The sequence below is a fragment of the Odocoileus virginianus genome, unplaced genomic scaffold (assembly GCF_023699985.2).
Source record: "Odocoileus virginianus isolate 20LAN1187 ecotype Illinois unplaced genomic scaffold, Ovbor_1.2 Unplaced_Scaffold_4, whole genome shotgun sequence".
Lineage (NCBI taxonomy): Eukaryota > Metazoa > Chordata > Mammalia > Artiodactyla > Cervidae > Odocoileus > Odocoileus virginianus.
Genome location: NW_027224266.1, coordinates 928,144 through 1,000,232, shown reverse-complemented (window position 1 = coordinate 1,000,232; position 72,089 = coordinate 928,144).

Genomic DNA, 72,089 nt, shown 5'->3' with positions numbered 1-72,089 from the left:
TCCCCTCCCTCTTGAGCCTCCCTCCACCTGTCCCACCTAGAGGGTCATCGCAGAGCACTGAGTTGAGCTCCCTGTGCTATAGAGCAGCTTCCCACTAGCTATCTATTTTACACATGGCAGTGTAATATGTCAGTGACTGTTCTCTTATTACAGCTTAAAAATATTTATGTATGCCTGCCTTTCCTCCTTTCACCAAGTCTGTAAAGTAACAATATTACAAGTTTTGCAGACATTTAGATCTTGCTATAGGCCAAATACTGCCTGAATACAAATATTCACCCATGAAATTGACATTACAACCCTATTGTTGGTCCCATTTTGCAGATGGGGAAACCTGGGACACAGCGAGGTTAAATGAGTTGCTGAAGATCACACAGCTAGTGAGGGTTATAAACCCAGGAAGTCTGGCTGCAGAATCTGTGCTTTTAATCACTAAGCCTTGTTGTGCTAACATTTCCTAAGTACTTCCCGAGTGCTGGCCATCATACTAAGTGCTTTACACTTTTCACAGGAGAGGAAACTGAAGCTCAGGGAGCATTAAGTAACTTCCTGAAAACCACAGGGCTGAAACTGGCAAGTTGAGATTCAAATCCATGTTTCTTGGCTTTGAGGGCCAGCGTTTTCACTTCTTGTGGATTGATCCTTCTGTTCTGGACCTAGTTTGTCTTCAGGGATTCCCAGTGACTGCGTCATTGAACCCTGAAGCCCCCCAATGTTGGCTGTGCATACAGATCAGCTGGGAGGCTTGATAAATGCAGATTCTGACTCAGTTCTGTCCTGGGGCCCGAGAGTCTGTATTTCTCACAGGGGCCCTGATGACAGTGATGCTGCTGGTCTGGGAAACACACTTTGTGCAGTGAGGGTCCAGATGGCAGGAGATGGACTTTCTCCTTAGTGGGGCTTGACCCTAAGTGGCTGTGGCTACCTGTTTCCTTCTCTGCAAAACAAGAGGGAGCTAGAGTAGATAGATGTTCGATGAGGATCTTCCTTCTGGCTCTCAAAGTTCTTGATTCTGCACAGAATATAATTTTCTGCCACTCTCCACACCTTTGTATTTATCTGACAAAAGGATCATGCATCATTAAATGTATCTACTTTGATATCAGGGAGAAGATCAATTTGTTCAACCCCCTCACTTTACAAATGAGAAAAGAGAAGTGAAGTGACTTGCCCAGGTCACAGGGCTGGGGTGCAGGGGAACTTGTGACCCGCTTCTCAGACTTGCCTGTGCCTCCAGGGATCTGGGTACAAGGCAGAGTCCAGTTCCGGGGCTTGTGTTTTCTGACCCAGCTCTCAGGTGAGGCCAACAAGGGGCACAGACGTGCCTCTCACAGTACCGCTCTCCTCTCCAGCCACAGGACTCGGGGCCAAGACAGCTCAGCTGGGGCGGGAAATGGAGACCAGGCCTCCGAGCCCCCGCCGTCACAAGAGACAGGAAGTGCACGGTGAGACAGGAAGGAATGAGCCAAGTGACCCGAATTTAGGAGGACCACCGCCACAGGAGGGCTGAGGTTCGGGGAGGGTCTGAAGTTCAGGGGAAGTGGTTAGAGTCCCAGCGAGGGCTGAGAACACAGCAAGAGCAGAGCCACTTCCGGCTCTGCAGCACGGCTTTCCTGGCGTTTCTCTAACGCAGGGGCCAACCCCTTGGAGGTGGTCCAGGTTAGTGGTTGGGCACAGACCTGGGTGGTAGCACTGGGGCGGTGTGGTGTGTTCAGGGGTAGCCCCCAGGCAACAGCCTGACCTGAGGCCCTGGGATTCATTCCATGCCTCTATGACCACTGACCTCAATTAATTAGTCTTTAGTAAATGTCCCCTGTGTGCGTAGTGCTGTGCTAGGTGGTCTGGCAGAGAAAATAAAGTATATACAATGTGGTCTCCACCCTCAAGGGGTTTGTCATCTAACTGGGGGAACCATCAGGAAACAAGTCACGAATTCAAGAGTTTCAGAGAATCCTCAACTCTGCAGTGAGGACTGGATATGCAGTGGAGAATCTCAGAAGGAAAAAAAAAATGGGTGTGAGTCTGAGGGAATCAGAAAAGGCTTCTTGAAGAAGTGGTACCTAAGCTGGGGCCTTAGTGTAGGTGGTATTGGTAGTGTTCAGTCACTAAGTTGTGTCTGACTCTTTGCAACCCCATGGACTGCAGCACACCAGGCTTCCCTGTCCTTCACTATCTCCTGGAGTTTGCTCAAACTCATGTCCATTGAGTCAGTGATGCTATCCAGAGGTGTGGTCTATTACGAAAATGGCCCCAACTCTTCCCCTTCCCTGTATCCTCAGCTTTTGTTATGTAACTTTGTAGCTCTCCCCACTTCCCTGACCATTTGCAAGTCAGCCATGTGACTCGCATTGGACATGGGGGTGTTAGAAGACTCGACGGAACAGGGGTCTGGAAATTGGCTTTTGTAATTCTGCCTGCCTTTTACACCCTCAGGCACCACCAGGCAGATATGCCCAGGCTGGCCTGCTGGAGACTGAGAGACCAGCAGGGCAAAGCCATTTCACCCCAGTGGTCCCAGCCAAGAAGCAGGCAGACCCCAGTCTTAGGAGCCAGCTGAGTCAAGGTCAGCAGAGCCACCTAGTCAACCACCCCAGTTGTGCAAGCACTAAGAGCTTCCTGTTGCCTGACACTGAGGTTCTGTGACTGTTTTCATGCTGCATTATTATGAAAATGGGTAAGTGATGTAATAGGCAGAGGTTGGAAGAATGGAGTACTCAAGTGGCTCCTATGGGAACTGCTTTAGAAAACTAGCTTGGTGTGATGATAATCGTTACAACTTAGAACAAGGCTCCCTTGGTTAAACACATTTGGGAGATGCTGAGTAACCTAAGATAACAGGTTTCTTAATATAGGACTTCCTGGGACATTGACTATGAAATTGTACATTGTGAGTCTCCAGCAGCAACATTTTTTGAACATTATGTGAAATGCCTCATGGGACAAATGTGCCCCTGGACACATTTTTGGACATGCCGGTCTCAGCAAATTATGTGCCATACCATCACTAGCGGGGATAGCATCTTTCTGTTTCAGTGCTGTATCTCTGGGGACCAGAGCAGTGCTTGCCAGGTCGTGGGCACTCAGTAGATAAAGAGAGGGAGAGGAAGAGAGGGCGGGAAGATGCGGGGTTTCTTACCCCTGCTCTCCCTTTTGTGCTGTGTCTCTGCCAACAATGAATGCCTTGACTTTGTCTATCTGGCAAGCCCCAACTGTGCATCAAAGCTCAGGGTACAAGTCCTCGATTCCCTGAGGATTTGTCTGAGGTCCTCAAGTAAAGTTGGGTAATTCATTCACCATTATAAGCACTTAAGTATGGCTACCATGTCCCTCTCCCCTGTCCCCTGGATGGCTAACTTTATCCTGCCCCCTACACCGAACACAGAGTCCGTCACACTGTAGATGCCTAATGAGTAGGTGCTGGGAGGAAGCAAGGAGGAGAAGGAGGGAGGGAGAATGGAAAGAAGGATTGGACAACGGGAAAAAGAGAGGGAGGGAGTAAGAGAGAGAGGGAATAAGAGAGGGAGAGAAGGAGGTAGAAATTAATATCCCGGGGTAATTTTGTAACAGCAAATCGTTAGAGATGAGAAGATTGGAGAGATTTCCTGTGGGCAGGTGGTGGAGAGACATGAATATCAGTAAACGAGTTCAGTCTTTATCCTGTAAGTTGTGAGGCACCACTGATTAATATTTTAAGCAAGAAAGTAGCCTTAGATAAGCTTTCTCAGGAAATTGTTTTTTTTTTCCAAAAGGTGAAATACTATTAGACCATGTATTCCAAGGTAACCTGAATATGATTTAAGTCATTTGCTTAATAGAGAAAAGAATATAGCCAAAGAGAAAAGGAAATTGTACAAGTCCCTCAACCTCTGTAAACTAATACAGAGACCTCTATTGAATGGAGATGCTGCACTCAGCTGGGGTCTGGTGACCAGAAGTCATCACCCAAGAGGTTGAGCCATGTGTTTACACATTAAATATTGATTCAAATCTGCCCTGTGTTGATAAAGGAAGGCAGGAGTTCCAAGAAGAGTCATCTACAGAGTGGAATTAAATATTTTCCTCTTCTGAAAGCCAAGAACAGCACAAATAAGCATTTAATCAAGATTTGTTTATCATCAACCATCATACATGGAACATAAAGAGCTTGTCAAATTTATGGTCCATTTTCTACCCTTTAAATTCTCAAGCAGATTCTGGCAGTTTCCTCATGGCTATCATGCCTGCCAAAGTTGAAGGAATGCCTTGTATTTTTCTGAAAGCTATCCAGAATCATAGGTACCTTAAATGCTCTATACTAAGGAGGAGAAAATCAAAACATAACCACTTGCCTGCTTCGTACACTTGCAGTCCTTACTAATTCAAAGCTGGCTGAGATCATTAAACAAGCTAAATCTTATTTGTATTGACATTTAATAAGAGGTGAAAACTCAATTCTGCCCAAATCTAAACAAGCCAAAAGAATTACAGAAGTGGGAGAATTGTCCAGAAGTTTCAAAAAATTTAAGAAACAGTGTGTGTGTGTGTGTGTGTGTGTGTGTGTGTGTGTGTGCATGCATGCATGTACATGCACACACATATTAGAGTAGGGAGGCAGACAAGGAAAGGATAGATAGGAAGAATCTCTTTCGTAGTCAATATATGGAGGTGTGACATTTAGGCATATCCAGAAAAGGATGAGGTTAGGTAATGGATGTGATTAGCATCCACAAAAATAATCTATATAGACCCTATGAAATTGTGACTGAAAATATTTGAGGATACCCCCATCCCACCAAAAATATTTTGAGAAGGATCTCAAGGAAAATGACTAGAACTTTTAAAAGCTGACTGGATTAAATTCTGATTTTTTTTAAACAGATTTTAACAACCTCTCCCCGAAAAAAGGATGCTCCAATTAAAAGCTAGAAAACAAAGACTTGGAAAGCAAGAATTAGTCAGCATCTCTGCAGCCATACAAGAGTAAGGAACTCTGAACAGCCAAAATGGGCATCCACCCTACTCAACAAAGACATAACCTTTTTGGTCAGCTCAGCTGTTAGGCTTCCTATTGTGAATTTGCTTTACCTTTATGCATTAGTCTCTGTGAGAATGACTAGCAGAAGCCAATACCCCCCACTGCACCAAAGTTGGTTAGCTTCAGTCATTCTAACACAATCTATTTTCTGGACCTGCAATGTTGAGGTCTCAATGTATAGGTTCCTGAGGTTCTCGCCATCCTACTGAATCCCAGCCTGGGTGGCCAGCTATCTTTCCTTGATGACATCTCCATCTCCTCTGTCAAAATGTAGCAGTGGCCTGCATTGGGTGAACTCATTTCAGGTACCCGTGAGAAGGTGCAGCCTTTTTTCCAAAAGATACAAGAATATCGTGAAAATAGATGCTTGGTATACCTGTCAAGTCTCAGTCAGTTGCAAGTGAAGTAACCCCAAGTCAGATGAGCTTGGGTAACAAAGAGAAACTCAGAATGGCTTAAAAACTTAAATACAAGGTGTAATACCATAAAACTCCTAGAAGAAAACAGGCAAAACATTCTGACATAAATCATAACAGTATTTTCTTAAATTAGGCTCCCAAGGCAAAAGAAATAAAAAATAAACCAAATGGGACCTAATCAAATTTAGAAGCTTTTGCACAGCAAAGGAAATGATAAACCCAATGAAAAGACAACCTACAGAATGGGAGGAAATATTTGCAAACTATGAGACAGACAAGGGCTTAATAAACTAAATATACAAACAGCTCATACAGCTCAATACCAAAGGAAAAAAAAAAAAAAAAACAGCAACCCAATCAAAAAAGTGCAGAAGACCTAAATAGATGTTTCTCCAAAGAAGACAATCCAACTCCTGGGTGTATATCTGGAGAAAACCATGGTTGGAAAAGACATATGCACCCCAATATTCATAGCAGCACTATTTACAATAGCCAAGACATGAAAACAACCTAAATGTCCATCAACAGATGAATGAATAAAGATGTGGTACATATATACAATGGACTATTACTCAACCATAAAAAAGAATGAAATATGCCATTGCAGCAACATGGATAGACCTAGAGATGATCATACTAAGTGAAGTAAGTCAGAAAGAAAAAGACAAATACCATATGATATCACTTATATGTGGAATCTAAAAATAATACAAATGAATCTATATACAAAACAGAAACAGACTCACAGACATAGAAAATAAATTTATGGTTAGGGGAGGGAGGTTAGAGGGGAAAGGGAGGGATAAGGTAGGAGTTTGGGATTAACAGATATACACTACTATATATAAAATAGATAAACAACAAGGACCTACTATATAGCACAGGGAACTATATTCAATATCTTATAATAACCTATAATGGAAAAGAATCTGAAAAAGAATGTGTGTGTGTGTGTGTGTGTGTGTGTGTGTGTATCTGAATCACTTTGCTGTATACCTGAAATGAATGCAACATTGTAAATCAACTATACTTCAATTTAAAAATAGCTTAGACACACAAACCAAAAAATTATTTACTCTCATAACTGAGGTTCAGAAGGAAAGCTTCAGCTTCAGGCATACCTGGATCCAGGAATTCAGTAACATAACCAGAAGTTCATCCCTTTCTATCCATCTCTCATTTCTGTCTTCCTCTTGTTGACTTTCAGTCTCAAGTAAGCTTTTCTTGCTTGAACTTCCATTAGAAGTTCAAGACTTACCTACCCTTCTATCTAGCAATCACTGCAAAAAGCAGTTGCCTCTTTACAAGTTGTCTTAGCAAAATTCCTGGGGAAGCTCTAGTTGGTCCATTAAGAGTTACAGATCTTTTTTCTAACAGTCACTACTAGAAAGTTTTGTGATTAATTATCAGTGTGACAATTCTCAAAATGTTTCAGTATGAACAGTGTGAAATATGTGTTTAAAACAAGTTGAATCTCTACCCAAGGGGTGGTTAGTATTTGAAATCTTCTAATCAGGAATCAACACCCCAGGAGTGATTAGCTAGAAGTGCACTCTAATCAGTAATCAACACCTTTCTGAAGTTCCAATAGGAAAAAGATAGCCCACTCAAATTAAGATAATTCAAGCAGGGTTTAATAAGCATATGGTTTACAAAGGTATAGATAGGGTGTCAAGAAATCTCAAAGGATAGTACAGTACTTAGGAGCTAGTAACAGCGAGGCTATTACCACCCTAGGCCCAAAGGCATGAAAGGAAGGAGCAGTTTTGATATCCTAAAGGAGACAGTCATGTAAAGGTTGCCCCCTTGAAGGAATTGTGACCTTCAAGATGCATCACAGACAGCTTAAGGAGGCCCTGCAGAGATAGAGTTGGGGGAATTAATACAGTAACCACACTCTCTTCCCTCTCCCTAATCACCTGCTGGCCTCACCTTTGGCCAGACTCAGTTGGAAGCCAGAAAGTGTGTATGGGAGCCCATTGACACAGTTCATGCAGACCAGACAGCAGAGAGAGGAAGGGTGGAGAGTACGATTTGGACAGGCCAACAGAAAATATTCAGCAAAAGGTGTGATGATATAGCACTCAGAACCTAAACATGGGATGTTTCCTAATGAACATAAAGAATGTCAGAAAAATGTTATTGATGAAATGTATAATAATCAAAGTAGTACATGGTTAGAAAAGCTATAGCAGTTGTACCACCATTGCATGAGAATCTGGCAAGACCAGCAGCCTAATGCCATAGGCAACACTTGGGTGTAGAACCTCACCTCTCTGTGTTGCTCCCTTCAAGAAGAGCTCTGCCACGAGCCCACATACAGGGCTGACCTGTCCTACTGTCAGAGTACTGTGTCATCTACAAAGGGCTCTCAGGCAAGGTGCTGTTTTAAGTGTCTAGGAAAGAATGGAACTTCCCTGAACTACAGAGCAGACAATGGTATGTTTGGGGCTGCTAGCTAAAAAATGTACACTCTATAGTGCTTAGTCTAAGACTTGGTTCCATTGGATAGTTAGGTTAAGGAGGAAGGATACCAATCGCTTCCTTTCACCAATTGCTAACCACCACAGGCTCCCAAAACTTACCAAGGGAGTCCAGCATCTGCTAAACAGTAAGCCTGGATCACGTGCCCAAACCTTAGCAAGGAGGAGGGGTCATTTCCACCTGTCAACCACATCTCAGAGTGGTTTGTTCTCTCCTACATCTACACAGCTTTAATAAGCGGCAAACTTTGTTCCTTAGGAAAAGCATCCGTCGGGTGATGGCAACTATTGATGTTGGTGCTGAAGTGAAGAAGTGACTGAATCTTTTCTAAAAACTAGAACCACACTATATTCAAAAATCATCATAAGCCTGAAGGGACTACTCAGATATTTTCATCTTAGCTGATTGCATATTATGAGTTTAAGTGTCATAAAGTCTTCAAGAGGGCCTGAGACACACACTATATGATTAATGTGGATTTACTATACAAAAAAAGTCTGCATAACCCTTTCAGTTATCTATTCTTACATAACAAACTACCCCAAAACTCAGTGTCTCAAAGCAACACACACTTTATTTATTGACAGTTCCACAATCTGGGTTGGAGTCAGCTAGGCAGTTCTTCTGCTAGTCTTACCAGCAATCACTCATGTGCCTGGATTTACCTGGTGTGTTGGCCAAAAGCTAGGCTCAGCTAGGACACTAGGATGCTTGGATCTCCCTCTCTCCATAAAATTGTCAAGTCCTCTCTCTCGCCACGCATTCTCTTCAGCTCAGAGAACTTCCCATATGGCAGGCAGACTTCCTGTATGGCAGCTCAGAGCTCCCAAGAGTACAAATGCAGGAACTACCATGTCTTCCTATGGCTTAGGCACTGAACACGCTCTGTTAATTAAAGTGAGTCACAGTGCCAGCCCAGATTCAAGGGACAGGAACTACACAAGGGCAGGAATATAGGGAAACATGGTTCATGGGGGCTGTGGTTATAATAGACCACCAATGGCTCCCCTATACTCCAGTCGTAGGTGCTGTAATCTAGTCTTTCACTGAATAAATCCAGATGCATCCTCATTTTGTAGATAATGAAGTGAGGCTTATAGAGATTAAGAAACTACCCCAAAGTTGCCCCGTTAGATTTGAATCCAAAGACAGTACTCAATCCACTAACCATAGGATGTCATACTAGCTTTGGAACATACAATTAAGTTCAGTTCCTGGAAATGTATTCATTGGGTGTTTCCGTCGGGTGTTTCCTGGTAGATTTCAAAACAAAGACACCCTTTCATCTTCCATTCTCTCCTGTTTAACCTCAACCCCAATATTATCATCCCCTACTCCAGGACTTCCGACCACTCAGATTCCAGAGCTCATTTCTCTATCTGCTTTTCTCCAGACACAAAATTAATCACTCACTGCCACACACAAAACAGCACCCACTCAACAGCTAAGTGTGTGTGTTAGTCACTCAGTCGTGTCCGACTCTCTGTGACTCTAATAGTCTGCCAAGTTCCTCTGTCCATGGAACTTCCCAGGCAAGAATACTGGAGTGGGTTGCCATTCCCTTCTCCAGGGGATCTTCCCGACCCAGGGATCAAACCCGGGTCTCCTGCATTGCAGGCAGATTCTTTTCTGTCTGAGCCACTGGGAAGCCCAAGACTGAACTCAAATGCATGTATACCTAAGTTTCCCTTGTCCCTGATTCCCCACCCCTCCATCCTCCATAGCCCAAGGTAAAGGCTCTCCCTACTATTCAAAATTACCGTCATGCTGCCAACCCCTCCCCCATCATCAGATTTCTGCCAAGGTGGTGTCATCCAGGAGGTTTTGAGGCTGTGGACTCTGGGCCAATGAGCTGAGGTTGGTAAGCCTAGACTGGCAGTCTCAGAAGGAGGAGAGGGTATCTCAGGGTATAGTCAGGGACCCATGAAAAAAAGAGTCACCAGGGCAGGGCTACTTTATTATTATTATTATTATTATTATTATTATTATTATTAATTGATATTTTCAAAGATGCAGAGACAGTCTATTGATAAATAACTGTTAAAGCATATTGATGTGAAAATTTGGCTCTGACAGCTTTTCGTAACAGTCTGGTGCCAAGCAAGTGCACTGAATATCCAATTTCATGTTTTCCCCACAATGGTCTCCAAGGTGATTTGGAGAAGAGACTGAACCAAGAGTGAGAAGGAGAAGAGAAGGCCTGCATGAGTCACCCCTGAGCCCACTGTTCCCCAGATTTCAGGTTCTCCCCTCTTTTAGTAATCTCCCCTGTACCCCAGGAGTTTACTTTCCTCCTTATGACAATATCCTGGTGGCTCAGATAGTAAAGAATCCACCTGCAATGCAGAAGACCTGGGTTCTATCCCTGGGTTGGGAAGATCCCCTGGAGAAGGGAATGGCTACCCACTCCAGTATTCTTGCCCGGAAAATTTCACGGAGCCTGGTGGGCTACCATCCATAGGGTCACAGAGTCGGACACGACTGAGTGACTAACACTTTCACTATGACAGTACCACACTCCCTGGGTTTATGCTACAACTCAGGCTGGTACAGGGACCCAAGGTGGGAAGGGGCAACATAGAGGCCTTGCCCTTGCCTCTAGGGGGTTGATGAATGAGGGACAATGAAACCCCCTATCTTGATATGTCTGAGCCCAACCTCAGCTTTAAGTGGGTGCCATTTTGTGTGTACATGTGAAACAGTTTAAAGATGCGAGGAAATTGTCAGCCTGAATTTTCCAAGATGTATAATCTGCATCAGTATGAGAAGAGAAAAGCACAGAAATTGATTTAACTCTGTAAATATAATACTAATTATATCCTTTAAGTGATTTATTTACTGTTTAAGCTAAATCACCACTTGGCACAATAGCAATTATGGGCATATCATTAAAATGTGTCCTGTTGGTATGGTTTCAAGTTATATTTGATTCTGATAATGATCCATGAGACTTATTCTATGAGCAATATATGAAAATTAATCTTTTTACTTTATAATTATATCATGAATTTTCCATCTTTGTAATTTGCTGCTCAGAAAATGCGGTCATGGCTGAAACAATTGAAGAAAATGTTAACTGCTACTCAAATCACATATTGCTTTTTCTCCATTTAATTGTTTCTAAAAATTCTATGATTTTCCATTTAAAGAAGTCAATGATCCTTGGCTGTGGCACCATGAAATGTCTATTCCTTCTTTCAGACATTTAATATGCAGTGTTTCTCTTCTGTTATGCTTAGTACATCTAACATCTTGTATTTCCTAGACCAGGGCCATAAAAGGAAAATGTAGTAGGATATTCTACATTTACCTTTTATCTACATATGATTTTTTTTTCCACCAAGCCAAACAAAAGAGGAGGAGATAGGGAATCTACCTGAAAAAGAATTTAGAATAATGATAATAAAAATGATCCAAAATCTTGAAAACAAAATGGAGTTACAGATAAATAACCTGGAGACAAGGATTGAGAAGATGCAAGAAATGTTTAACAAGGACCTAGAAGAAATTAAAAAAAGAGTCAATTAAAAACAAATAATGCAATAAATAAGATAAAAAACACTCTGGAGGGAACCAACAGTAAAATAACGGAGGCAGAAGATAGGATAAGTGAGGTAGAAGATAAAATGGTGGAAATAAATGAAGCAGAGAGGAAAAAAGAAAAAAGAATTAAAAGAAATGAGGACAACCTCAGGGACCTTTGGGACAATGTGAAACACCCCAACATTCGAATCATAGGAGTCCCAGAAGAAGAAGACAAAAAGAAAGGCCATGAGAAGTTACTCGAGGAGATAATAGCTGAAAACTTCCCTAAAATGGGGAAGGAAATAGTCACACAGGTCCAAGAAACCCAGAGAGTCCCAAACAGGATAAACCCAAGGAGAAACACCCCAAGACACATATTAGTCAAATTAACAAAGATCAAACACAAAGAACAAATATTAAAAGCAGCAAGGGAGAAACAACAAATAACACACAAGGGGATTCCCATAAGGATAACAGCTGATCTTTCAATAGAAACTCTTCAGGCCAGAAGGGAATGGCAGGACATACTTAAAGTAATGAAAGAGAATAACCTACAACCCAGATTACTGTACCCAACAAGGATCTCATTCAGATATGAAGGAGAATTCAAAAGCTTTACAAGCAAAAGCTGAGGGAATTCAGCACCACCAAACCAGCTCTTCAACAAATGCTAAAGGATCTTCTCTAGACAGGAAACACAGAAAGGTTGTATGAACGTGAACCCAAAACAACAAAGCAAATGGCAACGGGACCATACCTATCAATAATTACCTTAAATGTAAATGGGTTGAATGCCCCAACCAAAAGACAAAGACTGGCTGAATGGATACAAAAGCAAGACCCCTATATATGCTGTCTACAAGAGACGCACCTCAAAGCAAGGGACAGATACAGATTGAAAGTGAAGGGCTGGAAAAAAATATTTCATGCAAACGGAGACCAAAAGAAAGCAGGAGTTGCAATACTTATATCAGATAAAATAGACTTCAAAATAAAGGCTGTGAAAAGAGACAAAGAAGGACACTACATAATGATCAAAGGATCAATCAAGAAGAAGATATAACAATTATAAATATACATGCACCCAACATAGGAGTACCGCAATATGTAAGGCAAATGCTAACAAGAATGAAGGGGGAAATTAACAATAACACAATAATAGTGGGAGACTTTAATACCCCACTCACACCTATGGACAGATCAACTAAACAGAAAATTAACAAGGAAACACAAACTTTAAATGACACAATGGTCCAGCTAGACCTAATTGATATCTATAGGACATTTCACCCCAAAACAATCAATTTCACCTTTTTCTCAAGTGCACACAGAACCTTCTCCAGAATAGATCACATCCTAGGCCATAAATCTAGCCTTGGTAAATTCAAAAAAATTGAAATCATTCCAGTCATCTTTTCTGACCACAATGCAGTAAGATTAGATGTCAATTACAGGAGAAAAACTATTAAAAATTCCAACATATGGAGGCTAAATAACAAGCTTCTGAATAACCAACAAATCATTGAAGAAATCAAAATATGCATAGAAATGAATGAAAATGAAAACACAGCAACCCAAAACCTATGGGACACTGTAAAAGCAGTGCTAAGGGAAAGGATCATAGCAATAAGGCTTACCTCAAGAAACAAGAAAAAAGTCAAATAAATAACCTAACTCTACACCTAAAGCAACTAGAGAAGGAAGAAATTAAGAACTCCAGGGTTAGTAGAAGGAAAGAAATCTAAAATTTAGGGCAGAAATAAATGCAAAAGAAACAAAAGAGACCATAGCAAAAATTAACAAAGTTATCTGTATATAATTTTTTAAATTTATCTGAGCTTTAGTGCTGAACATTGAGGAGGTAATATATGAGAACAAGTTACCAAAGTGTCAGAGTTCCAGCTCCAAAGTGATGATTTTTTTTTCTCAGCTCTGCTGGACAGGGGCTATATATTACAAGATGCTAAGGGCCATGAGATGATAGGGTGACTGGGCGAGATCTCCAGGACAAGCAGGGAAGCATACCCAAATTGGGACAAAGATTGAGTAGGTAGATTTACCCTCCCATTTGCTTCTGCTAAGGCACCTCCTGCAAATTGGTCTGAGAAAATTGTTGAGTCACAAGTTTTCAGGGTTTGGGGATCGATAGGAGTTAGAAGTAGGTGAGGGCAATAGTTCTCTCCAACAATCTCACTATCAGGTAGTGTGTTAGAGTTAAACCAAGTGTCGGCTCAAATTCTGACACTCATACAAGCATTCATAGCAAGGAGACAGCTTAACTGCCACTCAATCTGTCCTGAAAGTGCAATGATGTCCCATGCTGGTGACCCTTTGTCTGCTCCTACTGCACCTGGCATTGTAAGGTTCACATGAGATCTATGTGCAATACTGGGACTACTGAATTTACCAAAATCTCTAGCCAGAATCAGGTAACCAACCCCCCCCCCAAAATGGGGAAACAAGGGACCAGTCTAGAATCCTAATCCTCAAGTGCCATTCTAAAGGGGTGTGGGCTATTGGCATTGCCAGATTCTTATACTCCTATCATGCAAGACTAGGACTTTCTAAACAATATTTCTAGCTACTGCACACTGCTTAAATACCTTTTATTTCATCAATGAGAAATTATTTCTAACATCCCCATTAGGCTAATTAACAAAGCCTGTGATATTGATCTGAGCTAAAGATATTTGAGGGGCTTATAGCAAGCAGTTGCTTTGGGAATGTTGATTTCTGATTAGAATCTTTCAAGGGAGAATAATCCCTGGAATGAATATCTTCAATTAGAGGACTTCAAATGTTAACAACTGCCCCTAGGGTATAGATTAAAATTAAGAGGCATAAATATCTATCATACTGTCTTTTCTGACATTTAATAAAGTAAATTATACCATGCAACCATATATTATGAGATATGATGTTGCTATGGCAATGATTATAATAAAAGATGAATTTCAATATTTTGTTTGCTTTACATGTATAAGCTTTTGTCCAAATGAATGCCTCTGAGCTAGGCTTAAACATCACTTTTGCTAGAATTGCCATATGATCCAGCAGTTCACCTTCAAGGTATAAACTCAAAAGAACTGAAAGCGGAAAACAGAGTCTCAGAGATGTTTGTAGACCCATGTTCATAGCAGTATTATTTACAATAGCCAAAACGTGGAAGCAACCCAAGTGTCCATGGAGAGATGAATGGATAAAGAAAATATGGTATATAATACAACAAGCTATTATTCAGACTTTTTAAAAAGTGGAATTCTGACATGTGCTATAATGTACATAAACCTTAAGGAAATTACGCTAAGCAAAATAAGTCAGTCACAAAAAGACAAATACTGTATGGTTCCACTTATATGAGGTACCTGTGCTAAGTCACTTCAGTCATGTCCGACTCTTTGTGACCCCATGGACTGTAATCCACCAGGCTCCTCTCTCCATGGGATTCTCTAGGCAAGAATACTGGAATGGGTTGCCATTTTCTGCTCCAATATGAGGTACCTAGAGTAGTCAAAATCAGGAAGACAGAAAGTAGAATGGTGGTTGCCAGGGGTTAAGGGATTGGAAAAAGGGGTACTGTTGTTGTTGTTGTTGTTGTTGTTGTTTAATTGAAATGTAGCTGATTTACAGTGCTGTCTTAGTTTCAGGTGTACAGCAAAGTGATTGTTTTATATATATATATACACACACACACACACATGTGTGTGTATGTATATATTATATGTATGTGTGTATATATATATTATATGTATATATATATATATATAGGCTTCCCCAGTGGCTCAGTGGTAAAGAATCTGCCTGAAGTGCAGGAGCTGCAGGAGACATAGGTTCAATCCCTGGGTTGGGAAGATCCCCTTGAGGAGGACATGGCAACCCACCACAGTATTCTTGCCTGGAGAATCCCATGGACAGAGAGAGGAACCTGGTGGGCTACAGTCCATAGGATGGCAAAGAGTCAGACACGACTGAAGCAACTTAGCATGCATGCATATATATATGATATATACTGATATATATATATATGTATACACACACACACACACACACACACACACACACACATATATATATATGTCCTTTCTCAGGTTCTTTTCCCATATGGGTTTTTAAAAATATTGAGTATAGTTCCCTCTGCTATACAGTAGGTCCTTGTTGGTTATCTATTTTATATATAGTAGTGTATATGTATATGTGTTAATCCCAAACTCCCCACCCTTTCCCCTTTTGTAACCATAAGTTTGTTTTCTATGTCTGTGGGATCTATTTCTGTTTTGTATATAAGTTCATTTGTTTCCACTTTTTCTAGATTCCACATATAAGTGATGTCATAGGATATTTGTCTTTGACTGCTTCACTTGATATGACAATCCTTGGGCCCATCCATGTTTCTGCAGATGGCATTCTTGCTTTCTTTTTAATGGCTGAGTAACATTCCATTGTATATATGTACCACATCTTCTTTATCCATTCTTCTGTCAATGGACATTTAGGTTGTTTCCATGTCTTGGCTATTGTAAATAGTGCTACTAGGAATACTGGGGTGCATGTATCTTTTCGAATCATAGTATTCTCTGGATATATGCCCAAAAGTAGGATTGTAGGTGGCTTTATTTTTAGTTTTTTTTTTTTAAGGAACCTCCATACTATTCTCCATAGTGATTCTAACAATTTACATTCCCACTTACAGTGTAGGAGGGTTCCTTTTTCTCCACACCTCTCCAGCATTTACTATTTGTAGACTTTTTAATGATGGCTATTCTGACCTGGAGAAGGAAATGGCAACTCACTCCAGTATTCTTGCCTGGAGAATCCCACGGACAAAGGAGCCTGGTGGGCTACAGTCCACGGGGTCACAAGAGTTGGACATGACTGAGCACGACTAACACACAACACACATATTCTGACCACTGTGAGATGATACTTCATTGTGTTTTGCTTTGCATTTCTCTAATAATTAGTGACATTGAGCATCTTTTCATGTGCCTGTTGATTATCCTGTTTATCTTCTTTGGAGAAATGTCTATTGAGGTCTTCTGCCCATTTTTTAAAATTGTGTTGTTTGTTTCTTTGGTGTTGAGCTGTATGAGCTGTTTGTATATTTCGGAGATTAATAATCCCTTGTCAGTTACATCGTTTGCAAATATTTTCTCCCGTTCTCTAGTTTTGTCTCTTTGTTTTGTTTATGGTTGCCTTTGTTGTGTAAAAGCTTTTAGGCTTAATTATTTTCCATTTCTTTATTTTTCCTTTTATTTCATTTAATCTAGGAGATAAATCCAAAAAGATATTGCTGTGATTTATGTCAGAGAGTGTTCTGCCTATGTTTTCCTCTAGGAGTTTTATAGTATCCAGTCTTACATTTAGGTCTTTAATCCATTTTGAGCTTATTTTTGTGTATGGTGTTAGAGAATGTTCTAATTTCATTCTTTTACATGTAGCTGTCCAGTTTCCCAGCACTTAATGAATGTTTTTTCTCCACTGTATAATCTTAGCTCCTTGGTTGTAGATTAATTGACCACAGGTGCTTGAGTTTATTTCTGGGCTTTCTATTCTGTTGCATTGATCTATGTTTCTCCATTTTGTTTCTCAAGATTGCTTTGGCTCTTTGGGTTCTTTCATGTTTCCATACAAATTGTAAAGTTTTATTATTCTAATTCTGTGGAAAATGCCATTGGTAATTTGATAGGAATTGCATTGACTCTGTAGATTGCTTTGGGTAGTATAGTCATTTTTACAATATTGATTCCTCCAACTCAAGAACACTAAATATCTTTCTGTTTGTGTCATCTTCACTTTCTTTCTCATCAGCATCTTACAGATTTCAGAGTACAGGTATTTTGCCTCCTTAGGTAGGTTTATGGTCTTAGTTTTTCCAGACAAAGAGTTCTGGAGCTGGATAGTGGTGATGATTGCACAACAGTATGAAAGTGTTTAATGTCACTGAACTGTGTATTAATGGTAAATTTTATATTAGGTGTATTTTATCACTATAAATTTTTTAAAATCACATTTCCTGCTTTCTTGATATTTGGGTTCATCATGAGAAAAATATTTTCTGGGTTTCTGTCCTCTACCATTACCCTGAAGCCTCAGGAAGAACCCACTTCCTGCTACAACAGGTATTATTATAGCAACAGTAAGAGTAAGGTGAGTTCAGAGGTGTACAAGCAGCCCACTATGTTAAAAATGAGAACTTGAGTGGCAAGGACATGAGAGATGAGATTTGAGAGAGTAACAGGGGCCTACACAAAGGCAAAACTACACGGCTGGGGCAAGTAAGCTACCTAGGGAGTAAAATTTAAGGTGATATTCACACTCAAATGCTAACTCTACATTTCCACAATCCTTGAGAGTGAGTGCCTCCTTAAATTATTCACCCAGGTGTCTTTCTTGCCTCCTCCTACTTCCAGTGCTGTACCTTGGGCCTTGTTTGCAAAGTAAGAATCTTAGATTATGTCCTGATGGCTGGAGGGAAACTTTGTTTTTTGTGTTTTTTTTTTTATTAGAATTTATTTATTTATTTATTTATTTTAATTGGAGGCTAATTACTTTACAATATTGTGGTGGTTTTTGCCATACATTGACATGAATCAGCCATGGGTGTACATGTGTTCCCCATCCTGAGTCCCCCTCCCACTTCCCTCCCCATCTCCCCCCTCAGGGTCATCCCAGTGCACCAGCCCTGAGCACCCTGCCTCAAGCATCGAACCTGGACTGGCAATCTATTTCACATATGATAATATACACATTTCAATGCTGTTCTCTCAAATCATCCCACCCTCGCCTTCTCCCACAGAGTCCAACAGTCTGTTCTTTACATCTGTGCCTCTTTTGCTGTCTCGCATATAGGGTCATCGTTACCATCTTTCTAAATTCCATATATATGCGTTAATATACTGTATTGGTGTTTTTCTTTCTGACTTACTTTGCTCTGTATAATAGGCTCCAGTTTCATCCACCTCATTAGAACTGATTCAAATGCATTCTTTTTAATAGCTGAGTAATATTCCATTGTGTATATGTACCACAGCTTTCTTATCCATTCGTCTGCCAATGGACATCTAGGTTGCTTCCATGTCCTGGCTGTTGTAAACAGTGTTGCGATGAACATTGAGGTACACGTGTCTCTTTCAATTCTGGTTTCCTTGGTGTGTGTGCCCAGCAGTGGGATTGCTGGGTCATATGGCAGTTCTATTTCCAGTTTTTTAAGGAATCTCCACACTGTTCTCCATAGTGGCTGTACTAGTTTGCATTCCCACCAACAGTGTAAGAGGGTTCCTTTTTCTCTGCACCCTCTCCAGCATTTATTGTTTGTAGACTTTTTGATAGCAGCCATTCTGACCAGCATGAGATGGTACCTCATTGTGGTTTTGATTTGCATTTCTCTGATAATGAGTGATGTTGAGCATCTTTTCATGTGTTTGTTAGCCATCTGTATATCTTCTTTGGAGAAATGTCTGTTTAGTTCTTTGGCCCACTTTTTGATTGGGTCTTTATTTTTCTGGAATTGAGCTGCAGGAGTTGCTTGTATATTTTTGAGATTAATTCTTTGTCAGTTGCTTCATTTGTTATTATTTTCTCCCATTCTGAAGGCTGTCTTTTCACCTTGCTTATAGTTTCCTTCATTGTGCAAAAGCTTTCAAGTTTAATTAGGTCCCATTTGTTTATTTTTGCCTTCATTTCCATTACTCTGGGAGGTGTGTCATAGAGAATCCTGCTGTGATTTATGTCAGAGAGTGTTTTGTCTATGTTTTCCTCTAGTTTTATAATTTCTGGTCTTACATTTAGATCTTTAATCCATTTTGAGTTTATTTTTGTGTATGGTGTTAGAAAGTGTTCTAGTTTCATTCTTTTACAAGTGGTTGACCAGTTTTCCCAGCACCACTTGTTAAAGAGATTGTCTTTTCTCCATTGTATATTCTTGCCTCCTTTGTCAAAGATAAGGTGTCCATAGGTGCGTGGATTTATCTCCAGGCTTTCTATTTTGTTCCATTGATCTATGTTTCTGTCTTGTGCCAGTACCATACTGTCTTGATTACTGTTGCTTTGTAGTATAGTCTGAAGTCAGGCAGGTTGATTCCTCCAGTTCCATTCTTCTTTCTCAAGATAAACTTTGAAATATCCTAAATAAAGGGTTTAGGTTTTTGAAAGATAGTTCTTGCCATCATGTAGAGAATCGATTGGAAGAATGTAAGACCCCTGGAGGCAGGGAGATTAATCCAGAGCAAAAAATTATAAAGGCCTTATCTGGAGTCTTAGGGCTGGAGGACAATTGATGCTGAAAGAGCTATCTATTAAGGAAGCAGGATTGAAAGTGTGGTGACTAATTCAGTATGGTGGTGAAAAAAGAGAATGTTCAAAGATGACTTCTTTGCTCACTTGGACAACTTGATAACATGGTAATACCATGCACTGAAAAGAGATAAAGGAGGTGAATACATCATCGAGAGTGTACAGAGAGGGAAAATAGGATGCATGTGCCTGCATTCATGCTAAGTTGCTTTAGTCATGTCTGACTCTTCGCGACCTTTGGACTGTAGCCCTCTAGGCTCCTCTGTCCATGGGATTCTCCAGCAAGAATACTGGAGTGGGTTGCCATGCCCTCCTCCAGGGTATCTTCCTGACCCAGGGATCAAACCCACGTCTCTTATATCTCCTGCATTGGCAGGTGGGTTCTTTACCACTAGCACCACCTGAGAAGCCCTGGCTGAGAATCAGTGCTTTATATGTTAATGGAGAGGAGGGATGGAGTGGGAGTTCACCTGCTGTCTCACCCCTGTCTCCTTTGCCAGTAGATCAAAGTTCGATACCTGTTGCATTAACTCACCTGTTCTTCCCTGTTGCATTAACTGCCTGGGTAAACTAGACCCTACACCCATCGGTTGTATTTGAGTTAGGGAAGATTGAGAAAAGCCAGGGTCTAGGCCTCAGACTCCAGAAAGGGAACCACTTGGGCCCACACAAAGACTATTGCCATAACAACACACATAGCAGAGAGTCCAGGAGACAAGTGAGGTTGCGAAAGTCTGAAGAGGAGGTAGAGATGGGTCTGACGCACAATGAACTTAACTAAAAACCAGAGGGGAGTGGGGAGTGCATTCCCATCCTTAAGACCTTAGCATTTCCATCATGATTTCCTAGAAAACTCATGCTGGAAGGTATTCTAGCTATGCTAAAAGTAACACAACCTCTGGAGTGGGCACAATATATTAGTTGCCTACCCCAAATTCCTTCCACTGATAAGTGGTTTATATAATTAAGGAACAGGCCTCCTTACCTCCCCTCCTACACCCTCCCACCTCAGAATGGACATCTGAAACTGTCTCTGTGATGACTTTGGCTACAGCTGGAAAGACTCAGTAAATCTTTGCCATTCTATATAAACAGGAAGCCAGGAAGGGAGAGGAGCACTGTAGCAACTTCCATAGAGAATTATGTGAAACAGTCCTGCCAGAACAATACAGCTGGGCAACATCTTGCCTTTCTTTTTCTTATGGAAACTCTGTTCAAAGCACAGAAACACACACACACACACACAAATCACAACCACAAATGCAATAGTGCGTGCACACACACATACACACACATAACAAAATTTGCCAGTCTCGCTAGCAGGGGTAGTCCTGAAATATTTTTTTTAGTTTATTTATTTACTTTTGCTTCCCTGGTGGCTCAGCTGGTAAAGAATCCGCCTGCAATGTGGAAGACCTGGGTTTGATCCCTGGGTTGGGAAGATCCCCTGGAGAAAAGAAAGGCTACCCACTCCAGTATTCTGGTCTGGAGAATTCCATGGACTGTATAGTCCTTGGGGTCACAAAGAGTCAGACACAACTAAGTGACTTTCACTTCACTTCATTTACTTTTGATTACACTGGATTGTCATTGCTGCAAGCAGAATGTCTCTAGCAGTGGTGAGAGGGGTCTACTCTTCATTGCAGTGCTCAGGCTTCTCATTGTGGTGGCTTCTCTTGTTGCAGAGCACGGGCTCTAGGGCAGGCTTCAATAGTTGCAGCTCTGAGGTTCTAGAGCTCGGGCTCAGTAGTTATAACTCACAGGCTTAGTTGCTCCGTGGCTTGTAGAATCTTCCTGGACCAGGGATTGAACCCGTGTTTCCTGCATTGGCAGGCAGATTCTTATCCACCATACCACCAGGGAAGTCCTTGAAATCAAGTATAAACCCTAGCTGTACAAACATCTTCTGTGCCACACTGGAGGAGCTTGGGATAACTGAAAAAAAAAAAAAATGGCCAAAATATTCCTCAGAATGCAAACTAATGTTTCTCTTGCCCAGCTGAGAAGAACCCCCAGGAAGTGAGTTTGAGAAAGGGAAATTTGGGAGGTTATTTTTCAAGGGTGAAAACACAGTAGTTTCTCTCAAATATTTAACTGCAAATATTTCTTGAGATCCTTCTATAGTCGATAGTTCTGACAGACACTGGAAGACGGGTATCATGAATTGTAGAAGCCAGTCCTCACCTTCTGGGACAGAAAAAGCTCTTCTCTATTTCTCCTTGGCCCTTAAATATAAAGTTCTCTTTATAATTTTATGTCCTCAGGGACATGGTAGACAGGAGATTTCACCCTTCACTCCTTTCCTGGTGAGACATGAAGAGAGACAAAAATCTAACATCCGTTGATCTTCCATCAAGTAGTAGAAATGTCACTGACAGAAGTGTCACGTGACTTTCTGGAGCCATCCTACCCATGGGTGGGGGGTAGGTTTCCTAAGGCTTACTGTCTCTTCCCCGTTATAAGCACACTGGGGCGGTGTGGGGGAATCTGCCTTGCTCTGCTGGAGAATCCTGCAGTTTTCGCTTGCTCCCTCTTTGGGCAATTAAAGGTAGAAAGATTGATGTAGGCCTTAGTTCTAATGGGAGGACCCCTTTCTTGTTTCTGTTATCACCAAGTGAAAAACAGGCCATGACTAAGCCAATAATTCAAGGAGAGTGAGATTCATGTAGAACAGACATGACCTCAACCTACAGTTGGAGCTGCCCAGCTGAGCCCAGCTGATACTGGCAAACCCATGCCAGCCAACCTGCAGATATGTGGAACCTAAATGCTGATTATTATTTGCCACTAAGATTTTGTAGCTAATTGGTACAGAAACTGGTGGTTCTAAGTAATTAAACAACCAGAGCCTGGTTCTAATTGAGTAAATCCAAAAGCTGATAAAATTCAGACAAGTTATACTTCCCCTCTTTGTGTCTGTATATCCATCAAATGGGTATAACACTATTTCATGCCCCTTAGAAGGTTGCTGTGAAAATTCAATTTTTTAATGCATTCAGAGTTGTTGCTCAGTCACTCAGTCGTGTCCGTCTCTTTGTGACTCCAAGAACTGCAGCACACTAGGCTTCTCTGTCCTTTGACAACTCCTGGAGTTTGCTCAAACTCATGTCTGTTGAGTCAGTGATGCTGTCCAACCATCTCATCCTCTGTCATTCCCTTCTCTGCCTTCAATCTTTCCCAGCATCAGGGTCTTTTCCAATGAGTCAGTTCTTCACATCAGGTGGCCAAAGTATTGGAGCTTCAACTTTAGCATCAGTCCTTCCAATGAATGTTCAGGATTGATTTCCTTTAGGACTGATTTCATTCAGAGTGCATGAAGCAATACCTGGAACACAGTAAGCATTCAATAAATGTTTACCAGCATCATTTTATCTAGCAGTGAAGCTGGTGTTATATTTTTGCATGGGAATGCAAATGTTAGAGTCAACTTGCAAACTTCTATCAAAAACTCCTGCAGGGATTTTGATTAGTATTGCATTGAATCTATAGATCAAGTCAGAGAGAATTGCATTTTAGCTCTGAATTTTCCAGTCCATAAATATGACATATCTCTCCGTTTATTAGGTCTTTGAAAATTTCTTTCAGCAATGAAATCTTGTACATAGATTTATGCATGAGTATGTCCGATTTTTATATTTTAAATGGCATTTTTACTTCAATTTCCAGTTGTTGATAGCTAGTATATTGCATTGTATCTTGTAAACTTGCTAAACACACTTTTAGTTTTAGTAACTTTTTGATAGATTGTTTTGAATTTTCTATGAAGATGAACATTTCATCTGTTCATGAAGCAGTTTTATTTCTTCCTATTCAATCTTTATACCTTTTTTTCTTGCCCTCTTACACTAGCCAGGACCTCCAGTACAATGTGGAATAGAAATGATCAGAGAAAATATACTTGCATTATTCTTGTTCTGAGGAAGAGAGAGAACATTCAGTCTTTCATCATTAAGTTTAGCTACAGAGGGACTTCTCTTCCATTGCTAGTTTTCTGAAAGTTTTTATTAAAAATGAGTGCTGACTTTTATTTTTAAAAAAACACCTTTATATTATTGAAATGATAATATTCTTCTTTTTAGAATATGTTAATATGATAAATTACATTGATTGCATTGACAGATACAGCTTTGCATTCCTGGGGTAAACTCCATTTCTTCACTGTGTAATATCATTTTCATATGTTGTTGAATTAGGTGTGCTAATATCTTGTTAAAATTTTGCATCTATGTGAAGGACATTGGTCTGTAGCTTTCTTTTCTTATTATGTCTTTGTGTGGTTTTGGTATCAGGATAACACAAGCCTTGTAAAATTAGTTGAGAAGATTTTGCTGCTCTTCTGTTTGATTGAAGAGTTTGTATGGCAGTAGTAGTATTTTTTCCCTTGGTAGTGCTTGGTAGAATTCACCAGTAAAATTTTTTTTGGGGGGAAGACGTTTCACTATAATAGCTATAAAATTATCCTGAGTGTATCTTCTTGAATGAACTTTTGGTAATTTGTGCTTTTCAAAATTTTTTGATCTACTTTATCACATTTATTGGCATAAAGCTGTCCACAGTATTTCCTTGTTGTCTGTTTAATATCTATATGATTTTTAGTGATGTCTCCTCTTTCATTCCTGGTGTTGGTAATCTGTATCTTCTCTTTTTCCTGATCAGTCTGGGCAAAGGTTTAGAAATTTTACTGATCTTTTCATAGAATCTACCTGTAGTTTGATTTTTCTCTTTTTTTTCCTGTTTTCTGTTTTGTTGAGCTCTGCTCTTAATTTTGTTATTTCCTTCCTTCCACTTGGTTTGGATTTAATTTGCTCTTCTTTTACTAGATTCTTACAGTAGAAACATGGCTCATTGATTTGAAAATCTTTTGTATTTCCAACACAACCATTTAATGCTATAAACTTTTATCTAAGCACTGTGCTATCGACATTCCACAATTTTTGATATACTCAGTTCCAAGTATTTTCTAATTTCCTTTGTGCTCTCTTCTTTAACCAGTGATGTTGTTGTTGTTCAGTTGCTAAGTCGTGTCCAACTCTTTGCAACCCCATAGACTGCAGCATGCCAGACTTCCCTGTCCTTCACTATCTCCTGAAGTTTGCTCAAATTTATGTCCATTGAGTCGATGATGCCATCCAACCATCTCATCCTCTGTCACCCCTTCTCCTCCTGCCCTCAATCTTTCCCAGCATCAGGGTCTTTTCCAATGAGTCGGCTCTTCACATCAGGTGGCCAAAGTATTGGAGCTTCAGTTTCAGCATCAGTCCTTCCAGTGAATATTCAGGGTTGATTTCCTTTAGGATTAGCCAATGATGCTATTCTTTAATTCATACATGGATCCTGCATCTGTCTCTCAGTTGGTTCAGAATGCATATGACAAAGGGATGTGTTTTATTAATATCACCCACCGAGTTAACTACCAGGATCAAGCTGTGAGGTCAGACATAAAACAACAGCACCTAAGTGCTGAAGGCCAGTGTATCCTATAGACATCATACACGAGAATCACCGAAGTAGCTTCATTTTTGTTCCTCAGAGACCCTACTTCAGTATATTTGAACTGTAGATATAGAGATCTATGTTTTTAAATTTGCATTTAAAAAATAACACAAGACTAACTCTGTGTTAGTCTTCAGCTAGATTGGATAACTCGTGTTTGGATGTAGAGAGAAAGTGCTTTCTATAAAGCCTGGACTAGAGCCAAGGAAGAGAAGCACCTAGGGTACCACATTTAAGGAGGAACTCATTCTCGAGGTTTCAGGAGTGCTTGCACACATCTGTGAGTGAATGCCACCTTACATTTTGTGCACCTGATAGCTTTCTTGCCTGACCCTAGTCCTGGTTTTCAGCGTTCAGAAAAAAAACATGCAAGTAGGCAGGAGTCCCTGCTCTGCCTGACACCTTGTCTCCCCGCACTCCCAGGCTTCTCTCCAAACTACCCCAGTTTAATGCCAGGTCACTTGTTTGCCAACCAAGAAGCCACTCTGCTGTCAGCCCTGCACCCCTAGCCATTCCCAACAGCCACATTCCTATCTTAGGCCTCCTTGGTGACCATCTCTCACTCTTGCATCACCATCTCCTAAAAACTCAGCACATTCTGCCTTATTCCCAGCTCCTTTCCCTAACTTGAGAATGAGTTTCTTTCAACTCTAAGTCAGTTGTTTGTGGTTTGAAGGATTTCAGTTTAATTCTAAGGCTAACGGAAGGTCACTGGAAAATCATTGAAGAGTTTTCAGCAAGCATCTTAAATGCCACGTGTTTGTTTAGCTCCTCTCTTGTTTCGAAGAAATAGATCTCTATGTTTTTCTGTTTGCAAGCTTTGTTTGCAATGATTTTCTTTTTCTGACATCTTCAAATGTGAACATTCTTTGAATGCTTTGATTAAAGATTTCCAAATGGCTTTGAGAAAACAATGAAATAAAATTTAGAGGACTCACAACAGTGTTCAAAGCCAATGTAGAACACTTAGTTTGATTTACAAAGTAATTCTTCAAAGCCTTGGAGATTTTTAAAAACCACTTGATGATTGCCAGGAAAGAGAAAGCACATACTATCATGTCAAGTATTTTTAATTCAGCATCAGCTTTATCATAAAAATGTTGTATTTCAGTTACTCTAATGTCGTATAGATAGAAACATTTGTAAATTCTGAAAACTGCATCTTCTATTTTGATTGTTAGAATATTGCAGCTTGTTTGTATACAATTAATTGTAAATTATGTTTGCACCTTGACAAATTCCAAGTACACTTAAGATTTCTTAATTTTGGTAAGAACGTTGTTCTTGCCATCATGTTCTACTGCACCAATATTTGTATTTTAACCATTACCCTCAAAACAATTTTATCTTCAAATGTTAAACCTCTAAAATGAACTTACTATGAAATCACTAACAAATGATGGCAGATGTTTCACCTTTGATAAAACAAATCTCCAAAAGCTTTATTTGATTCCATGAATTGAATGAAAATATTAAATTAAAATTAGAATAAATTGATTTTTTATTCAAAACATCTGATGACACTAATATAAAATGTATCATATAACTCTTTGTGAACTTCATGATGACACTAATATAAAATGTATCATATAACTCTTCGTGAACTTCCTCTTCTGATGGAAACAACATGTTGACAAATCTTGTTTCACTTTTTTACATGCACGAGAAAACTTAGAATTCAGTCTAGCCATTTGTGAAGTTTCACAAAGTGATACGTAAATAACTCTCAGATGTAGACAGGAAGGACCCCTGCACTCGGACATGAACTTTAGGGGGCCTGACCCATCATAAACACACAAAAAGTAAGTATGTTAAAAAACTTGTGGACAGCCCTGTCACTCATGATCCAATCAGCACCAAAACCCTAAACATCCACACTCAAAACAAATACTTTCTGAAGCTCCAGGATCTCTCTTCCACAACTCATTCCTAGTGTTCTAGAAACAATAATCAACTGCATGCAAATACTGTTGCTGAAATCAAAGACAGAAACAGTTTTAGACTGCAAGGAGGAGGTAAGAAGTACAGGCACTTACATAAGAGAAAAAGCAAATTAATTAATTTTTCAAATGGTTCCCTGCAGATAGCAAGAATGCTGGAGATTTATGCACAATGTTATTTCCGATTAGTCCTGAGCATTCGTTGCCTTGCTTTTCTTTTTGCTCCCCTTCTTGTTTTCAAAGGTACTAATGATGTAGTATGTATTCGTAATGTTTTACAAGAGTAAACAATTCATAATATTCTTAAATGGGTGTGTGTACATATATCCATATGTATAAATATATTTAGTTCATTTTAAGTAATTATGTGTAAGAATATATAAATCTAGCAATAACATGGGTGAAGTGTGATGCAGATTCTTTTTTTTTTTTTTTTTTGACCACTCCACGATGTTTGCAGGATCTTAGGATCTTAGTTTCCTGACCAGGGGTTGCAGATTGTTTTAATTTGTGACTGGATAGGCAATGAACCCTAGAATTGTGAGTAGTTCTGTTTTATAAGATTCTTAAATACAGCTGGATTTTCCATTTCAAACTTAAATCAAAATGTCCACCTTTCTTAATTTTGATTGTGAAATTTGTTGATATACATGAATCATAACTTGTATTTCCCTTTTAACTGGTAATTGATCATTTAATTGATAATTTTGAATATTTTAGAAGAAAAACCCCATTTTTGAAAACCTGAAAAGTACTTATTTTTTTATATTTTTAAATTCACTGTACATATTTCACTGAACATGTGTTCAAGTGTTATACATTTAATATAATTACATTTTATTTTTTAATCCTTTAGATTTTAACTGTGAATAAACCAAATTATGTGATGATCTCAAACACAAATATGGAATTAGTGATTTTTCTGAAATGAAGGAATAAACAATTTCATAGAACAAATATATTTCCTGTATTACATATTACTTTACTTGTATTACTCATCTAAACTTTGACAGCCCATCAAGAGAAAAATTCAGACATGTTCAATATTTAAGTTCAATCATCTTTGAGTCTTTGCCAACTCCATATAAATACTGTAGCTTTACATATTTTGGAGGGGTCATAATGAAGGTATTTTGTCAAGGTATGAGCATAGAACATATTTTATTTAACAGTTTGCTAGCTTGATTTATCACTTGTAAATATTTAAACCTAATGGAATGTGGGCTTTCATTTGTCCTCTTGCCCGGAGCCCACAAATGTCAGGAACAACCAGAACACACGTCTGCAGCTGCATGTGGTAAATCACCATCTCCAGGCAGTCTCCCCACGGTGGTGATTACCTCTTGATGCAGATGATAATGCTTCTTCAGCAGCTTTGGCTTTTCTACTTCCCACGTGGTCAGTGACATCTCTATGGCCTCCGTGGCAGGTGATAAATGTGCACCAACACTTGGTGCAGGTCACAGACTCAACATCAACATACTTGAGAGGTGCAAATTCAGTACTTAATTTTTCATTTAACATTCCCTTAAGCTTGATGTCAAAAGGGTTTATCGCAAAAACAACAATAAAAAAACTAGCAAATAATACAATAAATGAGGAAATAGACCTAGGTTAGCACGATACAATAAACAACAAAACCCCTGTAGCAAAAGCATTGAGACTACTCTTTCCACACTCCACAGAAGCACAGATCAGCTTCTATTTCCTGCACATACTTCACATACGTCTAACCTATGATGTCCCCATTTCCCACTGACGCTGCCAAGAGGTGGCCTCTCAGTGTGAGCCACAGCAACTGGCTGGCACACGAAGAGGCTGGCAAGGACAGTAGTTTCAAATATCACCACCCAAGACTGGAAGGGCTTCAATTCCTGGGGCTGCAATAATATGAACCCACTTAGTTTTATCAGGGAGCAGCCTGCGTGTTCCTCTTCGTTGAAAGGCAGGTATTAGCTCCCTTGCATCTGAAAAGGGCCGGGTAAAGAGAGGCAGGCTATCACTGGTCTTGTTCCAGATTTAACCACATGATAAAGTGAGACCTCTGGTCAGCGAATATGCCTCTCACTACTAGACAGGACCGTGATAGAAGCTGGAAGCACACAATGGAAGTCTACCAAACTCACCTAGACTTAATTGAATGCTTTGTAATTATAATACTTAATTTAAAAATGAAACCAAGGACAAATGCTCTAAACTGGGCAGAATCCCAGGACAACAGGTGTAGATCGAAACTGCCTCAAGCCAACTGGCACTTACATCACTCAGAATATTCCCCCTGATTGATTCTCCAGAATGCGGCCCGAGTGGCCCTGCTAAAGCATAACCTTGGTCAGGTCAATCCTGCTTACAACTCTTCAATTGCTTTCCAGTACCCTAGGGTTAAAATGCAACCCCATGACGAAATAGACTATCTGGACTCTGCCCAGAGCAGCTTTGACCCCTTCCCTCTACATTCCTCTTCTGGGCCTGAACTGAGTCTCACCTGATCTTCCTTCTTCTAATGATATTCTTCCTCCCCTGTAACCTTTCTTTGGCTGACGACATGTATCCATCCATCAAAATAGTTCAGCCCTCCTCTTTTCTGGTAAGATTCCCTGGCTTCTCTCTTCCAGTCAGGCTGTCCACCCCCTCTTTCCCCATGGTGCACTTTGAATGTTTCCCACACGAGGTCTATACCACAAATTGCAATCTTCAATTTATCCTTTCTACCTCCTCTGTGAGCACCTTGAAGCCTCTATATCCTCAGCACTTAACTATTGCTCTAGTCTACATGGAGTTGGGTTGGATTGGATACAACATGAAAATAAATATTTAGAGCCAAAATATGGAGAAATGTTAAGGCCTGATTAATGAAATTATGCTTTGCTAAATGGCTAATAATAATAAATGGGGAGATTCTGAGCTGAAGAAGGCATGTTGACAGTATTATTTTAGGAGAGTCAGTCTGGAGGTGTACGGAAGCGAATTTCCGCTCACTCTCCCCACCAATAATGTTCCCAGTAAACACCCTCACATTCCCTCTCCACCCACTCCATCTGGGCCTATCAAAGTCACTAACACATGAGAATATGGAAGGCATTTCTAACTCAACATTTCTCATTTTTAGTGAGTAAATGTTAATATCTTTACTGTATAAAGCAGAAAGTTGTAAATAAACATGAAAAATACTAACATCAGCTGGACCAAAGAGAAAGGACATAAATAGGAATATCACAAAAGAAGAAGTTGGGCTAAGTAAGCAAAGAAACTGCGGACTAAATTAATAATGAGATGCCAATTTTGCCTATCAAATTGTCAGAAATTATAAAATGAATAATAGCATAGGCAAGTCTTTAGGAAAATGGCACTCTTATATGTTAGATGTAGGAGTGGAAATTAGGTTTCTGGAATGGAAAAAGAATTCAGAGATGAAGATAACAATATAGTGTACTAGACATTGAGAATATTTATATTCACTCAGAAATTTGCAAAGAATGGAATGGCCAACAATAAGGAAATAATTAAATTATGATAGTCTAATGACTATTTTATACAGTTATTCAAAACCTTAAAAGAATATTAGATACTTAGGGCATTTCATATTTATAATATAATGTTTAGTTTAGAAAACAGAATATGGACATCTATACACAGAGTAATATGAAATGCATGCTTTGGCAAAATATAATATGACTGAGTGTTAAAATTGATATGTGGCTGAAACCAAATCTCACCATCACAGAACAAACTTCTGAGATACAAGAGTAAATTAGAACTTTTATCCAAAATTTAATTCAGATTACAATTTCATTATAAAAATGTTAGTGGTTAAAAATGTAATGTTGCCATTATAGTGTTAGGACAATTTGAGGTATTCAATAAAAGTTCATTTTCACCTAAGGCTGGTGGAAGAACAAGATATTTTCATATAGTTCATTTTTAAACATAATCTTCTCTTATCTTCATGTTCTTTATATTCTTCACGATGGAGGAATTGAGGATGGTAATTCATGAATGCTGCTATGTGTGATTTTAAATTTCTTTTTCTATTTATTGTTACATTTTTATAAACATTTGTTGACTTGAAAAGGATGTAATGAAGTCCCTAAAATTACTAAGCTAACACACTCTCTTAATGTTCCTATTATCTGTGCATTTATTTATTTATCTGTTTTAGAATAATCATTTTCATACTTAAAATTAACAGATCTTACAGTCTTATAATAATAAACATACATCCAAACTTCACCTGATTAGCAAAATTTCAGTACACAGCACACTTAAGATACTCACTTCATTTATACCTAGTATTTTAACTACATTTGAAAGAAAATAACCAAGTAAATAATAAAAACTCATACTAATACAGCTAACTTGCCTTCTTCATGATATAGTTTGGCCTTGCTTTTTTATCTAATCTGATTATTTCTCTCTTTCAATTGGGGTATTTAGATCATTTACATTTAATCTTATTGTTGATACAGTTGGGTTTAAATCTCCCATCTTGCTATTTATTTTCTGTTTGTCCCATCTGTTCTTTGTTCCTTTGTTCCTCTTTTTCTGCCTCTTTTTGGATTGAGTTTTCTTATGATTCCATTCTCTTTTTTGTGTGCTCATTAGCTAAAACTCTTTGCTTTTCTATTTTAATGTTTGTTTTAGGATTTATAGTACATGTCTTTAACTTATGACAGTCCACCTTCAAGTAATATACTACTTCATGTTAGTATAAGAACCTTACAACAATGACTTCCACTTCCCCACTCCCATGCACCCAGAGAGAAGGCTTATAACTTTTCAATTCAAGAGTCCACTAGAGAGTGGCTCTCTGGATTCTTCTGTTTCAGATGATGACCTGATCACACCAGCCCAGCTTCTGATTGGTTGTCCCAAATCAGGTGTCCACTCCCAGCCTAATCAGCTGAGGTCAAAGGTGATACAATACAAACATGGCTGCCTAAGTCCTCCCCTTCCTCAAGGACAATTTCAAAGAGGGGTGAGTTCCACAGGCATCCTAAAATGGGCCTGACACATATGTGTTAATAAATACAGTATGAAAGGCCAAAACTGTGAGCCCTGTTTCTCTTTGGATAACTTTTCAACAGGTGACTAAGTCCCAGAGGCTTGGGAAAAGATTAACATTTGTACAGCATCTCTTAGAAGTCAAGGAAATTGGGGCAATAATGAGCAACTCTTACCATAATTGCTCATCTTAACTGACCTATAAAGCAGCTTGAAGGGAGAGTATTAAAGAGTGTGGGGCAAAAAGAGAAAGTGGAATATAAACAGAAAAGAATATAAAAGGGAAAGGAATGACTGTTTATTGAACACCTATTGTGTGCCATACAATGTGATGGGCACTTCCCACAAGCTTTCTGGTGTGTTTGTTTGACAAGGGGAAGAGAAGGAAGAACTTAGGAAAGAATTAAAAAGTTTGAAAATGTACTCTCTCCACCACTGGTAAATGCCACTGCCTGTTTTCCCACAGGTTGGATTTATTTTAAGAAAACTCTATTTTTATGTTATCTGTAGAGCAAATCTCAGTTATCAGAAAACTTTAGGTGATGGGCAAGTTCTTCTAGTTTTAGGTGTAAAATATTTTTTAAAATTTTAATCAGCTCATATAAGTGAATCTCAGGCATTATGCCAAGTGAAAGAAGCCAGATTTGAAGGGCTACATAGTGTAGTTACACAACTGTATACACTTCTGTGCACACATAGCACTATCCATACCTAAACAGGATGAATTTAATAGTATGTAGATTACACCTCAGTAAACTTGTCTAAATTTTTTCTTAAATTCAGACTGAAATATTTTGAAATCTTATTACCTACTGTCTTATGTTTTCCATCTCTAAACGCAAGCTGACCTTTCTTTATTGATTTATGATTTGAAAACAATAGGAAATTCTAATGAGGGTTCTCTTCTGTATAAGATTGATATCTTCAGAATCTATTTTATCCAAGACTGAATGGTCCCAGATTGCTGTGCCTTTTCAATCCTTATGACAGTTTTATAATCTTTCTTCGCCCAACCCTTGCTATAAGTTATCAGCAGCGACATACACCCACCCTCACTCTACTCCCACCACTACTCCGGGAGTATACTTTCCCAAAACAGCAATTCTAGAGTGCTGCTGCTAATCTGTTGTGAACTAAGAGGAGTAGGAGTGAGGGCAGATAATTGTGTGGATAAGAATTGTGTGCTCAGTACAAATAAATAAGTGCTGAATAAGGGTCTAGGAAGGTTTCCTACAATAAAATGCACCAGCTTGTGTGCACAGATTGAGTAATTAGTTTAGCCACTCAGAGGCCCATTTTACTTATTTATTAGTTCTTGCCCAAGTTCCTGAAAGGTCAGGTTGCTACATCCCTGCATTCATTTGAGGTGAGGTGTTATCACAGTGTTTTATTCGTACAAACACTCATACATACATATTTACACACAACAAACCACTTACTTAAATAGCAGGAGAGAGGAGGGAGCCAAAAAAAACATTCCATTCTGGATAATTCAGAACAGGTACAGCATAGAATAGAGTTAAGGGGGGGTGGGATTACACACACATACATACATATATATTATATATATATAGACACATGTTATATAAAAATTATATTTAATATATATTATGATATAATATACACATATATGGCTTCCCAGGTGGCTCAGTGGGTAAAGAGTCCACCTGCAATGCAGGAGATGTGGGTTCGATCCCTGGGTTGGGAAGATCCCCTGGAGGAGGGCATGGCAACCCACTCCAGTATTCTTGCCTGGAGAATCCCCATGGACAGAGGAGCCTGGCAGGCTACAGTCCATGGGTTGCAAAGAGTCAGACATGACTGAAGCTACTTAGCATGCACACACATGTACATATATACTACATACATATATGTGCATATATGCATGTTTCTTGAGTTAGACATAAAAGATTTTATTCACTGACCACAGGAGGATAAGGTCACATTTTGAGTCAACCAACTGATAACAGCAGGAAAGCATTTTAAAGAAGCACAAACATTAGTGGCTGTTTTCTCCTTCTCAGGCAGGGCATTTGATTAACCTTTTTGCAAGATAAGAGACTCTGACGTGCATAGCCTGTTGCATGTGTATCTATGCACGATGACACCATTTAAAATCTTTATAAAAATCAGGTGATTTCTACACTCACAGGTCTAGACAGAATTTTGTTAATTCATTCTCAGAGGACATAGTAATTAGTACAATATTTAAAACAACAGGAAATATTAATGAAGCTTTGGAGTTCTGCCGTGAAAAGGCATAATGACTAGAACATAGAAATTCAATTCTTGGCTTCTCTCCTCTGCGCTAAAATCTCAACAATTGAATTTGTAGGTGAATTTAGTCACTTTAATCAGACACCCTCGGTTTGCTTCCCTATCTGTTCTGTAATTGCTACCAACTTCAGAACAACTTTGTAAAAATTAAGACATTCATTTCAGATTTATCTTCTAATATTTTTATGCTTCTCTTTTGTTTCAGGCACTGTGCAGGTGCTTTTAATCCTCAAAGGATAGGTACTAATATTTTCTCTATTTTATAGCTAAACTAACTAATTCTCAAAGAAAGAGATTTCAATAGATTTCCCAGCGACACAAAGCTAGTAGTGGGGAGCTGGAGTCTGAGGCAAGTACTCAGTGCTAATGTCCTCGAAGTCATTGACGTCACTTTGACTCAATAAAAGGTAGAGGCCTTGTTTCCTTTTGTTGTTGCAGCAGAGAGTCTCCACTAAATCTTTATCTTTGTGTATTTTAAAAATTAATTCTACCTCCAGTGCCTGCACTCATGTGAATTATTATTCTTTCCTCATTTTGTTTGGGCCAACAGCACATTTTTCGTAAACATGAGCCACAGTTTGCTGTCTCCAGGAATTTTTCATTTTCTCTATTATTATGTACCAAGCTCTTCAGAATCCTCTTTTCATTGTGAAAATGTCCATTTTACCCTTTCCAAGTATAAAGATGGCCATCTCAAGGCTCAACTTTATAACCCTCCCCAGAAGAAAATGGACTGAATCCTCATTTTCCACAAGGTTGAGCAGTCCTCCCTTCCCACTTCAGTTCATATGATCATCAAATCTTAGTAAGAAAAGAACTGGACCATTTCAACACTTTCATAGGATTTTTTTAAAAAGGAATAGGAACATCTAATTCAATCCCTTTGCTTCATCTTTTATACTTTTACACAATTTATTTAAAAATGTATGTCTTCACCAATGCTATGCGTCTCTTTTCAAGGGACTCTCTAGAGAAATACAGAGGTTAGGAGAACCTTTATAGGGAAAAGGATGAGGCCCAAAGAGCCCAGAGAGATGTGAGTCCCTCCCTCCAACCCTCTCTCTCCTGCTCAGCCTGCGGTTTGCCTCCTTCCCACGGGTTTTCTCCTGATACCTCGCTCTCTTCAGTCTCCCTGTCAGTCTGCTCACAGAGAAGGCTATGTCTGTGCTTCTCTAGCAAAAACAGCTTCTGAATAGGTACCCATTTGCTTTCCTTGATGACTAAAGCACAACCCTGCTGGTGTTAACTTTCCAGATCATCAGATAACAAATTGAGTCACCTCTGTGTTCCAAGTGGCTAGGCCATCCTCTTATGTTGACTGATGAGAAATGCCATGAAGGGCAGGGAAGTGATTCTGGGGCAACAAGTCAGAGGAGCAGGGATCAATTCTTTGGTTCAACCGTACTTGTTAGGTCAAGACAACCCACCCCTTTGCAAAAACCTGAATGGGAAAAGAGAAATGAGAATTCCTTCTAGCTCTCACTAGTCTTGTTTTAATTTACACATATTGTAGAAATGAGAAACTGAAATGAAAGAGGGAATGAAAGCAAAGAGAGAGAACGATTACTCTAGGGTACAAGAGAAAGTTCAAAGCAGAAGAACAAGCCCAGATTTTTGTCCCTCTGCTCTAAAAGAGCTGGCCCTCTTCCTTTCTGGAAGCAAGCAGGCTGCTCCATGCAGTTGGCCACCTGTGAAATATTGCCCCATGCTGGGTTTTCATCAGGAAAAACAAACACCAGCCAAGTTTCCTCATGTGTAAAATGCAAAACATAACCTGTACCTCAGAGTGCTGTGAGAATGGTGTGATATAACTAATGTGAATGTGCCCCAGCACAGGCCTGACACAGAGAATGTGCTTCTCGAATGGTGGAGCACGTGGTAGACCCAGAGCCCCCTTCTGGGAAAGGCTGGTGGCCCCCCCTGCCAGAAGTGCTGTTGGTCTCTCCAGAGACCACCTCAGCTGGGGCGCCCCCTTGGAGGAGGCATACCCTGTCCGTGGTGGCCCACACCCTGGAAAGGCTGGAGTATAGAGGCCTAACCTTTTGGGTCCAACTTAGGACAACTTTGATGGGCCATTTAGTCAAACTGCTCCTTGTAGGGTTGACCTAAGGGGTCACAGCTTCTCCCTCTGTCCACTCTTGCTTCCTCCCCCTCTCCTCCACAGTTTTGACTCCCAGGGCACCATAATAAACATCCTGCCCACTCAACCCTGTCTCAGAGCCTGCTTCCCAGGCAGCCCCGCCTGCAATAGGAGAGTGTGGAATTCAGGGTTTAAAATGGTGTGTAGCTCTGGCTAGCACTAATACAGCTTGTCCAAACCTATTAGTATAAGATTTATAAAGCACCAGAAAAATACCCCCAAAATGCATAATGACTTTCAAAAACTAACTCAAGTTAATATTACTTGGCAAATGGGACTAGGAAATTAACCACTGGGAAAACTGACTCCTAGGTAAAGCATTTTCAGATATAGGCTTCACTTTCTATATCTACCAATTCATTTTCAGATATATTTCAGAGTTAAATGCATTTTTTTTAAAATATAGGAAAATGTAAGGGTGACTATTTAGCTGATTTCTGCCTTTTATGAATTTTTAAAGTAATTTACACATCATTGTTAAATTTTCATTTTTTCCTATTTTTGAGAAACTTAAAAGTTATAAAAATAGAAAGAAAAGTATAACAAACTCCTATAGCCCCATCACCCAAAATTGATAACTGTTGATATTTTCTAATGTTTGCTTCCAGTTATTTGTTTAAAATTCACATGCATGGTATTTTTATTTTTATTAGTTTGAGTATTTGAAATCAGGGGCTTCCCTGATGGCTCAGTTCAGTTCAGTTCAGTCACTCAGTTGTGTCCAACTCTTTGCGACCCCATGAACCACAGCACACCAGGCCTCCCTGTCCATCACCAACTCCCAGAGTCCACCCAAACCCATGTCCATCGAGTTGATGATGCCATCCAGCCATCTCATCCTCTGTCGTCCCCTTCTCCTCCTGCCCTCAATCTTTCCCAGCATCAGGGTCTTTTCCAATGAGTCAACTCTTCACATCAGGTGGCTATAGCACCGAGTCTTGCTTCCATCACCAGTCCCATTCACAACTGGGTGTTGTTTTTGCTTTGGCTCCATACCCTTCATTCTTTCTGGAGTTATTTCTCCACTGATCTCCAGTAGCATATTGGGCACCTACTGACCTGGGGAGTTCATCTTTCAGTGTCCTATCTTTTTGCCTTTTCATACTGTTCATGGGGTTCTCAAGGCAAGAATACTGAAGTGGTTTGCCATTCCCTTCTCCAGTGGACCACATTCTGTCAGACCTCTCCACCATGACCCGTCCATCTTGGGTGGCCCCACACGGCATGGCTTAGTTTCATTGAGTTAGACAAGGCTGTGGTCCATGTGATCAGATTGGCTAGTTGTCTGTGACTGTAGTTTCAGTCTGTCTGCCCCCTGATCCCCTCTCTCAGTGCCTACTGTCTTACCTGGGTTTCTCTTACCTTGGACGCGGGCGGTAAAGAACCCACCTGCACTGCAAGAGAGGCAGGTTTGATCCCTGGGTCGGGAAGATCCCCTGAAGGAGGAAATGGCAACCCACTCCAGTGTTCTTGCCTGGGAAATCTCATGGACAGAGGAGCCTGGCGAGCTACAGTCCACGGGGTCGCAAAGAGTCAGACATGACTTAGCAACAAAACAACAACAAGATTTTGAATTCAGGTAAGCAGAAGAAGGATACACTGGTTATTGGGTCATTAAAGTATAGAAACAAAGTCTGGAGATGGCCTCTTAAGACAGGCAAGTACAAGGGCTACTGGACGGTAGGTAGCACAACCAAGTTAGGGCAGAGCAATAGTCTAATTTGGAGCCATCGCTGATCCTACCACCACATATATTAGATACCTGAGTAATTCTTCAAATCTTCCTTAATCTTAGCATCACTCTCTCAAGATTCAAAGTACATTCAAATGCCCTGAGTCATGCTCTAGCTGTCGAGGTTGGGAAGAGGGTATATCTGACCCACTTGGCAGAGACAAGACTTCCTCTCGCTGACTCACAAAATTTGGAGTATCAGTTATTAAGCTACTTTTTTCTCAGCTTCAAACCCTATTTTCTGTATACCACTTTGTGATGCTGAGACTGATTTTCTGTAAACCACATTTCTCCTTTGCCAGCTGCTCCCTATATTGACTGCCAATGGAGGATTCTAGAAGAAAACTTGAAGTCTGGGGAAGAAAGAAAAGTTAATGCTCCTTCCTATTTACTTCCTGTGCCTGTCAGCATTAAGCCCGTAATGCTTCTTCACCCCAGCAGTGGTAGAAGATTCCAGACTGCAATTTTTCCAATGCTCCCAGAGTGAGGTCCTCATGCTCTCTTTGAGCTCAAGGACACCAGGGCCAGCTAGTCAGCTCCCACCTCCTCACAGGTCTAAGTCCAAGTCCCATGTGGCCCCTGATCTGTTTAAGCCTGTAAGGTTTAAGCATTCTAACCTTTTGCCTTTCCTCTTTCATTCCTGGGGGTGGTGGTACTTAATGTCTCCTCTTCGGTGAATTGCCTGGCCATATTTTGTATTCATTACTATAGTGTTATTTGTCCTTCACATATTGATTTAGAAGACTGCTTTGTATATTCCGGATACTCATCATTTTTGAGTGTCTTCTGTTGTTCATAATATGGCTTTTAACATTTTTGTGATATCATGTACCAAGCAGATATTTTATAGTTTGATACACAAACTTATTGATCTTTTCCTTTATGGTTTGTACTTTTTATATCTTGTTGAAAGAAAGGAAGATGAAGGGAGAGAGGGAAGATGGAGGGAGGAAGAGAAAGAAGAAAGGAATTGAGCAAGATCATCCAAGCCAAGATCGTCCACTCATTTATTTACTGAACAAATTTTTTTTTGAACAAATTTTTATTGAGTTTCCGCATGGTACTTTCTTCTGCTGTTACTTGTAGCAATAAATAAGAAGTAAGGCCTGTCCTTGTGCTGTGCTGTGCTTAGTCACTCAGTCATGTCTGATTCTTTGCGATCCCATGGACTGTAGCCTACCAGTCTCCTCTGTCCATGGGATTTTTCAGGCAGGAATACTGGAGTGGGTTGCCATTTCCTGGCAACCAATGGACAGAGGAGCCTGGGAGGCTATAGTCCATGGAGTCTCAAAGAGTCCGACAGAACTGAGCAACTAACATGCACTGCAGAATTGATGTAAATATAGAATGGACTGTGGAAAATGAAGGTACTGGGAAGGAAAGTGGGCATGGGTAAGTGGATAGAGAGGGAAAAGAGAGCTACTTCACCTAGGGTTGTCTGGGGATGCCAATCTGAACAGAGACCTGGATGGAGTCGGGGAGTACACAGTGCACGTATCAGGGACTGGAGCCTTCCAGACAGAGGGGAAAGCCACAGAAGTGGCCCTGAGATGGTGCAAATGTTGGAGGTGTTGCAGGAGCCATCAGCAAGGCGGCCAGTGGAGTTGGAATCCAGTGAGCAGGGGCAAGTGGTAAGATATAAAGAGAGAGAGGTCAGCAGGGCAGGGGCCACCTGGGGGTCACTGTGCAGAGCCAAGAAAGAGACCTTATCTTACAATTGCAAAGAGTCACTGTGTTCTCCCATGCCAAGAACAGGTGAGGGGAGGCATGCAAGAAACCAGAGACGCTAGTTGGAAAGGACCACAGTGTCCAGGCAAGAGATAATAACTGCATGAACTAGGTCATTAAGATCTTCTTACATTTCTTACATTTTCTTCTCTTTTAGAACATTGTTTTGTTGTTGTTGCTGCTGCTGCTGTTTTAACCTTTAGGACTTTAATGTAGCAGAATTTATTTGAGGACATGATGTAGGGATCTAATTTTAACTTTTTTCCATACGGAGAGCCAGTTGCCCCAACTCCGTTTATTGAATATAATCGATCTTTTCTCAATTGATTTGCGAAATGAGCCAATGGACGAGGTCTCTCTTTGGTTTCATGGATTAGTTTGTCTATTTCTACGCCAATACCATTCTATTCAAATTGTTAAAAATTTTTATTATGTCTTGATATCTCAATATCAATCAGATGACCATTATATCTACTACTGTGGGCAAGAATCCCTTAGAAGAAATGGAGTAGCCATCATAGTCAACAAAAGAGTCTGAAATGCAGTACTTGGATGCAATCTCAAAAACGACAGAATGATCTCTGTTCGTTTCCAAGGCAAACCATTCAATATCACAGTAATCCAAGTCTATGCCCCGACCAGTAATGCTGAAGAAGCTGAAATTGAATGGTTCTATGAAGACCTACAAGACCTTCTAGAACTAACACCCCAAAAAGATGTCCTTTTCATTGTAGAGAGCTGGAATGCAAAACTAGGGAGTCAATAAACACCTGGAGTAACAGGCAAATTTGGCCTTGGAGTACAGAATGAAGCAGGGCAAAGGCTAATAGAGTTTTGCCAAGAGAATGCACTGGTCATAGCAAACACCCTCTTCCAACAACACAAGAGAAGACTCTACACATGGACATCACCAGATGGTCAATACCAAAATCAGACTGATTGTATTTATTTGCAGCCAAAGATGGAGAAGCTCTATATAGTCAGAAAAAAAAAGACTGGGGGCTGACTGTGGCTCAGATCATGAACTCCTTATTGCCAAATTCAGAATTAAATTGAAGAAAGTAGGGAAAGCCACTAGAAACATTCAGGTATGACCTAAATCAAATCCCTTATGATTATACAGTGGAAGTGACAAATAGATTCAAGGGATTAGATCTGATAGACAGAGTGCCTGAAGAACTATGGACGGAGGTTCATGACATTGTACAGGAGGCAGGGATCAAGACCATCCCCAAGAAAAAGAAATGCAAAAAGGCAAAATGGTTGTCTGAGGAGGCCTTACAAATAGCTGTGAAAAGAAGAGAAGTGAAAGGCAAAGGAGAAAAGGAAAGATATACCCATCTGAATGCAGAGTTCCAAAGAATAGCAAGGAGAGATAAGAAAGCCTTCCTCAGCGATCAATGCAAAGAAATAAAGGAAAACAACAGAATGGGAAAGTCTAGAGATCTCTTCAAGAAAATTAGAGATACTAAAGGAACATTTCATGCAAAGATGGGCACAATAAAGGACAGAAATGGTATGGACCCTAACAGAAGCAAAAGATATTAAGAAGAAGTGGCAAGAATACACAGAAGAACTATACAAAAAAGATCTTAACTACTCAGATAATCACGATGTGATCATCAACCTAGAGCCAGACATTCTGGAATGTGAAGTCAAGCGGGCCTTAGGAAGCATCACTATGAACAAAGCTAGTGGAGGTGATGGAGTTCCAGTTGAGCTATTTCAAATTCTAAAAGATGATGCTGTGAAAGTGCTGCACTCAATATGCCAGAAAATTTGGAAAACTCATCAGTGGCCACAGGACTGGAAAAGGTCAGTTTTCATTCCAATCCCTAAGAAAGGCAATGCCAAAGAATGCCCAAAATACCTCACAATTCCGCTCATCTCGCATGCTAGTAAAGTAACGCTCAAAATCCTCCAAGTCAGACTTCAACAGTACGTGAACCATGAACTTCCAGAGTTTCAAGCTGGATTTAGAAAAGGCAGAGGAGCCAGAGATCAAATTGCCAACATCTGTTGGGTCATCAAAAAGCAAGAGAGTTCCAGAAAAATAACTCCTGCTTTATTGACTATGCCAAAGCCTATGATTGTGTGGAAATTCTGGAAAAGTCTTTAAAAGATGGGAATACCAGACCACCTGACCTGCCTCCTGAGAAATCTGTATGCAGGTCAGGAAGCAACAGTTAGAACTGGACATGGAAAAAAAAAAAAAGAACTGGACATGGAACAACAGACTGGTTCCAAATCGGAAAGGAGTACATCAAGGCTGTATATTGTCACCCTGCTTATTTAACTTCTATGCAGAGTACATCATGAGAAACACTGGGCTGGATGAAGCACAAGCTGGAATCAAGATTGCCAGGAGAAATATCAATAACCTCAGATATGCAGATGACACCACCCTTATGGCAGAAAGCGAAGAACTAAAGAGCCTCTTGATGAAAGTGAAAGAGGAGAGTGAAAAAGTTGGCTTAAAACTCAACATTCAGAAAACTAAGATCATGGCATCTGGTCCCATCACTTCATGGCAAATAGATGGGGAAACAGTGAGAGACTTTATTTTCTTGGGCTCCAAAATCACTGCAGATGGTGACTGCAGCCATGAAATTAAAAGATGCTTGCTCCTTGGAAGAAAAGTTATGACCAACCTAGACAGCATATTAAAAAGCAGAGACATTACTTTGCCAACAAAGGTCCATCTAGTCAAAGCTATGGTTTTTCCAGTAGTCATGTATGGATGTGAGAGTTGGACTATAAAGAAAGCTGAGCACCGAAGAATTGATGCTTTTGAACTATGGTGCTGGAGAAGACTCTTGAGAGTCCCTTGGACTGCAAGGAGATCCAACCAGTCCATCCTAAAGGAAATCAGTCCTGAATATTCATTGGAAGGACTGATGCTGAAGCTGAAACTCCAATACTTTGGCCACCTGATGTGAAGAACTGACATTTGAAAAGACCCTGATGCTGGGAAAAATTGAAGACAGGAGGAGAAGGGGACGACAGAAGATAAGATGGTTGGATGGCATCACTGACTCAATGGATATGAGTTTGAGCAAACTCTGGGAGTTGGTGATGGACAGGGAGGGCTGGCGTGCTGCAGTCCATGGGGTTGCAAGGAGTTGGATGTGACTGAGCAACTGAAGTGAACTGAACTGAACTGATATCTAAAAGGATGAGTTTCTCCCTTCTCCCCACTACTGTATTTTGTTCTTTTTCAAAAGTATTTCAGATTGTGGTATACTTTCATTGTTTCATGCTAAATTTAGAATCGGTTGTTGTTGGGTTCCACACCAACACCAGAAAAATACTCTAAATACACTAAATACATAGCTTAACCTAGGGAGAATTTACATCTATAAAGTCTTCCTAAGTATAAATGTAACAAGCTCGCTGGTGGCTCAGATGGTAAAGAATCTGCCTGCAATGTGGGAGACCTGGGTTCAATCCCTGGGTCAGGAAGATCCCCTGGAAAAGGGAATGGCAACCCACTCCAGTATTCTTGCCTGGAGAATTCCAATGGACAAAGGAACCTGGTGGGTTGCAGTCCATGGGGTCGCAAAGAGTCAGACACGACTGAGTGAATAACACTTTAACACTTTTTCCATATATTCAGATCCTTTGATAAAGTTTAAAATTTTTCTCCATAGAATCCTTCCAAGAACTTTAAAGTTTTTGCTGATATTATGAATCTCTGTTTTCCTGTTGAGTTTTCTGTTGGTTACTCCTGGTAATGAAGGACTCTACTCTTAGTGTCAATAAAAACTCTTATCAAATATTTTTTTAAAAAGGCAAATAAACAACTAAAAACAGTAGGCAAAGGACAATGAACAGACAGCATTTTCAGGAGAAAGACAAATAACCTATTAACATATTGAAGTTCTTCAGCCCACAGAGCAAAGAAATATAAATTCAAACAACCTTGAGATAATCATTTTACACCTGCCGAAGTGTAAAGGTTGATTTTCAAATTCCGGTGCTTACTCTATTTTGAGGATACTAACAGGCACTCGTATACTTTGCTAGTGAGAATGTATTTGAGAAAAAAGAATGTAGCACAAGGTTTCAAAAAATTTTTTAAGTGTATATTTGCAATCCTAGGGCTTCTAACCAGAAGGAAAATTCAAAGATTATTGGGGGAAAAATGCTCATCAAACAGCCATTTCTGATAACAAAAACTGAAAGAATCTAAATCTCTGATACCAGAGGGATAAATAAGTAAAGTATATTATGGCTACATGATAAAATGATGCATCTCATATCATAACCATGTTTGAAGAAATTTTAATGGCTGAGAAAAATACTCTTGATGAAATATTAAATGAAAAAGGAACATATAAAACTGTAATCTCTATTTCTTTTTGTATATATATATAGGCTTCCCAGGTGGTGCTAGTGATAAAGAACCCGCCTGCCAATGCAGGAGACATAAAGATGAGGGTTCGATCCCTGGGTCAGGAAGATCCTCTGGAGGAGGGCATGGCAACCCACTCCAGTATTCTTGCCTGGAGAATCCCACCGGACAGAGGAGCCTGGCAGGCTACAGTCCATAGGGTCGCAAAGAGTCAGACATGACTGAAGCGACTTAGTGTGTGTGTGTGTGTGTGTGTGTGTGTGTGTATGTGTGTATGTATATATATATATATATGCAGCAATGAGATCTGAGAGCTATATAGTGTCAGGAATAGGGACTTTGTCCATGTATCTTAAAATGCATAGGATTTCTTTATACTGGGAACTCATCATAGTTTTAAAGTATCTTTATTGCCCACCTATCCACTCGGTAAATATTTCCCTGCATATTTGGTTCTAGACTTTAGCATAATGCTGGCATTCTAAGAAAGATGAGTTTGTTGTGATTTTAGCAAAAACAAATGCATTTTTTCCTAAGGTTTATGTTGTGACTTGGTCTGGTGTCCAAGCCCAGCATATCCGCAAATATAATCCCACCCACAGTCTTTCTGGGGAATGTAATTCACTCCTCCTCGCCCTTGCAGCCAGGAAAGATTTCAGAGTATCCTTTTACACTTACGTGGAACTGCCTCCCAAGATATTTTTATCGTATCCTCAAAACCACTCATCTCTTTTTCATTTGCCTTTTATACTTACAATAACTTTGACTCTTTCCTCTTTCTGAAAACAAGGAAGTTCCCTTGATATTTGTGTATTTATTTTGCTAGGAAACAAATTGGAATTAAGCCCACATTTCTATTCAGTGTCAATAGAGCTCATAAAGAGACCAGTTTCCCCCTCAGTTTAGGCCTCTTGGTCAAATTTACTCAGCTTCCCAGTCGGCAGTCCATCCCACTCACAAATGCTGGGCACCTCCAGAGAATAAATAACCTAGGCCTGGAGCTCGGTGACTAATCGTGTTTGCCCAACCCTCACCAGTCCCTCATTAAACAGCTTTTAAAATTCAACTTCCTCTGTCTACCAGTGAGTAACCAAAATACAGGGACTCTCCATCGCAAGCTCCAGTCTAAAATGGCAGCTCCTCTTGGCTGGGTCCTAATGGGCGGGCGGGCACGTTTTCGATGTGCTGTGTGTCCTCGCTCAGCGTTTGCCCACCTGGACAGACGCCCTCCTGTCTATCCCCATCAGTAGTGTCTCCATTCAAATATGAGCCCTCGGCCAGCAAGTCCAGAGCCAAGGGAAGGATTTTTATGCTCCCCAAAATGATGAGGCCACTTAGCTGAGTCACCTGGAGCCAGAAAGGAGAATGGTGGCTGCCAGGGGCCAGAGGCAGGGGCAGTTGGGAGTTAGGGTTTAAGCGGGGGACATAGTTTAAGTTTGAGAAAATGAAAAAAGTTCCAGAGATGGATGGTGGTGATGATTGCTCAGTGGTATGGATGTACTTCATGCCACAGAGCTGGGCACTTAAAAAGAATTAGAATGGTCAATGTATGTGATGTGTATCTTATAATATTTTTTTGATAAACCAAGTTGATGGAAGGTAAAAAAGAAAAGATAGAAGGAGAAGAAAAAAGCCCCCTTGTTTCTCTCCTGTAATTCAAACCCTCTTATCTAGATGCTGCCTCTTAACATTCCAGATGGGTGAGCTCTTAGATTTTCAGAGTTCCACACCAGGTCAACTGGTGAAAGGGAGCTGTGAAGAAGGGGAGAGAAGGGAGAGTTAAGAGGCACGTGCCCACCCAGGAGAGCCTGCAAGGAAACTGCACAAAAAGTGCACTTGAGCTCCACAGCTCCTGCAGACTCCCTTTCCCGCCACTGGCTTCCTAAGTCCTTATTAGGCAGAGGGCCTTGTTTCTGTACTTGGTCTTTTTTGGAGGTGAATGCCTCCCTCACCAGCTCCAACGGAATTGATCCTATTTGCCCACCAGTTTTGCAGACTGCAGCCTTGGGCGAAGCCCTGAGTTTCTCCCTTCCCACCCCACCTAGCCCGTTAGGATCATACCCTAGCTGTGCCCTCCCCAAATAGCAGGGGAGATGGATGGGACAGGTAATTTGCGTGGGCATTTGACTCTGCATTTTTCTGAGCCTTTGCCCCAATTCCTAAGTAAAATTCCTAAAGTAAAAATGGAATTTTTGCTGGAAGAGTTTTTAAGTCAAGCAAATCTGCCACATTCCTTAAACGACAGCTGCGGTAAGTACAGCTACTGTGTTGTTATGCAACATTCAGCCAATATTGGCACAACCGAGCACATGGATAAAACATGAAATGCTTTCCCTGTTTTCCATGTTTTGCCACAAAATTCTGTTGAGAAAAGTCTGTGACTCTTCACTGTCTGTCATTTCTGTGGGCTCATCCGGAAATTTAAAAAGTGCCCTTTCAGTTAAAACTCCTCCCCAGTGTAATGAAAGTCTTTGTTCTCACCTTAGGTAACACATTCTTACCTGAACTCATGTTTACCTGTGTATGCTTAAGTGGCAATAGCTCCTGTTTTTATTTTGCACTTTCAAGGGTTAATATAGAGGATCCCACTTTCCCAGGTAACTGAGCTAGCAAAGACCCACTCATCTAGTAGAAAGCCGAAATTCCCCCATTCAGTTAACATTCTACAGCTTCCCTGCTCTGTGGAAACAGTATTGCTAACACTTCTCTGTATTTGCAATCTGTTTAGGTGTAACATTGTTGGAAATTAACTGTAAGGTGTTACTTTAAGCGAACTAAAACAACAAATTTTGAACCTGAAATTTTAATGTATGCCAGGTAAATCTAATATGTCCAAAAAGGGAGAAAATGCTCGGGAAACTACTTGGAATATCACAAGAGTGTTTAGTCACTCAGTCCTGTCTGACTTTTTGAGACCCCTATGGCCTGTAGCCTGCCAGGCTCCTCTGCCCATGAATAGTTCTAACTTAATTAGGCTTTCCTCACAGATAGGAAAAACACGTTTATTTGTTTCTAAGAAATTGATTTTTTAAAATATTTTGAATGCCTCTTTCCTTCTGGGAGAAAACTTTAATCATTCTTTTAGTTATAGGATTATAAACGTGAAAGAAAAAACTGGTAAGGAAAGTTGAAAAGATTTTTCAGATTAAAAACAAAATATCTACAATGCCAAGCCAAAATATTTTCCAAAGCCAGGTTCTAAAAAGTGAACTCCATCTTTCAGGATCCCCAAGGATCATTCCAGATTGAATTTCATAAAAATAAGTACCATTTTGGCAAAAAAATGTTTATTCAACAATAGGATTGCCAAACCCTAACCAGTACCCATTCACTATAACAAAATTTCAACACAGTAGTATTAATGTTTAAATGGTCCTTACAAATTCCAATGGAGTGTGTGATAAATACAAAACAATATAGGAGTAGCTTGCCTTATGTAATACACTAGATGTGTTCCTGCAATGATAACAGTAACTTAAGTTTTTGTTAGATTAACTCATATTTTTAAGACTTAACAATTCTCCATCAAAAGAACTCTGACAAAGCTCTTACTAAAAGAAAGCTTTTTCAAAGAAAATAATCACCTCTTAATTTATGTGCTTTTTTAACATGTCATTTCAGATATTCAGTTCAGTTCAATCGCTCAGTCATGTTCAACTCTTTGCGACCCCATGAATCGCAGCACACCAGGCCTCCCTGTCCATCACCAACTCCCGGAGTTTACTCAAACTCATGCCCATCAGATGTTAGGTTTTTGTAAAGGGAAGATTTCCCCACAATACAACCCTAAACTTTTAAGATTGACCCCTACCCCCAAGCAAAGAGTTACCATTCCTCTTGAACACCTGACTATTAAAAATGTAGGACAGCCATATCTTGGAGAATCATACTTACATAGGCAACTTTATGTGGTCCAGTAGTTTTCAAAGGTCGGACTGAAGCAAAAGATTGTAAAAAACCTAAATGGCTGTGAGTGGGGTGCCCTGATAGCTCAGCTGGTAAAGAATCCACCAGCAATGCAGGAGACCCTGGTTTGATTTCTGGGTCGCAAAGATCTACCAAAGAAGGGATAGGCTACCCACTCTAGTATTCTTGGGCTTCCCTGGTGGTTCAGCTGGTAAAGAATCCGCCTGCAATGCAGGAGACCTGGGTTCGATCCCTGGGTTGGGAAGATTCCCTGGAGAAGGGAAAGGCTGCCCACTCCAGTATTCTGGCCTGGAGAATTCCATGGACAGTCCATGGGGTCGCAAAGAGTCAGACACAACTGAGCCACTTTCATAGGGATGCTCTTTACAGAAGCCATGGTATGTCCCTACAGTAGAATCCTGTGCATCTATAAAAACCGAATAAAGAAGCTCTCTATGTACATGTATTGAAAGTCCTCCAAAATACAGTGTAAAGGGGAAAAAGCAAGATACAGACACTGGGTATAGAAGGTTATCCTTTGTGTAAAAGGGATGAGGAAGAAAATGGAAATCTGTATTTGCTTGTATATGTACTTTTTGAATCCGTGGAATAATTCAGAAGCAATTAGAAGCTGCAGTGACCTGTGAAAGGAGGTGAATGGGCAGACAGGGAACAGGTTATGAGAGAGAACTTTCACCACATATCATTTTATACATTTCAATTTTTGAAGCATGTAAAGGTATTACTCTTTGAAAAAAAATAATTTTTTAAACTCAAGGTCAGATTGAGTGATCCTAAGCCACATGCGTGCATGTTTGCTCAGTCCCTTCAGTCAAGTCCGTGTCTTTGCGACCTAGCCCACCAGGCTCCTCTGTCCGTGGGATTCTCCCAGGCAAGAATACAGGAGTGGGTTGCCATGCCCTTCTCCAGGGGATCTTTCTGACCCAGGGATCGAACCCACATCTCCTGCATCTCCTGCATTGCAGGCAGATTCTTCGCTGCTGAGCCACCAGGGGAGTCCCCTAAGCCGTCTGTTCTCTACATATTCATTCCCATCTTGGAAGCCTTCTTCCAGCCTCCCATCTGCTCTGCCTGCAAGCAGAGCCTGAGACAGGCATCCAGATGCTTGTGATGGAGTGGAGGACTGCTCTCTGAAAGCCTGTTAGGGAGGAGGGGAGGCACAGTAGGGTGAGGAGAGAGCCAGGCAACGATGTGGTCTCAGGCAAGATCCAGAGCATAAATTGCATCACTCATTGTCCCTACTAAAGAGCCTGCTTTTATACATTGATGTCAGACTCTGGGCCTTGGGAGCAGGGGCGGGGGACTGTAACGTCTCAGGCCATGTGGCTCCTGTTTGGCCAAAGGCAAGTCTCCAGAGATTGAGATGGGCCAGCTGGGAGCAGCCAGCAACCAATATTCCTGGCAGCTGGTGGGTGAAGGTGGGGCACCAGCCACCTCCCCTGCTCCAGGGATTCTCCACCTTCAATGCCCATCAGAGGCCCATGGAGGGCTTCTCAAAACAAATGACTGAACCCCAGCCCCAGAGTTTCTGATTCAGTAAGTGGGGGGGAATGGAGGGAGAAGAGAGAGCCTTGCTATTTCTAGGAAGTTCCCAGGTGATGCTTTGCTGCTGATCCAGAAACCACGTTTGGAGAACCACTGCCCTGCAGCATTGTTGCCTATCCTTTTCCTCCATAGCCAATCTCAGGACCCTCTTATCTCCCTTTGAATCTTCTGCAAAGTATTTCCTCTCCATTCTTACGGCTGATGTTCCAAGGCAGATCCTTATTTTATCAAGTCCTAGACCAAGGGTATTTATTACATAGACAAAAAAGGGTAGGGCCTATTGTGAATTGCCTTTACTGGCTACCCTGATTAAAACCACTGAGTAATTATCTTACTCTAATTGTCTGTTAAGTGCCACAGGAAGGGCTTGACATGGATTCAAACAGTGAAAGAACTACTGCAGTTCCTTACCAGTGATCCATGTGCTAACTGTTCTTTTCTAGGAAAACGTATACAGATCATCAAGTTCAATAGTTTTTGTGGGCTGTTGGCACTGTGATGCAAAGGAGCAGCTCTCAGAACTGGGGTTGGCAGGTAGGTCACTGATCTCCAAGCGTTGCATTTTAGAGATGAGGAACCCAAGGTCTTGCCCACAGTCACGTGCCTTTGAGTGGCACATAGCTCCTTGTCCTGGGAGGATCCCAGCTCTGGCATCTAAGATGAGGACCCCAAGTTTGGGCTGTTTACAGCCCAAGAACTTCATCAGCTGTCAGCTCACCAACTCCAGATCCACCTTCCTGCTTCCCAGGCACCTCATCCCTAAGAAACAATGTAACTAACACTTAGGGACCCTAATGTGTTTGAGACAATATACCAGAGTCATCATGTATACCACCTCTTTATCTCCCTTACACATCTCACCGAGACCAATGCCAGGACTAGCGTGAGGCAAGAGGAGTATGCAGTCCCAAGCCTGACCAGGACCACCACCTTCAGGGTGGGTACAGCCACCCTCTGGGGATGCCCTGCTCCTGGCATCCCTGACAGGGTCAAATCCTCTCAAGTGACATTGTGCATGTGATCATGGCAGAAGAGTGCTCCTTAAGAAGTGATGGTGTTGTGCAAAATACTGGTCAATGAGAAGTTACCCTTAGGTTCTCAGAATCATGAGCTCCTTTGTAAAAAGGGGAGTGGTGTCAGCCACCCAGAAAAGCCACCTGTAGCTTCATTTTTATGTCCTCAACTCTGTCCTTAAAGATCACTTGGGAATGGAGGCTTCTTTTGATATGAGATGTCTCTTTCAAAAGGTAATGGCATCTCTTTCCAATGGGAAGATTTCTTGTTCTTTTGATGGAGTGAATGGCTACCTCCAGGCAGTTCTTTTGTCTAGAACTGTGCCATCCAATCAGAGAAGGCAATGGCAGCCCACTCCAGTACTCTTGCCTGGAAAAATCCCATGACTGGAGGAGCCTGGTAGGTTGCAGTCCATGGGGTCGCGAAGAGTCGGACACGACTGAGTGACTTCACTTTCACTTCTCACTTTCATGCATTGGAGAAGAAAGTGGCAACCCACTCCAGTGTTCTTGCCTGGAGAATCCCAGGGACGGGGGAGCCTGGTGGGCTGCCGTTTATGGGGTCGCACAGAGTCAGACACGACTGAAGCGACTTAGCAGCAGCAGCAGCAGCACCATCCAATACGATAGCCATCAGCCTGCTCACACTAAATTTAAATCAATTAAACAATACAATTAACAATTCCATTTTCAGTCTCACTAGCCACAGTGCAAGTGCTCATTAGCCACTTGCGCCCAGTGGCTGCAACATTTGACAGCACAGATAGGAACATTTCCATCGTTGTTGAGAGTTCTGTTGGATAGTGCTGGCATAGTGGCTTTCCCTATCCTTGATTTTTTCAAAATCTTATTTCTCAGAGTCACCTAGAAAGAAAAAAAGTTTTTTCCTCCTTAATTATACAGAAAGTGTTTTTGCCTTTAGTGTCATCCTTTAGTTTCTCTATGACTTTTAACGGCCTTAATTCACTTTAAAAATAAGTTCATCTATGTCAGTCATTCTCAAAGTAGAGCCCAGAGATCCCTGAGGGCCTCCACAACCCTTTCAGGGGGTCTGCAAGATCAAGCTATTTTCATAGTAATAAAATAAGTAAGACATATCTTTGTCATTTTCATTCCTTCCAAATGTACAGTGGAGTTCTCCTGAAGCTACATGACTTGTGATATCACAGAAGCAGATAAAATAATCCATGAATCTTCTATTAAGCCAGGCAATAAAAGAGATTTGCTAAAAGGTAAAAGCAGCACTACTGGCAAGGATAATAAACTAGGAGTTTGGGATTAATAGATACGCACTACTATCTATAAAAATGATAAACAGCAAGGACCTACTATATAGCACAGGAAACTATACTCAATGTCTTGTAATAACCTATAATGGGAAAGAATCTGAAAAAGAATAGATATATATATATATTTGTGTATGTGACTGAATCACTTTGCTATACACTTGAAACTAACACAGCATTGTATATTAACTATATTTCAACATTAAAAAAGATTACATTATATCAGAATAAACAGTGCTACTTTCTCACTAAATTTTTTTTGTTTGGAAAAGAGTTATTTTTATTTATTTTAATGACGTGTTAACATGTAATGGCTTATTAACATTATCTTAAAGGAACTGATTGATCATTTTAAGTATGTTTTCATATCTTATCTGGTAAATATTGATAGTTATAGCCTATGTGAACAATAGCTCTTTGGGGGCCTCAATTATGTTTGAGAGTGTAAAACGGACTACATTTTTACACTGCCAAGCTATGTTATTGCATATTTTTGTTTTCATCCTGGTGTTTGACACATACCCATCACTAGATAAGACTGGTCCCATCCCAGATTCTCCCATTGTTCCCTGCTTGTTTGCTGCAACATTAAGGAAGCAATCATCTCAATTCCCTTGTAGAATGAAACTGATGTGAACAGGAGAACAGGGCTCTGTTGTCTCCCGCATAGATGAGCAAAATGAACATCTTCCCAGGAAGTGGAGCAGCAGGCAATGAGAATGTGCTACACAAATGTCTTTCCCACCCACTAGCCCTTTTCTCTCCCAACCCGTCCCTGCCCTCTTAACCTAAGAGAGTTGCTGGAGAAAAATCCAAAGCTTGAGGAAGAAAAAAAGTCAAACTCAAAGGTTGTGATGCCCAGGGAACACCGAGGTGAACAAGGTTGACATGCAAATCAGTGGCTGCTAATAAGATTGGTATTAAACTATTAAGAAATAAATTAAAGAGTAAGGAAATGTACACCTGTGTATTTTAGGAGTCAATGTTTTAAAAAAGAAATTCTAAAGATGCAGCAGTTTCACATTGTTTAAGGTTTGGGGATTTTTGTTTGTTTTGATAAAACGCTGGAATCATACAGGAGGAAGCCATGTGTAAACATATCTAAACCACTCCGTCCCTGTGAGTGAAGGGAGTCAGGAACAGAGGAGAGGTGAAGGCTTCTTAGAAAAAAATGACATCTAAGCAAATACTAAAACTGAAGAGCATAACAAAGTTATGAATCTTAATAACATAAAAAAGAGAAACCCAAAGCCTGGACCCTAGGATGCTGATCTGAGGGAAATTATCCAAAGATTCAGTAAAGTTATATTCTTTTTTTTTTCATTTATTTTTATTAGTTGGAGGCTAATTACTTTACAATTTTGTAGTGACTTTTGTCATACATTGACATGAATCAGCCATGGATTTACAAGTATTCCCCATCCCGATCCCCCCTCCCATCTCCCTCTCCACCCGATTCCTCTGGTTCTTCCCAGTGCACCAGGCCATATTCTTTTCTCCTTGTTTTTCTCTTTCGAGTGGGAGTAAGAAAAGGAATAAAGGAAGTTGGAAGGTGGGAGGGATATCGTCCCCAGTAAACCCTGCCATGCCTCTTCCTCCTCCTCCTTCCTCCCTTCACCCACTTTCACCACCCCAGATAATAACAACAGTAACAAAAGTAGCTCCCATGTATTGAGTCCTTGAATGTACCAGGTACTGTTCTAAACACTTTCCATGTGCAACTCACTTAGTCCCACAAGCCTACAAGGTGGGTACTCATGCTAACCCTTGCTTTATAGATGAGGAACCCAAGGCACACAGAGGTACAGTAATTGTCCAAGGACTTTGCACTTCTGAGTCAAGAATTCTAAGAGGAAAAATAAAAAGCATTAGTTTTGATTGAATGGATAATGCTTAAAGTTTACAATAAGAAAAATGTGCTGTTTGCACCTAAATGTTGTTCTTCTTTGAAGATTACTCTTTCAGTTCAGTCACTCAGTTGTGTCCGACTCTTTGCAACCCCATGAATTGCAGCACGCCAGGCCTGCCCTGTCCATCACCAACTCCCGGAGTTTACTCAAACTCACGTCCATCGAGTCGGTGATGCCATCCAGCCATCTCATCCTCTGTCATCCCCTTCTCCTCCCACCTTCAATCTTTCCCAGCATCAGGGTCTTTTCAAATGAGTCAGCTCTTCGCATCAGGTGGCCAAAGTATTGGAGCTTCAGCTTCAACATCAATCCTTCCAATGAACACCCAGGACTGATCTCCTTTAGGATGGACTGGTTGGATCTCCTTGCAGTCCAAGGGACTCTCAAGAGTCTTCTCCAACACCACAGTTCAAAAGCATCAATTTTTCGGTGCTCAGCTTTCTTCATAGTCCAACTCTTGCATCCGTACATGACCACTGGAAAAACCACAGCCTTGACTAAACAGACCTTTGTTGGCAAAGTAATGTCTCTGCTTTTTAATATGCTATCTAGGTTGAAGATTACTCTTTAGCATATTTCTAAAAATAATTATTGGAAAATCTTTTGCATGTTTATACCATTTAATGTTTTAATAGAAAAGACCTACATAAAAAGGAAAAAGAATGATATTTGTCTTTCTCTTTACTGTCCACATTTGAGAATCTAATTGCTGATACTCAGTTGCCTGTTCTGTTAAACGAGGATAACATACCAGCTTCTTAAAGTTGCTAGAAGGATTTGATGCCAAAAGTACAAACAGATTCTAATGCCTCCTAATATACAGTAGGCGATAGTGGCAACTGTAACAACGGTTCTGCCATCCTCTGCCCCAGTTTTTGTACTTTACTTTCTCCTCTGTGTTGATGTCATCCCAAGGCAGACAAGGTCACATCTTGTGGTGACAAGATGGCTGCCAGCAAGTTCTCCTCAGCAACTTCAGCAGGAAACAAGGATCGTGACCAGTGTCAAGATCTATGCAGGGTCTGAGATTTTACCCTCTTTGCAAGCTAACAACTTATCCTTCCACAGTTTCATGGATGCTGGGAGAAGACACAAGGCTCCTAGGTCAGAGATAAGGGAAAGTTTATTACTCACAGCCATAGTAATAGCTAGAGTACCAACAATTTTTGTGCTGGTTCCCCAGGCCCAGTTCTCACAGGGCAATACACATAAGGCCTGGTGACACCTGTACACAAGGGAATTGTGTTATGGGAGAGGAGCCTTGAGCTTGATGAACCTGAATCTTTTATAACTGTCTGGAGAGAACTATTATCTTTATTATGTGGGACTGTAAGCCTGCACGTCCTTGCTTTGGAGGGAGACAGTATCTCAATCTTCCAAGTAATGAGAATCACTGCTCACCCCATTACCAATGTCTATTTATTTAATACTCTCTTTGAATTTGCCAAGGTAACCATCAAGCAAAGCCTGGATGGCCATATGTCTGGCAAGGATGTTATGAACAGGGTAGGAGGCTATGATAGATGTGTTTCCCAAAGTATATGGAACCTTTGATTATCTCATTAGATAAACATGTTTTTGTAAAAAAATCAAACAAGAAAACAAATTCCATAACCAAATTTAAGAAGTATGCTACAAAGTTGAACAGGTTTATTTAATGCAGGGTTTTTTAGTGCCTTTAAAATAGTAACATGCACTATGAATCTCCACAAGAGAAATAGAGAACAGCAGAATCACCCAAACTTCTTTGACCTCAGAAGGAGCAATTTTTTCCCACAGAAAACCTAATCATAATTCAGTGAAGCACTGTGAAAGATGAACACTAACAATTCTTACCAAATCAGAGGTTTCATAACTGTTACTTTATCCTCCACTGAAGACCTAATAGAAATGTGACCAGTGATTTTTACATTTTTATATAATCGACAGTGTCTATAGGACTAAAATTTCCTCCATAGATTATGTAATTCCTCAACAAATTACGGAAATTTTAGCTCGGCTCCAAATTCTTTTACCATGACAGAGAGCTCAGGGTTTCAAGATATCTAACTAAATGTGTCAAAATTAAACATGATTATTACAGACCAAGAGAGACAAAATAAAGTCAAAACTCTCTAAACACTGGCATTTTCTTCAGGCTAAAATACACTTTGTACAGAGTGTGCAGCCATAAAACTAACATTTGTGTCAAGCTAGGATTAGTATTATCATATTGTAGATACACTGAGGTACTTTTAGCAATTTTGAAAGACAGTTTCATATTCCCAACTGTAATAGAGTGCCTGAGAAATCATACCCATCTTGCTAAAACTAGTGTAATTATGAGAGTGAAAACAACTAAATATCTTTGACACAGCCCTTTGGCTGTCTTGTAATACTGAGACATTAAGTTAATGCAGTCTGCCTCTCTGAAGCAATGTAGAATCTGCCCTTCCATTCTAGTTTGAAACAAAAATTGGTAGCATAAAATTGAGAAGTAAATGAACCAAGAAAGAAGTCCATATTTTTTGTGATAGCCTTGCCCTAGAGAATAAATCCCCCACTAAAGAAGTAGTTAGCGGTAGGAAATGAGCAGACCAGAGAGTCTCAGAGGCAAAAGGGACCTTAGACATCATCTGGTATTATGTAGACCAAGTTGTGCAATTTATTTCTTGGAAGTAATAAGTACGGTCATAGGAAAAAGATGCCTCAAGATGGATAATGTCTTATTCCACTTGCTATTTCATGTTATCTGCCCATATGAGACTGTGCCAACAATTGCACACACTCTTCCCAGACTTGCAGTTGGGAGCTAGCAAAACCAAGAAGCAGGGACAATGGAGAATCCATGTTGGTGGTGGTGGCAACAGCATTGGCCACGGTGGAAGGCATATCTGGATTCCAGGGGTGGCAGCATCCAGTGCCACTGGTGTAGCGACACAGCTATGCCATTTACAGGAAGAACGTCACATTGAGGTGTGACTTTTGGCAGTTTGGGGGGCATTACCCAATGTCTGAGCTAGGGTTCAGCTGTCCCAAAGATACTTTGTGAGCTACCCAAAATCTTTTCATTAAACCTTTTGCCATTGAAGTTATCCAGTGTTTGGTTTTTTCTTCCAGAGAAAGGGAGTCCGGGAGATAGCTTTTTAGGTGGCCTTATCAAGGTGGGCTAGCCTGAGGTATTTATCCATGGTAGGCATCCCATCTTGATACCAGTCTTCTGATCAGATCTCAGCACAGCCTTGTCTTTATAGCTTTACAAACATCACCCAATCCCAGGAGTGCCATGGTGCATCTTCATATACTGACTATAGGAGAGAAGCCTAGAAAGGTTTTTGAGACCAAGTCCCAAAAAGAAGGCTATGAATGTCAGGCATGGGTTTCAAAAGTCTCTGAGCAGAGGGCTAGTATTGGATTGGCCAAAAAGTTCTTCTGGGCTTCTCCATAAGATGTCCCACGCTATAGACAGACACTTTACCATCTGAGCCACCAGGGAAGCCCCATAAGATGTTACAGAAAAACTCAAATGAACTTTTTGGCCAACCCAATATGACTATAGCTGCACTTTTATTAGTTAGTGATGTATAGAATTGAGAGGAAGAATCCCAAATGTCAGCTGGGAGGCCATCTCAATACATGTGAAGTACTACCGCTGGAATATCCTTCCCACACTCGGCTGAATAACTAGACTTTATCCTCCAGTCTCAGCTCAGATGCCAAATCACCTAGTGAGCCATCTCTAAACACCCAGCCAGGCCAGGTACCTGTTCTCTCTGCTGTCAGACATTCAAGTGCATTCCTCTACAACAGTTCTTAACACATTATCTTGACAGTAGAAATTTACTTGATAGTCTCTTCCAAAACCCTTACTGTTTCTGTTTGCATTCTAAACACCTAGAAGCTCATGGCATGGCCAGCAAGGATACCCAAATCTTCTTTCCCAAATCTGCTCTAATTCCAAATATTTGCACTTTGGCAAATGACTCCTGGCTCAGGCAAAAAATAACCTGGGAATCACCCATGACTGATACCTCTGTCACCTTACCACCAACTGCCTCCAGTCCCCTTTCCAATCCACTTCATCACCAAGTCATACCTGGTCTACATTCAAGATGTACCTGGAAAGAATTCACAGTCCCTAGCAGGCAGAAATATTCAACCACCAAGAAGCCAAGAGAAGGTAGAGAACTTTTTATGCTCCTCACCATGGCCGTCCACCCGCCTCAGATTCCCACTTCAGCCATGTGGACAGTACCTCATGGACCTTCCACATCTCTATGCCTTTTTGCCTCAGGACTATTTCTAAAGCTTTTCTTAAGGCTGCTTCTTCCAGAGCAGTCCAGAAGCACAGTTCAAAAAGGAAGAGGCTGTTACTGTTCCAGAGAAAACCCTCAACCAGGAGGGAATGGGGGTGGATAAATACTCCAGCATTCGACACTGGGAAGACATTTCTGAGGTGTATTCTGCACAGTTCCTCAAAAGGTCCCCAAAGGTGATGAGCACAGTGGCTGACAGAGATAACCAGCTCAATAAGGCCCATGTCATTGGTTCTTGGTGCTTCCTGCAACTATCTCCCAAATAAGCTACCCGTACCCAAGGCTGTTTTCAGGGTCTGCTTTCAAGGGAACCCAAACTAAGACAGTAGTGGACAAATGTTCTTCCTGGCATCTTTTAAACAACTAAACATCACCCTAAAGATACAGATGGGTTCTATTGGTTGCAACAGAACTGAAACAGAGACTGGCAAATTCAGGACACTAAAGATGGTTCAGTAAGCTGGAGAAGACAGCCAGAAAAAAAATGTGTGGCAGTGGATCAGATTGGAGAGGAAGGCAGAGGTCAGGTCAAGTGACAAGACCTCATGGAGTTTGCTTTAGTAACTATAAACTCCACCAAGGTCAACCTCCAGAGAATTCAGCAGGACAGAACAGGACAGGCACGAAATATAGTCGTGTCCATGGCGATCATTTTCTCCCAAACTACTCGTTATACTTCTTAGCCAAATAGATTAATAAGAATATCTCAGAGCAGTTGATGTAACTTCGGAGAGAAGCCCCAGAAACAAACAATGAGTAAGGGATGAACACCTTTGGAGTAAAGATACATTATTTAATGTGACAAAAATGAAAACATGAAGGACTTGTCTGTGGTATTATGAGACAATGACTAAGCTAACAGATACAAAGGGATGTCATGGGTTCCTGCCACATATTCATGGAGGGGCCAGGAGGAGAGGCTTTAAGTGGGTCTGCTAAACCCAGATGCTCCTTTAGGCACCCAGCTGGGAGAGTAGAGGAGAGAAGGACTCAGAATAACCTAGAATTGGTGGATGGTAACTAAGGTGAGTGTGTTAGTCACTCAGTCATGTCTGACTCTTTGCAGCCCCATGGATTGTAGCCCACCAGATTCCTCTGTCCATGGGATTTCCCAGGCAAGAATACTGGAGTGGGTTGCCATTTCCCTTCTCCAGGGGATCTTCCTGACCCAGGGATTGAACCCAGGTCTCCCGCATTGCAGGCAGACTCTTTACCATCTGAGCCACCAGGGAAGACTGGGAACTAAGGAGATCAGTGTAAATCAACACAGATGATTTCTCTGTGCTCTGGTTGGGGGGGGTGGAGAGGCAGTGCTAAAGAGCTGAGCAGGCTGATATTCAGTGAAATAAAGGCGTGTTGTTTGGGTCCTCTTACCTCTTACAACCCAGCAATAGATGCCTGAACTTCTGACTTTTGATTGCAGTGAGTTGCAGTGCATCACCATTTGGCAAACTCCAGTACCTTCTTTTGCCTGTTTGAAAATAAGCCAAATGTCAACGGTAATTTACTGGTCAGAAATGAAATGGGGGAACTAGTAAATGATGGGAAAACAATGGGCAAATCGATAGTGAGGGATAAAAGTCTCTTCCATAAGATGGGAGAGGAATCTGAGAAAGTGGGGGAAATTCTATTTAAAGACATTATCGGTAAAATACTAGTTACATTCTTCCTATTCTCAGAATTAGGGGCTTCCCAGATAGACCCACAATGGTATTTTGATCTTACTTGACTCTAATCAAACTGTGGTCATGCCTCCTCTCTGTTACCACAGGCACCACTCTCCTTCCTTAGTTCATTCACTGCTTTTCTTTCTTTTTTTTTCCCATTTATTTTTATTAGTTGGAGGCTAATTACTTTACATCATTGCAGTGGTTTTTGTCATACATTGAAATGAATTAGCCATGGATTTACATGTTTTCTTTGCAGCACTATTGCGCCACACTTGGAAAATCCCAGTGTACCAGCTGCACCAGCAAGTCAAGCCTTTCTATTCTGTGAAACCTTCACAAAATGCTTTCTATTAAATAGTGTTCACTGGAAATAATACCATTATCACGATCTCTTGAGGAAAGAGACATTAGACATCCTGGTGAAAGTGGCAGTCATCCCCAAGATGCTGTGACAACCCTGTTATCTTCTCTTTGTGACACTTCACACTTGCACCAGGAACAGTTATTCTCAGCGAGAGCCAGTGCAAGAATTGCTTCAGCAGATCTGCATTTTATGTAGAGTTGTGACTGGTTAGTTCTATCCTCGTATCTCTTCTGACAATAAAAGTTTGACCTTTACTTCAGGAGAAAGTTCATATCTAGTTGATGCTTTGTTTAAGAAGTCTAATTAGGGTGATTGGTTTGAAGAGTTGAAGTGAAAAGTATGTATTTGAATTACATTCACTCCTTTTAAGGTTCAGGTCCTCACTTTAAAAAATCTGAAATCCTCATCTCCCACTTCAGCCGAACACCTTCCTCCAGGTGTCACGGGTCAGTGTCACATGCACTGGCCCTTCCTGGTCTGAGTGGCAGTACTTACGGTCAGTTCCTTGCTGCCAGAAGCAACTTCTACCTCCTGACCACATGCTCCCTACCCAAGCGAGACGTTTGTAACTCAGCGTTCAAGTTTGATTTGCCTTCAGAGAAGACCTCTTTGAAGCACCTTACTTGCAAGCAAAAAAAATCATTTTAGAATTAAACTTCTCCCTAATTTGTTTCTCACCCTCTCCTTCCTCTTGACAATTTTATGGTGCTGCACAGTTTTCTGAGAGGTTCCTATAAGTTATTTCACTTGTTCCTCACTATAGTCTGTAAGCGGGTATGGCAGATTTTACTTGTGAGGAAACAGAGATATTCAGGGGTCCAGTAACTTGGCCAAGGGCTCCCAGATGGCAGATGATAGAGAAAGGACTCCATGACAGAGTTCCTGTCGCCTAACCCAGGATTCTGACAGTTACCCCCTTCATTCCTTGGCTGTGATCTTCCACAAACAACCACCCTTGTGGCTCCTGATCATTTGCATGAACTTTCTTGGGACTGCTGTCATTGAGATTGATGTCCCCTTCTTTCCACATGTCTCATCTCTGACCACCCTTTACAAGTAGTGTGCAGCAGATGGAATCAGAGCCTTACCTCTGTGTAGGTGGCTAATGCCCTTCTCCCTGCCACACACTCAGAAACAGCCTTCCACCCATGGCTGATGGAAATGCGTACATAAATTCTCAGCAACTTTACCTCACTGGTAGAATAGGAAGCATATTCTATATTATGTTGCATTGTTTCTCGGGTGCTTTGATTAGTATGCTGCTCAGTAATACTCCTTCTACTGGCTTCATTTCCTTCACTGTCTCAGTTAGTACTTCCACACCAGTGTTTCCTGGGATCACCTACCACACAAACTAGTTGTACTCAAATTCTGTCTCAGAGTCTGCTTCTGAGAGAACCCAGACGAAGAAATGCATGCCCCCTCATCCCAGCCTGCCTTCCTGGCTGGGATCTCCAGCCATCGGTGTGAAGAAGGAGTCATGCTCAAAAAAAATTCCCTTGGCCTTAAGGAACTACTTCTGCTTTAACTGCCAACTTTCAGATTGGTCCTAAGGCTGACCATTCCCACACCTTCCTCATAGCTTGTGTATAGGTGTTCTAAACACATCCCCTGCACCTTCATACCTCTACCTCCAATACCATAGCCCCATCAATTCTTGGTGTTCAGCTGGATGGATGGATGGTATGGTGTGAATTGATGAGGGTATATTCTAGAGGGAACAGCAGGAACAGAAGACAGAATGCATGTGTGCATGTGGAACTACCAGGAGTTTCTATATGTCTGGAGAGTTCTGTATGTCTAAGGAGAAGAGAAAGCTGGTGACAACCACTGGGGGAGCAGAGATTATGTCCAGAAGAACTGAGCATGCTCTGCAAAGTTTACATTTTATTCTGAAGTCAGCCAGTCAGCTCTCAAAGATTTCAAGCAAGAGATTGCTAAGTTTAGATTCATATTAAGAAAAGTTATGGGGATTCCCCGGCGGTCCAGTGGTGGTCCAGTTTCACTGTCCAGACACAGGTCAAGGAACTAAGATCCCACAAGCCGAGAGGTGCAGCCAATAAAAAAAACAAACATTTAACCCAAAGGTTCTGTGGAAGGTAGATTGGAGTAAACCGTTATCTAAAATCAGATAATGGATGTGAAAGCACAATGTAAACTGGGAAGATGATTCCAGGTGCAATATTTGGAGTCCTGAGGTGAATTACCCTAGGAGTCCTCATTTACATGGCATAGTGCCTGGCTCTATTTGCTCCTCCAGCCCAAATCTGGGACTCCCAGTGACAGAAGGCAGCAGTGGAGGTATTCCATCAAGATTGATTCAGCATCTGCAGGAGCCTGGCTGGTGACAGCCAATGGGGTAGCAAACAGTCGGATATGACTGAGCACGCACAATCTTCCAGGCATTGGGATTGTGTTGGGGTCGCTTAATGCACGACCCCATCCTTAGTTGATTTCATGGTGAAACTTCCAGAACCGGCAGCCTCTGGACCCTCCCACATGTCCCTCCACAGGCCTAATTGCAGGATTCTGTAGTAGCTTCAAGTAGTAGTTTCAAGGCTTCAGTGTAGTTTCAAGGCTCTGATTACACTGCACCCAGTGATGGAAACAGATGGGAGACTAAGAGGGGGCAGAAGCTGAGGCCAGTACCGGGTGGGGGGAATATACATGTTTCCTAAAATTGTTGGAAAATGGACATATACAAATAATTTCGGCATGCTTTTACATTAACAACACTTGAGGATTTTGTGTTTAAAAATGAAATATTTTCTGTGCTTGTGAGTCTCCTTTTCTGCTAAAAGAAAACATAATGCAGCTGAACCTAAATGAGATATATTTAAAAATTCAGTGACATTTCAGCAACAGTGTGAATAAAAACTAAATGATGTTTTGCCTTGAATGAAACAAGAGCATTTGCTAACTTTGATAATATAAAAAAAACAAGTTATTTTTTCCTTGTATAATATTAATTCCCTAAATAAACACTATGGTTTTGCATTATAATGTTCTGCATAATAGCTACTTTATAGCTAATATTAATCCTCTAAATATGACAGCACACAATAGATTTGCGTTTCAATATTTTTGGTAATGGTTGGTTTATGTCAGAGGGAATAAAGGTTCTTATTTGATCTAATCTCTGCATTATCTTTTCACATACTATTTTTGATTAAATGTTCCCTTCCAATATCAGAACTGACCTTTTACAGAAATCTCTACACCAGAGCAGAAATTGATCTCATAAGGCAAAGGGATATTAAATAACAGAGCTTGGCAAGGATGTATAATATTATCATATCCTGGTCTAGCATTTTGCTGCTTGTGGATGCTGCTGCCTTCTTAAAGTTACAATTAACATTCATAAGTAAGCTCATTAAGGCCACTAAGAGGAAACACAAATCAGTGAGGGTGATGAAAACTGAGACATATATCAATAATCATCTTGGCACACTACTCAAAAATCATGTCCAAGAAAAAAAAGTTTAAAAATAAACAAGAGAGAGCTTCTTTTTAAAAAAATATTTTTATTTATTTATTTGGCTGCACCAGGTCTTAGCTGCAGCATGCAGCATGAACTCTTAGTTGCAGCATGTGGGATCTAGTTCCCTGACCAGGGATTGAACCCTGGCCCCCTGCACTGGGAGCATGGAATCTTAGCCACTGGACCACCAGGGAAGTCCCCAGAGAGCCTCTAACTTAATCTTTGCTTTTGCGTTCTAAATTCCCCCTCTGATTCTCTCCCAAAAAATGGGTTCGCTTTCAAAATAATGTAGAAATGGAGAATGGACTTGCACTGGGTGTGTCTGCATTTTTCTCCTCTGTCAATCTTCACAAGCCTTCATTTCCGGTGTGCTTCTCCAGGCTTTAGAATGTTTACATGGCCCATTCCATTTTTTTTGCTCTAGGGCAGTAGAAAGGGAGCATGGCTAATTTTAGAAGGAATAAGAAGACAGTTGTGCAAGATGTAGAAAATGAGAATATTTATAACTTTTCTGAAGAAAAAAAATCTGAAAAACCAAATTTAGATCTTGTAAAAATTTTTAGCTAAAAAGCCTTAATATTTTCCATAACCTCCAGCGCTACAAAGAGGAAAGGACTGCCTTGACAAAAAGTTCTCTCTTTTTAAAGATAGTAATGAGGGGAAAGGAGCTACAGATTGTATAACAAATATACAATTAACCTTTGAACAACAGGGGTTTATTCAGCACAAGCCCACTTATACATGAATTTTTAAAATAAATATACTAGATTGAGATGAGTTGATGATGTTGGCCAAGTTTTCCTCACTCATCACGTGAGCAGTGAATCTCTATCATACTTATCTTTCCATCTTGGTCATGGGAATTAAGCCTTGTGTTGGCCATCTATGTAACAGTGATGCTTGATTTTCCAAATGAGCCCAGTCATCTTTGAATCCGCCAACGACTGTAAGTCAGAAGGTCTGTCAAGTCTTACTCTGAATTCTTTTCCCACAAACCATCTTGTATTTTATAGTGCTTTCTATAACCTGGTAACTAACATTTAATGTTCTTAAATAAGAGACATTTCCAGGTCAATTTACAGGGTACTAAGCATTTTTGACCTATTGATAGACTCCAGGCTCTGAAGTGTAATGTGGAAACTCTCTCCTCCACCGACCAGAGGTACCAGCATCCTCTGGGAGGTCAGAAATGCAGAGTTTGGGGCCCTTCCTCAGACCTAATGAATCCAAACTTGCATTTTGACAAGATCCGCAGGAGGGTCTCATGCACACTACTGTCTGAGAAGCTCTGATATAAATGACTGAGGAAAACTAGTTTCCACACAGGCACCAATGTGATGGGACCTTTCTGGAGGAAATTCAGGGAGGAGGGGGATACTTAGAAAGAGGCCCCCAAATCTACCCATTTGCAGACACATATCTTAAATAGAAGTCATAGCATTTCATGCCACAATCAGAGATAAGCTTTAAGAAAGGATAGCTCCTGGGAGGATACTGACTACATCCTCATACATACCTGCTTGTCCTGACTCCACAGCTCTGGTTTTTCCCACCACCTTGGCATATCTGCCCAAGGAAAGTGACAAAGACCTGTGCTGGGCAGATAGGGACCAATTACAGTGCCTGAGCATTAGGCCCCAGGGGTTGGGCCTGAGGTGGCACTCACACCCCACTCATATCCCAATCTCTTTTAAGTCATATACCCCCAAACAGCAACCTAGTGCACAAAAAATAAAATACTACTTCCTGAAGCCAGAACTTTTATTCCTGAAATCTATCCTCCATCATCTACACACATTGTCAACAGGATGGAAGTTGCTTCCTGAGAGGCTGGCCTGCCCGTCACTTACTGTGTGGCCTTAGACAAATGATTTAATGGCTCTGAGCCTCACTTTCCGCATCTGTACACCCAGCCATAATAATAGCTCCCATCTCCCGGAGTAATTGTGAGGGCTCAATAGGTTAATACAAATAAAGCATTTTTAGCGCCGCCTAACACAAAGTAAAAACTCAGTAAGCAACAGCTCCTGTTACTATCATCATTATTATAATTGCTATTATTATTACTGTTATTACTAGAGATCCGCTTCTGACTAAACATGAATGAGCTCTCTCTGGGTAGAGTTGTTCAATCAGTTCCATAGGCACACCATCCCCAGCTGTTTTTCATCCAGTTCATAATTCTCCATCTTATCAGGAAATGAATTTTTGTAAATGACTGTGACAAACAGGACTAAAATCTGATCGTGGAGTCTCATCACTGGAACACAGCCCTAATCTGCCAGAGCACTCATGATCGGAGCTTGAGTTAGTGACTCAGGCTTGAGTTAGTGACTCAGGGTTGTTTGCTGGCCAACCCCTCTTCCCTGCCTAAGGACCCATAAGCCACTCAATTTAATCATTCATTCTAGAGTTCTGAGCAAACTCAGTTTCCAGTCTGAGGTGGGAACTCTGGAGAAATTCAGACATCGTCCCCTTTTCCAGTCTTTGAGCTCTCCTCTTGCCTACAATTCCTCAGAATGACCAGTCACAGCTCAGCAATTTCATCTGCATTTGTCTGATTTCTCTCAGACTGTCATTTTTCTGTGTCAGAAGACATCAATCCATTTATAGCAGCTTGTGGCTCTCTGCTGATCCTCTCACTTATCTCTGCCTTCAATTCCCCTTAACCAGACATGTTCTGACCTTTCTGAATTCTCTCTACTGCCCGCCGACACGACCCCATCAGACCCAAGCAGTCAAGCTAATCCCATTTTATTCTTTGTGAGCCAGGATAAATTGAAAAATCTACCCCCAAAAGAGTTAGCTTTGATTCATTTGGGGTTAAAATAGTCATGATAATAGTTTTACAGGCTTGTGTTTGTTCTTTTATAAATCAGGGAATGTCGAATGGGACTTTGAACCTAAAGTTGAGGACAGAGAACTAATAAGTAGCTCCACATTCTAAAGATGAGAGAATGTTGGGAGTTTGGAGATTTATGTGTGCATGGAAACTGGAGCCTGCTTCTAGCCTGGAGGTGTAGAACAGGTGGAGCAAGGTGGATGCTGGAACAGTCCACCCTAGAAGGCCGGTGAAGAAGGTTTGCAGTGGCTGTGCTTGCATGGTGTAGGCTGGCAAGACAAGAATGAGTACATTTCCTGCAGGCCAAGGAGACACTGAAGAAGAAGCTATCTGGACTTAAGCAATGGTACCTCATCCCACTCAAGAGGGCTGCCCACTAGACCAAGGGACCCTCAGTAGTGAAAGGCTTGGGGCAGGCACCCAATGATAGCAGCTGCTGGAGAGGGAGGAAAAAGAGGCTGAGACAGACCTCTACAGTCAGAGACCCATGTCTTAGGGAGGCCCTCCAGGGTCTTCTGAAAGGGTACATATACCCCCATGGATCATCTGGGCATGTTAAAATGCCAGTTCTCATGCAGTGAGTCTGGGATGGATCTCTGCATTTCCAACAAGATCCCAGGTGATCCAGATTCTGTTGTTCCATGAACTAACTTGGAATACCCAAGCCCTAAATCACCAGTTCTCAAACTCTGGTCTTGGGAATCCTTTTGCAACCTTAAAGATTATTGAAAAAAAAAAGATTATTGAGGTCCCAAGGAACTTTTATGTGCCTTATAATGATTGATATTGACTGAAGTCAAGCTTAAAACTGAGAAATTTTAATATTTATTGAACAATTCATTAAAAATACATTAAAACCCATTACAAGTTATCATAAAGAACCTATCTTTATGAAAAGATAACTATATTTTCCAAGGGAAAAGAAAATAGTGAGTGGCACTGCTTTACATTTTTGCAAATCTCTCTGACTTACAAGACAACTGGATTCTCACACATCTGCATCTGCATTCAGTCTGTTACCTCATGCAGATAGGTAGTTGGAAAAGAAAGGAATGTTTTAACGGCCTTTTCAGGTAATTATAAGTACTCTTTGATATCACACTAAAAGTCTATAAAATATTTTCTTAAAGATTAGTTAGAATGTGAAATCTGAAACCACAACAATGAACTTTTCATACTCTCTTTTATTAAAATCCATCTATGTAGCACTTTGAATGGACCCACACATGATTTTGTAACATCATGTATTGGTAATTTGAATATATTGGCTCACTGAACTATGTAGATGTTCCCAATGTTTACATATTTCACTATATAATTTCAAAAAGTCACATTTCTTAGTATTACCAGTGATCTCACCATCAGCTCACCAGAAATTTAAGAACTAGGAAGCTTTCATGCTCAAAATGGTGGATACAAGTTTCACAAAATTTTAATTTTTGCTTGAAACCTAAAATTTTATCATTGACAACAAACAGTATCTGTTGTTTTTCTTGAAGTGGCAGGTTTTCTTCAATTGTTTACAAGAAAATGACTGCCAAATACCTGAGTCTAACAACCAGAGCTTGTCTGTTAGGAGTTTTTCCCAGTCAAAATTATTTTCCAGGAATATAAATGGCTGGTTCAGTTCACAACTCAACCCACCATACAGATAATTTTTCTCAAGATAACCATCATGCCTCAGTATACAGCCAAAGTGCTTTCTGCACACTTCCCATTTTATCACACAGAGTATTAAGAAGACATATACTCAAAAGGTCAGTATTTAACATAATTAATAATTTTTACTGCTTTGTCAAGGACATTCTTAATTGAAATTGGATTCTGTTTTGTTTTGTTACCAAGAGCGACAGCAATGAAGAACACCATGACTACTAGTAGAGCTTAGTGTCACTGCTTTGATTTGGGTGAAGGGACAGTCAATCTTATCCCCAACTGCTTTTGCACTATCATTGCAAATGCCAACACAGTGAAAAAGACAAATAACATCTCAGTGTTAGTAAACAAATAGTTTAGATCTCGCATACCAAAGAAAGGGTCTCTGAGAACCACTACCCTAAGGAACTCACCATGTGCCCCCTAAGAAAGTCAGCATTTGGAAAGCTGCCAACAGAGGGTGCAGAGGCCTGGTGGTGTGCACCCCCAAAGCCACAACAATGGAGAGAGCAACAATAGCATCCCAATAAATAAAGAGATATTTTGCATTATGTGAAGGATATATTTTAGAACTAGATCAGACCATCTCAACACAGCTCAAACTTAGGCTTGGGCAAGGAGAGGAAATGAGAGATTGAGATCAAAGTTGAGATTGAAATTTTAAGCTGGACTGGACTTCTCATAATTAAAAGTGACCAGAAAGTTATGGAATCTGCCCAAGATGTTATTAAGAAAACGGGAAGGGTAATAAGACAGAGCACAGTGGGAAACAGAGATTAAAGCAAATAAAACACTTTCATGTCTCTATCCCCACTGAGTTGAAACTCTTCATTAGAAAGTTATGTCTAGTCCCCCTTCCATTTATAACACATACATATTTGAGCTAATTGAAAAGCTCCCTATGTGACATGCCATATTCCTTTTCTTCCTTGTTAACATCATATCATTCATCTATTCAACAAAACTCGACTGAATGCCTACTGTGTCAGGCACTGTTCAAAAGGCTTGGGAAACACCAATGAAAAAAACAGATGGATATTGTTGGTAGAGTTTACATTTGTAACTGTTACTTTTTAAAGCTTTTGTCCAGTTAGCCATGGAGGCTCAGTTGCAAAGCATGCTGGAATTTTGGAGCAACATAGCAGGGTTCAGTAGAGCTTGGCAAAACATTCTGAGTAGTCCATAAAGCCAGGCCCAAGGAACATGGTCAGTAATCTATATTGCAGTGTTCCAGGGCCTGCTGGCTCCAACAGTCAAGGTTATCTGATAATCTGGTGGGCAGATGCCCAAGAGCAAAAGGCTCTGGGCAAGATTCAGAAGAGTGGCAGCATCCTGATTTCAGTGGGATGGAAGAGGAACCTAATCCCAGCCAGTATCTGGAGGCACAAGGGACAGGGGCAACTCTTTTGAGGAGGGGGACCTGGCGAGGGGTTGGTCAGGGGAGGGTCTTTGTCACATGAACTGGTGTTCTTCTGGGAACTTGAGTAGTAGGAACAGAAACCAGCTTACAGGATGGAAAGGACACTCTGGACCAGATTCAGAATAAAGAGCAGTTCTGGGGGTATGTGGTTGCCTCCTGCTGAGTTCTTTAATGGGTGTGTTCCACATCCAGTGAAAGACCATTAAAGGTGCCACACTCTGAAAAGACATATAATATCAAACAAAAACAACTCTAAACCAGAAAATAAGTACAAGGAAGTCCAACAAAAGTTCTGCTTTTGCTCATGATGTCATCTTCAAAGTAGTCTCAGTATCCAATTCCTTCAAATGGGCATTTATGTGGGGAAGTGCGGGGTTCGTGCACTGTAGCATATGCGTGTGCCTTGCTGTCTCAGGGGTCATCTGTACTGCTCTGTCCCCAGCCCAACAGGGAATATAAGGGACATATGATAGGAAACTCCAGAGTGAACCACTAGCATTCATGTGATCAAGCCTGAGCAGGCCCCTCTTTTTAAACAATTTTATTGGCATAGAGATGATTTACAATGTTGTATTAGCCTCAGGTATATGGCAAAGTAAATCAATTATACACATACATGTATCTACCCTCTTAGAGTCTTTGCCCATATAGATCATTACAGAGTATTGAGTAGAGCTCCTTGTGCTATACAGTAGGTTTTTATTAGTTATCTATTTTATATATGGTACTGGGCACATGTCAATCTCAGTCTCCCAATTTATCTTCCCCCTGCAACTTATCCCCTGGTAGCCATAACCCTGTCTTCCATATCCATGACTCTACTTCTATTTTTTAGAGGACTCATGGTGTTTGAACACCAACTTCCCTCAGTCATTGATTGAAGCTGCATCTGGCTGGTATGAATCCCCTGATACTTCTGGCCTCCAAAATCATAGCCTTCTGGTAAAAAGATGAAGATGCTAGGAAATGGCAATTTGATTGAATGCTCTGAAATTGTAAGGGTTGAGGAAATATAGGCAGGGACCCATCGTCATTTGCAACACCAGCTAAATCAACCTGCCTGTGTGTGGGACTAGAATCTACATTTTGAAAAGTTCCTCAACTTATACAAGTAGTACAAATGAGATTGAATTTCTAATTTCCTAATGACTCCTGTAAAGAAAAAGACACTTCTACTCTATCATCCCTCCCCACTAGAAAAAAAAATCCAGCTTTAGTAAGCCCTCCTTTTCTTATAACAAAAGCATAGAACTTGAGTCTACCACTCACCATTATTATCCCTAGGCTGACTTTCCATTTTGTACCAGGGGAGCTATTTTAGACAAACCCTGTGAACTTAAATAGGGAAAGTGATTCATTGGCATGTAAGGTCCGTTTCATGTTGATGTCAGGATGGAGAAATCAGATGGTGCTAAATGTTCTCTCAGGTCAATATTTGATGACTTCATAGCTTTCACCAGCGTTTTTAATGGTTCAACATTTAGCACTCAAGTCTAGGAGCTTTTTGTCAGCTCTTTGTGTGGGGGGAGGTGGCGGGGGGAGATGCTATTGAAAGGTTTTTTCAAAAGGTTAGTTAATGCACTAGGGCATGGATTTCATTACATGATCACATAACACTGAGTGGCAGAACATATAGTGGGCAATCTAAAAATAATTACTGCTCAGATGTCGATTAACCAAGGGTTGGCCACGAGCCGGACTTCTGGAAATGTGAAGCTGGAGGCTGAAAGAGCAGATTCCTGGGACCCCCATGAGGCTACAGGTTGGGAGCAACTTAAATCAAATTCCTGCTATTGCAGGTCTCACTCACTTTCCATAATCATAAGCTAGTCCATGCCCACAGGAACTGCAAAGGGCTAATGCAGCAATATCATAGTTTTTCTTTGCTACAGTCAGGAGCCAGCTTATGAATATATATTAAGCATCAATCTAGATTATCTGTCGTGGGTGTCCTGCTCTTTCTGTAGTTTTGCCCTACCTATGAAAGTATGGCAATTGACTGGATACCAAGGGAAGATGGAGAAACTAGCCCAGAGTGGAGCCAAAGGTTCTCCTATGAAAACACTCAGGAGAGGCAGGGAAGTGAATTCAGATAACTGAGACTGACATTCTCAACTTCCACCCTCTGCCAAAGTACTCATCGTGTCGTCATGCCTTTGTCTCTTTTCTCGTCTGTCTCTCCTCCCTTCTGCCACGCCCATTGATGGTTCCTTGAAGGCAGAGCTAGGTCCTGTTCATTCTTGGTAAGTTCCAGCATTTTTTGTCAATGGTTGTTCAGCAG